The sequence below is a fragment of the Triticum dicoccoides genome, chromosome 7A, assembly GCF_002162155.2.
Source record: "Triticum dicoccoides isolate Atlit2015 ecotype Zavitan chromosome 7A, WEW_v2.0, whole genome shotgun sequence".
NCBI classification, from domain to species: Eukaryota; Viridiplantae; Streptophyta; class Magnoliopsida; order Poales; family Poaceae; genus Triticum; species Triticum dicoccoides.
In genome coordinates, this window is record NC_041392.1 from 520,613,159 (window position 1) to 520,685,247 (window position 72,089).

The following is a 72,089-nucleotide window of genomic DNA, read 5'->3' on the forward strand; positions in this document are numbered from 1 at the left end:
TGGGGAGGGAAACAGTCCCTAGTGGGCTGGTGCGCCCCCCTTGGGCCCCCCTGCGCCTAGGGTTGGAAACCCTAGGGTGGGGGCGCCTCCACTTGCCTTGGGGGGCAAGCCTCCCCCTTGGCCGCCGCCCCCCCAAGGAGATCCCATCTCCTAGGGCCGGCGCCCCCCAGGGGGCCTATATAAAAGGGGGGAGGGAGGGCAGCCACACCTCAAGTCTTGGCGCCTCCCTCTCCCCTGCTACACCTCTCCCTCTCGCAGAAGCTCGGCGAAGCCCTACTGCGATCACTGCGCATCCACCACCACGCCATCGTGCTGCTGGATCTTCATCAATCTCTCCTTCCCCCTTGCTGGGTCAACAAGGAGGAGACGTCATCCGCTCCGTACGTGTGTTGAACGCGGAGGTGCCGTCCGTTCGGCACTTGGTCATCGGTGATTTGGATCACGGCGAGTACGACTCCATCATCCCCGTTCTCTTGAACGCTTCCGCTCGCGATCTACAAGGGTATGTAGATGCACTCTCCTCTCATTGCTAGTTGACTCCATAGATTGATCTTGGTGAAACGTAGGAATTTTTTTTGTTTTCTGCAACGTTCCCCAACAGTGGCATCATGAGCTAGGTCTATGCGTAGTTACTATGCACGAGTAGAACACTAAGTAGTTGTGGGCGTCGATATTGTCAATTTGCTTGCCGTTACTAGTCTTATCTTGATTCGGCGGCATCGTGGGATGAAGCGGCCTGGACCAACCTTACACGTACGCTTACGTGAGACCGGTTCCACCGTATGACATGCACTAGTTGCATAAGGTGGCTGGCGGGTGTCTGTCTCTCCCACTTTAGTCGGATCGGATTCGATGAACAGGGTCCTTATGAAGGGTAAATAGAAATTGGCAATTCACGTTGTGGTTTTGGCGTAGGTAAGAAACGTTCTTGCTAGAAACCTATAGCAGCCACGTAAAAACTTGCAACAACAATTAGAGGACGTCTAACTTGTTTTTGCAGCAAGTGTTTTGTGATGTGATATGGCCAAAGGTTGTGATGAATGATGAATGATATATGTGATGTATGAGATTGATCATGTTCTTGTAATAGGAATCACGACTTGCATGTCTATGAGTATGACAACCGGCAGGAGCCATAGGAGTTGTCTTTATTTTTTGTATGACCTACGTGTCATTGAGAAACGCCATGTAAATTACTTTACTTTATTGCTAAACGTGTTAGCCATAGTAGTAGAAGTAATAGTTGGCGAGCAACTTCATGGAGACACGATGATGGAGATCATGATGATGGAGATCATGGTGTCATGTCGGTGACAAGATGATCATGGAGCCCCAAGATGGAGATCAAAGGAGCTATATGATATTGGCCATATCATGTCACTATTATTTGATTGCATGTGATGTTTATCATGTTTTTGCATCTTGTTTACTTAGAACGATGGTAGTAAATAAGATGATCCCTCATAATAATTTCAAGAAAGTGTTCCCCCTAACTGTGCGCCGTTGCGACAGTTTGTTGTTTCGAAGCACCACGTGATGATCGGGTGTGATAGATTCCAACGTTCACATACAACGGGTGTAAGACAGGTTTACACATGCAATACACTTAGGTTGACTTGACGAGCCTAGCATGTACAGACATGGCCTCGGAACACAGAAGACCGAAAGGTCGAGCATGAGTCGTATAGAAGATACGATCAACATGAAGATGTTCACCGATGTTGATTAGTCCGTCTCACGTGATGATCGGACACGACCTAGTCTACTCGGATCATGTTATACTTAGATGACTGGAGGGATGTCTATCTAAGTGGGAGTTCATTGAATAATTTGATTAGATGAACTTAATTATCATGAACTTAGTCTAAAATCTTTACAATATGTCTTGTAGATCAAATGGCCAATGTTGTCCTCAACTTCAACGCGTTCCTAGAGAAAACCAAGCTAAAAGACGATGGCGGCAACTATACGGACTGGGTCCGGAACCTGAGGATCATCCTCATAGCTGCCAAGAAAGATTATGTCCTAGAAGCACCGCTAGGTGACGCACCCGTCCCACAGAACCAAGACGTTATGAACGCTTGGCAGACACGTGCTGATGATTACTCCCTCGTTCAGTGCGGCATGCTTTACAGCTTAGAACCGGGGCTCCAAAAGCGTTTTGAGCGACACGGAGCATATGAGATGTTCGAAGAGCTGAAAATGGTTTTCCAAGCTCATGCCCGGGTCGAGAGATATGAAGTCTCCGACAAGTTCTTCAGCTGTAAGATGGAGGAAAATAGTTATGTCAGTGAGCACATACTCAAAATGTCTGGCTTGCATAACCGCTTGACTCAGCTGGGAGTTAATCTCCCGGATGACGCGGTCATTGACAGAATCCTTCAGTCGCTTCCACCAAGCTACAAGAGCTTTGTGATGAACTTCAATATGCAGGGGATGGAAAAGACCATTCCTGAAGTATTTGCAATGCTGAAATCAGCAGAGGTAGAAGTCAAAAAGAAACATCAAGTGTTGATGGTGAATAAAACCACTAAGTTCAAGAAAGGCAAGGGTAAGAAGAACTTCAAGAAGGATGGCAAGGGAGTTGCCGCGCCCGGTAAGCAAGCTGCTGGGAAGAAGCCAAAGAATGGACCCAAGCCCGAGACTGAGTGCTTTTATTGCAAGGAAAGTGGTCACTGGAAGCGGAACTGCCCCAAATACTTAGCGGACAAGAAGGCCGGCATCACAAAAGGTATATGTGATATACATGTAATTGATGTGTACCTTACCAGTACTCATAGTAGCTCCTGGGTATTTGATACCGGTGCGGTTGCTCACATTTGTAACTCAAAGCAGGAGCTGCGGAATAAGCGGAGACTGGCGAAGGACGAGGTGATGATGCGCGTCGGGAATGGTTCCAAGGTCGATATGATCGCCGTCGGCACGCTACCTCTATATTTACCTACGGGATTAGTTTTAAACCTCAATAATTGTTATTTAGTGCCAGCTTTGAGCATGAACATTGTATCAGGATCTCGTTTAATACGAGATGGCTACTCATTTAAATCCAAGAATAATGGTTGTTCTATTTATATGAGAGATATGTTTTATGGTCATGCTCTGATGGTGAATGGTTTATTCTTAATGAACCTCGAGCATAATGCTACACATATTCATAGTGTGAATACCAAAAGATGTAAGGTTGATAATGATAGTCCCACATACTTGTGGCACTGCCGCCTTGGTCACATAGGTGTCAAACGCATGAAGAAGCTCCATGCAGATGGACTTTTAGAGTCTCTTGATTACGAATCATTTGACACGTGCGAACCATGCCTCATGGGTAAAATGACCAAGACTCCATTCTCAGGAACAATGGAGCGAGCAACCAACTTATTGGAAATCATACATACTGATGTGTGCGGTCCAATGAGTGTTGAGGCTCGCGGTGGCTATTGTTATGTTCTCACCCTCACTGATGACTTGAGTAGATATGGGTATGTCTACTTAATGAAACACAAGTCTGAGACCTTTGAAAAGTTCAAGGAATTTCAGAGTGAGGTTGAGAATCAACGTGACAGGAAAATCAAGTTCTTGCGATCAGATCGTGGGGGGAATACTTGAGTCACGAATTTGGCACACACTTAAGAAAATGTGGAATAGTTTCACAACTCACGCCGCCTGGAACACCTCAGAGTAATGGTGTGTCCGAACGTCGTAATCGCACTCTATTAGATATGGTGCGATCTATGATGTCTCTTACCGATTTACCGCTATCATTTTGGGGCTATGCTTTAGAGACTGCCGCATTCACTTTAAATAGGGCTCCGTCGAAATCCGTTAAGACGACACCGTATGAATTATGGTTTGGGAAGAAACCTAAGCTGTCGTTTCTAAAAGTTTGGGGATGCGATGCTTATGTCAAGAAACTTCAACCTGAAAAGCTCGAACCCAAGTCGGAAAAATGTGTCTTCATAGGATACCCTAAAGAAACTGTTGGGTATACCTTCTACCTCAGATCCGAAGGCAAGATCTTTGTTGCCAAGAATGGGCCCTTTCTAGAGAAAGAGTTTCTCTCGAAAGAAATAAGTGGGAGGAAGGTAGAACTTGATGAAGTATTACCTCTTGAACCGGTAAGTGGCGCAGCTCAAGAAAATGTTCCTGAGGTGCCCGCACCGACTAGAGAGGAAGTTGATGATGATGATCATGAAACTTCAGATCAAGTTGCTACTGAACTTCGTAGGTCCGCAAGGACACGTTCCGCACCAGAGTGGTACGACAACCCTGTCTTGGAAATCATGTTGTTAGACAACGGTGAACCTTCGAACTATGAAGAAGCGATGGCGGGCCTGGATTCCAACAAATGGCTGGAAGCCATGAAATCCGAGATAGGATCCATGTATGAAAACAAAGTATGGACTTTGACTGACTTGCCCGTTGATCGGCGAGCCATAGAAAATAAATGGATCTTTAAGAAGAAGACAGACGCGGATGGTAATGGGACCATCTATAAAGCTCGGCTTGTCGCTAAGGGTTATCGACAAGTTCAAGGGGTTGACTACGATGAGACTTTCTCACCCGTGGCGAAGCTGAAGTCCGTCCGAATCATGTTAGCAACTGCCGCATTCTATGATTATGAGATATGGCAAATGGACGTCAGAACGGCATTCCTTAATGGTTTCCTTAAGGAAGAATTGTATATGATGCAGCCGGAAGGTTTTGTCGATCCTAAGAATGCTGACAAGGTGTGCAAGCTCCAACGCTCGATTTATGGGCTGGTGCAAGCATCTCGGAGTTGGAACATTCGCTTTGATGAGATGATCAAAGCGTTTGGGTTTATGCAGACTTATGGAGAAGCCTGCATTTACAAGAAAGTGAGTGGGAGCTCTGTAGCATTTCTCATATTGTATGTGGATGACATACTGTTGATGGGAAATGATATAGAATTCTTGGAAAGCATAAAGGCCTATTTGAACAAGTGTTTTTCAATGAAGGACCTTGGAGAAGCTGCTTATATATTAGGCATCAAGATCTATAGACATAGATCGAGACGCCTCATTGGTCTTTCACAGAGTACGTACCTTGACAAGATATTGAAGAAGTTCAAAATGGATCAGTCAAAGAAGGGGTTCTTGTCTGTATTGCAAGGTACGAGATTGAGCACGGCTCAATGCCCGACCACGGAAGAAGATAGAGAAAAGATGAGTGTCGTCCCCTATGCCTCGGCCATAGGGTCTATCATGTATGCTATGCTGTGTACCAGACCTGATGTAAACCTTGCCGTGAGTTTGGTAGGAAGGTACCAAAGTAATCCCGGCATGGAACACTGGACATCGGTCAAGAATATCCTAAAGTACTTGAAAAGGACTAAGGAAATGTTTCTCGTTTATGGAGGTGACGAAGAGCTCGTTGTAAAGGGTTACGTCGATGCTAGCTTCGACACAGATCTGGATGACTCTAAGTCACAAACCGGATACGTGTATATTTTGAATGGTGGGGCAGTAAGCTGGTGTAGTTGCAAGCAAAGCATTGTGGCGGGATCTACATGTGAAGCTGAGTACATGGCAGCCTCGGAGGTAGCACAAGAAGCAGTCTGGGTGAAGGAGTTCATCACCGACCTAGGAGTCATACCCAATGCGTCGGGCCCCATGACTCTCTTCTGTGACAACACTGGAGCTATTGCCCTTGCCAAGGAGCCCAGGTTTCACAAGAAGACCAGGCATATCAAGCGTCGCTTCAACTCCATTCGTGAAAGTGTTCAAAATGGAGACATAGAGATTTGTAAAGTACATACGGCCCTGAATGTAGCAGATCCGTTGACTAAACCTCTCCCTAGAGCAAAACATGATCAACGCCAAAACTGCATGGGTGTTCGATTCATCACAATGTAACTAGAATATTGACTCTAGTGCAAGTGGGAGACTGTTGGAAATATGCCCTAGAGGCAATAATAAAATGGTTATTATTATATTTCTTTGTTCATGATAATTGTCTATTGTTCATGCTATAATTGTGTTATCCAGAAATCGTAATACATGTGTGAATACATAGACCACAACACGTCTCTAGTGAGCCTCTAGTTGACTAGCTCATTGATCAACAGATAGTCATGGTTTCCTGGCTATGGACATGGGGATGTCATTGATAACGGGATCACATCATTAGGAGAATGATGTGATGGACAAGACCCAAACCTAAGCATAGCACAAAGATTGTGTAGTTCGTTTGCTGTAGCTTTTCTGAATGTCAAGTATCATTTCCTTAGACCATGAGATTGTGCAACTCCCGGATACCGTAGGAGTGCCTTGGGTGTGCCAAACGTCACAACGTAACTGGGTGACTATAAAGGTACATTACAGGTGTCTCCGAAAGTGTCTGTTGGGTTGGCACGAATCGAGACTGGGATTTGTCACTCCGTATGACGGAGAGGTATCTCTGGGCCCACTCAGTAATGCATCATCATAATGAGCTCAATGTGATCAAGTGGTTGATCACGGGATCATGCATTACGGTACGAGTAAAGTGACTTGCCTGTAACGAGACTGAACAAGGTATTGGGATACCGACGATCGAGTCTCGGGCAAGTAACGTACCAATTGACAAAGGGAATTGTATACGGATTGATCAAGTCCTCAACATCGTGGTTCATCCGATGAGATCATCGAGGAGCATGTGGGAGCCAACATGGGTATCTAGATCCTGTTGTTGGTTATTGACCGGAGAGTCATCTCGGTCATGTCTGCTTGTCTCCCGAACCCGTAGGGTCTACACACTTAAGTTTCGGTGATGCTAGGGTTGTAGAGATATTAGTATGCAGCAACCCGAAAGTTGTTCGGAGTCCCGGATGAGATCCCGGACGTCACGAGGAGTTCCGGAATGGTCCGGAGGTGAAGAATTATATATAGGAAGTGCAGTTTCGGCCATCGGGAAGGATTCGGAGTCACCGGTATTGTACCGGGACCACCGGATGGGTCCCGGGGGTCCAACGGGTGGGGCCACCCATCCTGGAGGGCCCCGTGGGCTAAAGTGGGGAGGGAACCAGTCCCTAGTGGGCTGGTGCGCCCCCCTTCGCCCCCCCTGCGCCTAGGGTTGGAAACCCTAGGGTGGGGGGCGCCTCCACTTGCCTTGGGGGGCAAGCCTCCCCCTTGGCCGTCGCCCCCCAAGGAGATCCCATCTCCTAGGGCCGGCGCCCCCATAGGGGGCCTATATAAAAGGGGGGGAGGGAGGGCAGCCACACCTCAAGTCTTGGCGCCTCCCTCTCCCCTGCTACACCTCTCCCTCTCGCAGAAGCTCGGCGAAGCCCTGCTGCGATCACTGCTGCATCCACCACCACGCCGTCGTGCTGCTGGATCTTCATCAACCTCTCCTTCCCCCTTGCTGGATCAAGAAGGAGGAGACATCATCCGCTCTATATGTGCGTTGAACGCGGAGGTGCCGTCCGTTCGGCACTTGGTCATCGGTGATTTGGATCACGGCGAGTACGACTCCATCATCCCCGTTCTCTTGAACGCTTCCGCTCGCGATCTACGAGGGTATGTAGATGCACTCTCCTCTCGTTGCTAGTTGACTCCATAGATTGATCTTGGTGAAATGTAGGAATTTTTTTTGTTTTCTGCAACGTTCCCCAACAGACCGGTATAGTGAGCATGTATATGACTCAAGAGGATACCGATTTATCCCACCTCGGATTTTTGTAAAGTATCGTGAAGCAAAGTGAATAGCGCATGATAACCAAAGGTTCACTTGAATGTCACTCGTATATTTATAGGGATCGATGTTGATGTCCACGGTTCCGCTATCGGTCATTGAACAAAGGGGTTTTGTTCATGTCTATGATTTACCGAATCTACAGGGTCGTATGCTTAAGGTAATCAAGATATGCTGAGTGTTAGTAGGGCAGAATAATGAGGAAATATTTGTGAAATGGTTTCCCTAATATTCGAAATAGTTTCGAGAGGAACATGAAGCGTTTCGGGGTCACCGGAAGGGTTTCAGAGTTTATCGGACAATACCGGGTATTACCGATAAATAATATATAGGTGAAAAATATTTTCAGAGATGTTAAATTAATAATAAAAGGCTCTAATAATAGTTAGAGGCTTTTGTATTTAATTAAATAATAATGGGCCTTAAAATGCCAAACGATGGAAAGAAAATTGGGCCACAAAGGACCAACAGGGGAGGCGCCCCCTCTCCTCATGGAAAGGAGGGAGGGAGGCCGAATTGGGGATGATTCCCCTCCCCTAGGCCGGCGCAAGGGGGAGAATTTCCCCCCTTGTGTGGCACCCCCTCCTCTCCCTCTAACCTATATATACATGAGGTATTGGCACATTTTCTCTACACAAGTTTTGGAGCCTATTCTAGTTCTCTAGGTCTAGTTCTAGTTGGTCCTAGTTGATACATTAGAGCTAGACCTAGATTCCCTAATCCTCATAATTAGAAGTCTGGTGTGGTTCTAATCTCCTTCCTATAATTCTCCTGCGACGATAGCTCTGGACGGCGAAGCGCTGCCAGATCATGAAGACCGTACGCTTGCAACTCGTAACAAGATCCAGATATACTGTTCATGCTCAACGCTGGCACCAAATAACAATTATTTAGGTCTAAAACTAACCCCGAAGGTAGATGTAGAGGTAGCGTGCCGACGGCGATCACATCGACTTTGGAACCATTTCCCTCCGTGTAGACTATCATGTTGAGTTGGCATAGATCGAGATTATGATTTGTCACTCCGTGTATCGGAGAGGTATCTCTGGGCCCTCTCGGTAATGCACATCACTATAAGCCTTGCAAGCAGTGTGATTAATGAGTTAGTTACGGGATGTTGCATTACGGAACGAGTAAAGGGACTTGTCGGTAATGAGATTGAACTAGGTATTGAGATACCGATGATCGAATCTCGGGCAAGTAACATACCGATGACAAAAGGAACAACGTATGTTGTTATGCGGTTTGACCGATAAAGATCTTCGTAGAATATGTAGGAGCCAATATGAGCATCCAGTTTCCGCTATTGGTTATTAACCGGAGATGTGTCTCGGTCATGTCTACATAGTTCTCGAACCCATAGGGTCCACACGCTTAACGTTATGTGACGATTTGTATTATGAGTTATGTGATTTGATGACCGAAGTTTGTTCGGAGTCCCGGATGAGATCGGGCACATGACGAGGAGTCTCAAAATGGTTGAGATGTAAAGATCGATATATTGGAAGGCTATATTTGGACATCGGGAAGGTTCCGAGTGATTCGGGTATTTTTCGGAGTACCGGAGAGTTACGGGAATTCGTATTGGTCCTTAATGGGCCATACGGGAAAGGAGAGAAAGGCCTCAAGGGTGGCCGTGCTCCTTCCCCATGGACTGGTCTGAATTGGACTAGGGAAAGGGGGCGCCCCCTCCTTCCTTCTCCTTCTCCCTTCCCTTTTTCCTATTCCATGTGGGAGGTGGAATCCTACTAGGACTAGGGAGTCCTAGTAGGACTCCACACTTTGAGCGCGCCCTATGAGGGTCGGCCTCCTCCTCCCTCCATCCTTTATATACGTGTCCAGGGGGCACCCCGTAGACACACAAGTTGATCATTGATCTCTTAGCCGTGTATGGTGCCCCCTCCACCATAATCCACCTCGGTAATATCGTAGCGGTGCTTAGGCGAAGCCCTGTTCCGGTAGCATCATCATCACCGTCATCACGCCGTCGTGTTGACGAAGCTCTCCCTCGACACTCTACTGGATCGTGAGTTCGTGGGACGTCACCGAGCCAAACGTGTGCAGATCATGGAGGTGACGTACCTTCGGTGCTAGGATCGGTCGATCGTGAAGACGTACGACTACACCAACCGCGTTGTCATAACGCTTCCGCTTATGGTCTACGAGGGTACATGGACAACACTCTCCCTTCTCGTTGCTATGCATCACCATGATCTTGCATGTGCGTAGGATTTTTTTTTGAAATTACTGCGTTCCCCAACAGTGGCATCCAAGCCAGGTTTATGCGTAGATGTTATATGCACGAGTAGAACACAAAGTAGTTGTGGGCGTGGGTATATACATATTGCTTGCCGTCACTAGTTGATTCTTGATTCAGCGACATTGTTGGATGAAGCGGCTCAGACCGACATTACGCGTACGCTTACGCGAAACTGGTTCTACCGACGTGCTTCACACATAGGTAGCTAGTGGGTGTCTGTTTCTCCAACTTTAGTTGAATCGGATTCAATGAACATGGTTCTTTCTGAAGATCAAATAGCAATCACTATACCGCGTTGTGGTTTTTGATGCGTAGGTAAGAACGGTTCTTGCTCAGCCCGTAGCAGCCACGTAAAACTTGCAATAACAAAGTAGAGGACGTCTAACTTGTTTTTGCAGGGCATGTTGTGATGTGATATGGTCAAGACATGATGAGATATAAATTGTTGTATGATATGATCATGTTTTGTTAAATTTATCGGCAACTGGCAGAATGCTTATGGTTGTCTCTTTATTGCATAAGATGCAATCGCCATATAATTGCTTTACTTTATCGCTATGCGGTAGCAATAGTTGCAAAAGCAATAGTTGGCGAGACGACCATGTGACGACACATTGATAGAGATCAAGACGATGGAGATCATGGTGTCATGCTGGTGACGATGGAGATCATGAAAGTACTTTGGACATGGAGATCAAAGGCACAAGATGATAATGGCCATATCATTGTCACATATTTTTTGATTCCATATGATGTTTATCTTTTATGCATCTTATTTTGCTTAGTACGACGGTAGCACTATAAGATGATCTCTCACTAATTTTCAAGGTATAAGTGTTCTCCCTGAGTATGCACCATTGCGACAGTTCGTCGTGCCGAGACACCACGTGATGATTTGGTGTGATAAGCTCTACGTTCACATACAACGGATGCAAGCCAGTTTTGCACACGCGGAATACTCGGGTTAAACTTGACGAGCCTAGCATATGCAGATATGGCCTCGGAACACTGGAGACCGAAAGGTCCAGCGTGAATCATATAGTAGATATGATCAACATAGTGATGTTCAACATTGAAAACTACTCCATCTCACGTGATGATCGGACATGGTTTAGTTGATTTGGATCACGTGATCATTTATATGACTAGAGGGATGTCTATCTAAATGGGAGTTCTTAAGTAATATGATTAATTGAACTTTAATTTATCATGAACTTAGTCCTGATCGTATTTGCATAACTATGTTGTAGATCAATAGCTCGCTGAAAGGATAGATATAGTTGACTAGAGGGGGGGTGAATAGGCAACTAACAATTTTTAACTTTTCTTTACCAATTTAAAATTTGCATCAAAGTAGGTTGTCTAGATATGCAAATAGGTGAGCAACCTATATGATGAAACAAGAACAAGTACACAAGCAAGCAAGGGATATAACACAAATAAGCTTGCACAAGTAAAGGCACGAGATAACCAAGAGTGGAGCCAGTGAATACGAGGATGTGTTACAGAAGTTCCTTCCTTTTGAGAGGAAGTACGTCTCTGTTGGAGCGGTGTGGAGGCACAATGCTCCCCAAGAAGCCACTAGGGCCACCGTATTCTTCTCACGCCCTCACACAATGCGAGATGTCGTGATTCCGCTATTGGGGCCCCCAGAGGCGGCGATCGGACCTTTACAAACAAGGTTGGGGCGACCTCCACAACTTAATTGGAGGCTCCCAACGACACCACGAAGCTTCACCACAATGGAATATGGCTTCGCGGTGACCTCAACCGTCTAGGGTGCTCAAACACCCAAGAGTAACAAGATCCGCAACGGATTAGTGAGGGGAATCAAATTTCTCTTGATGGAAGTGTAGATCGGGGCCTTATCAAGCAATCCCTAGAAAATCAACAAGTTTGATTGGCTAGGGAGAGAGATCGGGCGAAAATGAAGCTTGGAGCAACAATGAAGCTTGGGGACGGAAGAAATAGTCAACTCGGAGAAGAAGACACCCCTTATATAGTGGAAGAACAAATCCAACCGTTATCCACCAACCCAGCCTGCGTAGAATGGTACTACCGCGCCAGGGCCGCGGTACTACCGCCCGAGCAGCACAAACCAGGACAACCCAAATGCACTGAAGCAGAGGGCGGTAGAACCGCTGGCGCGTACTACCGCTCCCCCTTGCGGTAGGGATGTTCTAGATTTTGAGAAGGCACGGACATATAAAAATACATCTGTGGCAACTTCCGCTGAGTTGGAGTCAGTGAAAAAATCCGACATGGGAGTACCGTGAGCCAGGGGCGGTACTACCGCACGGGGTGTGGAGTAAAAAATTACGTCCGCTCCTACTGCCGCGCAGGCTGCTGAGCCAGACCAGAATGCACGGTACTACCGTGCACTGGGCACGGTACTACCGCGTAGGGCGCAGATGTAAAAATTTACATCCGCTCCTACTACTGCACCCGCAGTAGCGCCTGGCCTGGGGCCACGGTACTACAGCTCCAAAGGAGCGGTACTACCGTGGGCGCTTGCGGTACTACCGCGCCTGGCCCCGGTACTACCGCATGCCCAAGCTCAGCCTAACACGACAATTTGCATAGACGAGAAAAAACGGAGGATGATCCAAAGTGCCAAAGGAAAGGCGGTGCAAAGGAGACTATGTGTACGTGATGATTCCACCCAAACCTTTCCAAAGCGGACCCCCTCTTAATAGTTCGGCTTTCCTACGACTCAAATCCACCGAAAAGAAACATAGAGAAACGCCGTCTTCAATAGTCTTCGAGGGGCACCAAAACGTCTTGTGCCTAGTGATGAAATGTTTGAAATACTCAACGCACACATTAGTCCACAAAAGCATTGTCATCAATCATCAAAACAACTAAGGGATAAATATGCCCTTACAATCTCCCCCTTTTTGGTGGATTGATGACAATACGGGATTTGCATAAAAGGAGATAACATAGAACATGGGCAAACCCCATACCTCTAAAATATAGATGACCTCCCCCTAGATGTGTGCTATCTAGATGTGTGCGTTGGACTGGACGACGCACATACTAGGATCAACACTCCCCCTATATTTTAGAGACAAGGCATATCTTGCAACAAAAAGGCTAACACTAAGCAAGATAGTACATATGAGCATAATATAAATTGCACAAGATAGCATAAGCTCAATAAGGTACGATAGAGTGCATATGTCTTACACCATATGGTAGATAAGTCTCATAAGCGCAAACCAAACCAAAGGAAACGAGGTTCAACGGAACAAAAGCAAATGACACACGAAACAAACACGACTCGCAAATCCTACACTCTCTCCCCTTTTGGCATCGAAATGCCAAAAAGGCAGAGAGGACGCCTACAACACAAGTGATGGCTCAAGCGGAGTAATCACTCACACGCTCCTTGTCAGACTCGGCCACTGGGACGGTCTCCTCCTGGTCCTCCTTAGAGTCAGTCCACTTTGTAGCCCTGCTTTGCCATCCAGGCCGCCTCTGGCGTGATGACCCTCTCAGATCCGCTGGAAATCTGCTCACCAAATGTCCTCAAGATCCGCTTGTCGCGGCGGCGACTCTCCTTCTGAGCAACATGAGACCGGTACTGCCCCTTGGCCTGCATGCAAAATAGAGCCTTCATCTTGTTCTTCAGCTTCTTAGCCCAAGAGGGCTCAGAAGATGAAGGCGAGTAGCCAACAGAGTTTTCCTCATCAGCGTCCTCCTCCTCAACCTCATCTGCATCCACATCCATCTGAGCAGCCGCTGCCTCAGCACGTGTAGTAGTGTTGGCCCACTGGGCTTGATACGAAGCCGAATGGGGTCATGACGATTCCAGGTAGGGGCAAGAAACTCATCATTGGGAAGGAGCTTCTCCCAAGTCCTCAAAATCAGCAGAAACAGGTAAGGTCCATAGATGGGAACCTTACGGGTGAACACCGCAAACCGAAGCTCGCACCACATGATGCGTGAGACATCAAGTGGTTGAGTCTGAGAGAGACGAGCCTCCTCACAGATGAGCATCATATCCACAAGATAGGCATGCATTTTGTCCTTGTCACCAATGCGGGGAAAGAGAGAGTTGCGGAAGATGCGATACATGATGTCGATGAAGGGGTTCAGCACCCATGTCTTCTTGCCACTGGGAAGCAATTTCTCAACATAGTAGGGTAGAAGTTTGTCCTTGTTGGCTGACTCGGGATTGGCATGAGGGCGTACACCAACGGGTGTGTTGAGCCCCTCATCAGAAACCTGAAGCAAATCCATGAAGTCCTTCCATGTAGCAGTCAGTCGCTGTCCGTTGATCATCCAGGTCATCCTCCGTGCCTCATCAACATGGAAGTGGACCGTGGCAAAGAACTGGGCCACAATCTCAGGGTCATAATCCAAATGAAATGAGATCACATACTCAATGCCAAACTGCTCCACGAGGTCCAGAGCCTCACCAAAGTAATCATGGTGCCTCTCATCTCGCATGTGATGCATGTCAATCCAGTGCACGTCCACATAGAGGTTCTGCTTGGCCTTGATCACATCCTGATACGTCTCCAACATATCTATAATTTTTGATTATTCCATGCTATATTATATTCTGTTTTGGACATTATTGGGCTTTATTATACACTTTTATATTATTTTTGGGACTAACCTATTAACCGGAGGCCCAGCCCAGAATTGCTGTTTTTTTGCCTATTTTAGAGTTTTGCAGAAAAAGAATATCAAACGGAGTCCAAACGGAATGAAACCTTCGGGAACGTGATTTTTGGAACGAATGTGATCCGTAGGACTTAGACCCGACGTCAAGAAAGCTACCAGGAAGGCACGAGGTAGGGGGGCGCGCCTACCCCCCAGGCACGCCCTCCACCCTCGTGGGGCCCATGATGCTCCACTGACGTACTTCTTCCTCGTATATATACCTACGTACCCCCAAACTACCAGATACGGAGCCAAAAACCTAATTCCACCGCTGCAACCTTCTGTACCTGTGAGATCCCATCTTGGGGCCTTTTCCGGAGCTCCGCCGGAGGGGACATCGATCATGGAGGGCTTCTACATCAACACCATAGCCTTTCTGATGATGTGTGCGTAGTTTAACTCAGACCTTTGGGTCCATAGTTATTAGCTAGATGGCTTCTTCTCTCTCTTTGGATCTCAATACAAAGTTCTCCATGATTCTCGTGGAGATCTATTCGATGTAATCTTATTTTGCGGTGTGTTTGTTGAGACTGATGAATTGTGGGTTTATGATCAAGTTTATCTATGAACAATATTTGAATCTTCTCTGAATTCTTTTATGTATGATTGGTTATCTTTGCAAGTCTCTTCGAATTATCAGTTTGGTTTGGCCTACTAGATTGATCTTTCTTGCAATGGGAGAAGTGCTTAGCTTTGGGTCCAATCTTGCGGTGTCCTTTCCCAGTGACAGTAGGGGCGACAAGGCACGTATTGTATTGTTGCCATCGAGGATAACAAGATGGGGTTTATATCATATTGCATGAGTTTATCCCTCTACAGCATGTCATCTTACTTAAAGTGTTACTCTGTTCTTTTGAACTTAATACTCTAGATGCATGCTGGATAGCGGTCGATGTGTGGAGTAATAGTAGTAAATGCAGGCAGGAGTCGGTCTACTTGTCGCGGACGTGATGCCTATATACATGACCATACCTAGATATTCTCATAACTATGCTCAATTCTGTCAATTGCTCAACAGTAATTTGTTTACCCACCGTAATACTTATGCTCTCGAGAGAAGCCACTAGTGAAACCTATGGTCCCGGGGTCTATTTTCCATCATATTAATCTCCCGTCAACAAGCTATTTATAGCACTGTTTATTTTGCTTTCTTTACTTTGCATCTTTATCATAAAAATACCAAAAATATTATCTTATCATATCTATCAGATCTCACTTTCGTAAGTGACTGTGAAGGGATTGACAACCCCTTTATTGCGTTGGTTGAGAGGATTTTATTTGTTTGTGTAGGTGCGAGGGACTCGTGCGTGGCCTCCTACTGGATTGATACCTTGGTTCTAAAAAACGGAGGGAAATACTTACGCTGCTTTACTACATCACCCTTTCCTCTTCAAGGGAAAACCAACGCAGTGCTCAAGAGGTAGCAAGAAGGATTTCTGGCGCCGTTGCCGGGGAGTCTACGCAAAAGTCAACATACCAAGTACCCATCACAAACCCTTATCTCCCGCATTACATTATTTGCCATTTGCCTCTCGTTTTCCACTCCCCCACTTCACCCTTGCCGTTTTATTCGCCCTATTTTTTTCGTTTGCCTTCTTCCCGTATGTATCTTTCTTTGTGTTTCCATGTGCATTCTCTTCGCTTGCATCTTTGCTTGCTAAAAATCTATTGATATGGATCCACTTAAAGTTTTCTACTTGGATCATCTTCGATCCTTATGCGCTCGTGCTAAAACCCCAACCAGCCTAGTTGATGGCAAATCTCTAGATGAGCATGTTCATTTTGTGCATCACCGTTTGTCTGAAAAAGGGAGACTCTTATGGGATCAAATAAACAGATTGCTATGTTATGCTTGGAATCTTTGTGAAATTTGTGATCTTACTTGTTGCTCTAAGAACCCTAAAAAACACCTCCCCTACCTATGTGAGTTTAATGATAAAGAAATCTTATCTTCTTATGCAAAGGGTGTTTATAGTTACTATGATATCGAACAAATTGAAGAATTTGTTGCTTTTAAGGGTGCTTATGAAGTTGCTTCTTTGATTGAAAAGTATGATATTACTCTCCATGAATCTGAAAATTTTGACATACTTAAATATTGGTATGAAAACTATGCTCATAATGTCTATGTCAAAGAATTTATTGAATGAATGACCATTGCTTCGGAAGAAAATAATGATATGCATGAACCTATAGATAATTATGATTCCGATGATTTGATTGAAATATCCCTTGATGAACATGATGCTTGCTATTCTTGTGGCAATGATGCCAATATTTATGAAGATGAATTTGCTATAGTTCCTTATGTTAAACATGAGATCGTTGCTATTGCACCCATACTTGATGGTTCCTTCGATGAAAAGCATGATTGCAATGATGTTATTATAAATTCTATTAACGTCAATTGTGCTAATATTATGCAAACCCCTAATCTTGGGGATGCTAGTTTTGCTATAACTACTATTTATTGCAATGATCATGATTGGGGTGATTCTTCTTTTGATCTTGAAAATTTATTTAAGCCCCATGATGAATATGAGATTGATAATAGTGTTTGCAATATTATTGAAAGTGGGTTTGGAAGAGTGTCAACTTTAGATCCCACATATTTGGATAATGTTCAATCTTATGAATTTTTTGATAAAAGTGGGTTTGGAGAGGTCATGACTTTAGTTAATGTTAATACTGTTTTGGAAGAGTGTCAACTTTGCATGCATGTGGATCATGTTGAAAATATTGTATGTGATAGCTATTTTGTTGAATTTGCTTATGATACCACATTTAATTATTATGAGAGAGGAAAATATGATTGTAGAAATTTGCATGTTACTAAATTACTTCTCGTTATGTTGAGATTGCTATTGTTTCTTTCCGCTTCCTTGCATATGCTAGTTTTTGCTTGCTATGATAATTTGTTTGCCTATAAGATGCCTATGCATAGGAAGTATGTTAGACTTATATGTGTTTGTCACGCGTTTTATGATGATATCTTTTGTGCTTCAATTCTTATCTTTCATGAGAGCATCATTGAATTTATCAATGCCTAGCTAGGGGCGTTAAACGACAGCGCTTGTTGGGAGGCAACCCAATTTTATTTTTATTCCTTGATTTTTGCTCCTGTTTAGTAATAAATAATTTATCTAGCCTCTGTTTTGGTTGTGTTTTTTTGCGCTTAATTAGTGTTTGTGCCAAGTAGAACCGTTGGGAAGACTTGGGGAAAGTCTTTTTGATCTTGCTGTAGAAAACAGAAACTTTAGGGCTCACGAGAATCGCTGCCATTTTTATTTGGAAGGTGACATTTAGTTAATTATTTTTCAGATTATTAATAGATAAATTACTCACGTCCAGCAATTTATTTTAGAATTTTTGGGGTTCCAGAAGTTTGCGTTAGCTACAGATTACTACAGACTGTTCTGTTTTTGACAGATTCTGTTTTTCGTGTGTTGTTTGCTTATTTTGATGAATCTATGGCTAGTAAAATAGTTTATAAAGCATATAGAAGTTGTAATACAGTAAGTTTAACACCAATATAAATAAAGAATGAGTTCATTACAGTACCTTGAAGTGGTGTTTTCTTTTCTTTCGCTAACGGAGCTCACGGGATTTTCTGTTAAGTTTTGTGTTGTGAAGTTTTCAAGTTTTGGGTAGAAGATTTGATGGATTATGGAACAAGGAGTGGAAAGAGCCTAAGCTTGGGGATGCCCATGGCACCCCAAGATAATCTAAGGACACCTAAAATCCAAAGCTTGGGGATGCCCCGGAAGGCATCCCCTCTTTTCGTCTACTTCCATCGGTAACTTTAGTTGGAGCTATATTTTTATTCACCACATGATATGTGTTTTGCTTGGAGCGTCTTGTATTATTTGAGTCTTTATTTTTTAGTTTGCCACAATGATCCTTGCTGTACACACCTTTTGAGAGAGACACACATGATTCAGAAATTGTTAGAATACTCTATGTGCTTCACTTATATCTTTTGAGTTATATAGTTTTTGTTCTAGTGCTTCACTTATATCTTTTAGAGCACAGTGGTGGATTTGTTTTATAGAAAATATTGTTCTCTCATGATTCACTTATATTATTTTGAGAGTCCTACAAAACAGCGTGGTAATTTGCTTTAATTATGTTAGGCATTCAAGATTAGTAAAAAAATTCTTATGAGTGTGTTGCATACTATGAGAAGTTCGATACTAGATAATTGTTTTGAGATATGAAGATGGTGATATTAGAGTCATGCTAGTTGAGTAGTTTTGAATTTGATAAATACTTGTGTTAAAGTTTTTGATTCCCGTAGCATGCACTTATGGTGAACCGTTATGTGATGATGTCGGAGCATGATTTATTTCTTGATTGTCTTCCTTATGAGTGGCGGTCGGGGACGAGCGATGGTCTTTTCCTAACAATCTATCCCCCTAGGAGCATGCGCGTAATACTTTGTTTCGATAACTAATAGATTTTTGCAATAAGTATGTGAGTTCTTTATGAGTAATGTTGAGTCCATGGAATATACGCACGCTCACCCTTCCACCATTGCTAGCCTCTCTAATACCGCACACTTTTCGCCGGTATCATATACCCACCATATACCTTCCTCAAAATAGCCACCATACCTACCTATCATGGCATTTCTATAGCCACTCCGAGATATATTGCCATGCAACTTACCACCGTTCCATTTATTATGACACGCTCCATCATTGTCATATTGCTTGCATGATCATGTAGTTGACATTGTATTTGTGGCAAAGCCACCGTTCATAATTCTTTCATACATGTCACTCTTGATTCATTGCATATCCCGGTACACCGCCGGAGGAATTCACATAGAGTCATATTTTGTTCTAAGTATTGAGTTGTAATTGTTGAGTTGTAAGTAAATAAAAGTGTGTTGATTGTCATTTTTAGAGCATTGTCCCAAGTGTGGAAAGGATGATGGATACTATGATTCCCCCACAAGTCGGGGTGAGACTCCGGACTAAATCAAAAAAATGATGAGATAAAAAGAGAGAAGGGACAATGTTACTATCCTTTTACCACACTTGTGCTTCAAAGTAGCACCATGATCTTCATGATAGAGAGTCTCCTATGATATCACTTCCATATACTAGTGGGAATTTTTCATTATAGAACTTGGCTTGTATATTGCAATGATGGGCTTCCTCAAAATGCCCTAGGTCTTCGTGAGCAAGCGAGTTGGATGCACACCCACTTAGTTACTTTTGTTGAGCTTTCATACACTTATAGCTCTAGTGCATCCGTTGCATGGCAATCCCTACTCACTCACATTGGTATCTATTAATGGGCATCTCCATAGCCCGTTGATACGCCGAGTTGATGTGAGACTATCTTCTCCTTTTTGTCTTCTCCACAACCACCATTGTATTCCACATATAGTGCTATGTCCATGGCTCACGCTCATGTATTGCGTGAAGATTGAAAAAGTTTGAGAACACCAAAAGTATGAAACAATTGCTTGGCTTGTCATCGGGGTTGTGCATGATTTAAATACTTTGTGTGGTGAAGATAGAGCATAGCAAGACTATATGATTTTGTAGGGATAACTTTCTTTGGCCATGATTATTTTGAGAAGACATAATTGCTTAGTTAGTATGCTTGAAGTATTTTTATTTTTATGTCAATATTAAACTTTTGTCTTGAATCTTTAGGATCTAAATAATCATGCCACAATTAAGAGAATTACATTAAAATTATTCCAAGTAGCATTCCACATCAAAAATTCTGTTTTTATCATTTACCTACTCAAGGACGAGCGGGAATTAAGCTTGGGGATGCTTGATAAGTCTCCAACGTATCTATAATTTTTTATTGTTCCATGCTATATTATATTCTGTTTTGGACATTATTGGGCTTTATTATACACTTTTATATTATTTTTTGGACTAACCTATTATCCGTAGGCCCAGCCCAGAATTGCTGTCTTTTTCCTATTTCAGAGTTTCGCAGAAAAAAGAATATCAAACGGAGTCCAAACGGAATGAAACCTTTGGGAACGTGATTTTTGGAACGAACGTGATCCAGAGGACTTGGACCATACGTCAAAAAAGCTACCATGAAGGCACGAGGTAGGGGGCGCGCCTACCCTCCCAGGCGCGCCGTCCACCCTCATGGGGCCCACGTTGCTCCACCGATGTACTTATTCCTCCTATATATACCTACGTACCCCCAAACTACCAGATACGGAGCAAAAAATCTAATTCCACCGCCGCAACCTTCTATACTCGTGAGATCCCATCTTGGGGCCTTTTCCGGAGCTCCGCCGGAGGGGGCATCGATCACGGAGGGCTTCTACATCAACACCATAGCCACTCCAATGATGTGTGAGTAGTTTACCCCAGACCTTCGGGTCCATAGTTATTAGCTAGATGGCTTCTTTTCTCTCTTTGGATCTCAATACAAAGTTCTCCATGATTCTCGTGGAGATCTATTCGATGTAATCTTCTTTTGTGGTGTGTTTGTTGAGACCGATGAATTGTGGGTTTATGATCAAGTTTATCTATGAATAATATTTGAATCTTCTCTAAATTCTTTTATGTATGATTGGTTATCTTTGCAAGTCTCTTCGAATTATCAGTTTGGCTTGGCCTACTAGATTGATCTTTCTTGCAATGGGAGAAGTGCTTAGCTTTGGGTTCAATCTTGCGGTGTCCTTTCCCAGTGACAGTAGGGGCAGCAAGGCACATATTGTATTGTTGCCATAGAGGATAATAAGATGCGGTTTATGAAGGAAATATTGGTTATTGACCGGAGACGTGTCTCTGTCATGTCTACATTGTTCTTGAACCCGTAGGGTCCGCACGATTAAGGTTTCGATGACAGTTATATTATGAGTTTATGAGTTTTGATGTACCGAAGTTTTGTTCGGAGTCCCGGATGTGATCACGGGCATGACGAGGAGTCTCGAAATGGTCGAGACATAAAGATTGATATATTGGAAGCCTATATTTGGATATCGGAAGTGTTCCGGGTGAAATCGGGATTTTACCGGAATACCGGGAGGTTACCGGAACCCCCCGGGAGGTATATGGGCCTTAGTGGGATTTAGTGGAAGAGAGGAGAGGTGGCCAGGGCTGGGCCGCGCCCCCCCTAGTCTGAATAGGACAAGGAGAGGGGGCCGGCGCCCCCTTCCTTCTCACTCTCCTCTTTCCCCCCTCCCGAATCCTATTCCAACTAGGAAAGGGGGGGAATCCTACTCCCGGAGGGAGTAGGACTCCTCCTGGCGCGCCCTCCCTGGCCGGCCGCACCTCCCCCTTTGATCCTTTATATACGGAGGCAGGGGGCACCCCTAGACACACAAGTTGATCCACGTGATCATATTCTTAGCCGTGTGCGGTGCCCCTTCCACCATAGTCCTCGGTAATATTATAGCGGTGCTTAGGCGAAGCCCTGCGACGGTAGTACATCGAGATCGTCACCATGCCGTCGTGCTGACGGAACTCTTCCCCGACACTTTGCTGGATCGGAGTCCGGGGATCATCATCGAGCTGAACATGTGCTAGAACTCGGAGGTGCCGTAGTTTCGGTGCTTGATCGGTCGGGCCGTGAAGACGTACGACTAAATCAACCACATTGTGCTAACGCTTCCGTTGTCGATCTACAAGGGTACGTAGATCACACTCTCCCATCTCGTTGCTATGCATCACCATGATCTTGCGTGTGCGTAGGAATTTTTTTGAAATTACTACGAAACCCAACAGTGGCATCCGAGCCTAGGTTTTATATGTTGATGTTATATGCATGAGTAGAACACAAGTGAGTTGTGGGCGATATAAGTCATACTGCTTACCAGCATGTCATACTTTGGTTCGGCGGTATTGTTGGACGAAGCGGCCCGAACCGACATTACGCGTTCGCTTACGCGAGACCGGTTCTCCCGACGTGCTTTGCACAAAGGTGGCTAGCGGGTGACAGTTTCTCCAACTTTAGTTGAACCGAGTGTGGCTACGCCCGGTCCTTGCGAAGGTTAAAACAACACCAACTTGACAAACTATCGTTGGGTTTTGATGCGTAGGTAAGATTGGTTCTTGCTTAAGCCCGTAGCAGCCACGTAAAACATGCAACAACAAAGTAGAGGACGTCTAACTTGTTTTTGCAGGGCATGTTGTGATGTGATATGGTAAAGACATGATGCTAAATTTTATTGTATGAGATGATCATGTTTTGTAACCGAGTTATCGGCAACTGGCAGGAGCCATATGGTTGTCGCTTTATTGTATGCAATGCAATCGCGCTGTAATGCTTTACTTTATCACTAAGCGGTAGCGATAGTCGTGGAAGCATAAGATTGGCGAGACGACAACGATGCTACGATGGAGATCAAGGTGTCGCGCCGGTGACGATGGTGATCACGACGGTGCTTCGAAGATGGAGATCACAAGCACAAGATGATGATGGACATATCATATCACTTATATTGATTGCATGTGATGTTTATCTTTTATGCATCTTATCTTGCTTTGATTGACGGTAGCATTATAAGATGATCTCTCACTAATTATCAAGAAGTGTTCTTCCTGAGTATGCACCGTTGCGAAAGTTCTTCGTGCTGAGACACCACGTGATGATCGGGTGTGATAGGCTCTACGTTCAAATACAACGGCTGCAAAACAGTTGCACATGCGGAATACTCAGGTTATACTTGACGAGCCAAGCATATACAGATATGGCCTCGGAACACGGAGACCGAAAGGTCGAGCGTGAATCATATAGTAGATATGATCAACATAGCGATGTTCACCAATGAAACTACTCCATCTCACGTGATGATCGGACATGGTTTAGTTCATTTGGATCACGTAATCACTTAGAGGATTAGAGGGATGTCTATCTAAGTGGGAGTTCCTTAAGTAATATGATTAATTGAACCTAAATTTATCATGAACTTAGTACCTGATAGTATCTTGCTTATTCATGTTTGATTGTAGATAGATGGCCCGTGCTGTTGTTCCGTTGAATTTTAATGCGTTCCTTGAGAAAGTAAAGTTGAAAGATGATGGTAGCAATTACATGGACTGGGTCCGTAACTTGAGGATTATCCTCATTGCTGCACAGAAGAATTACGTCCTGGAAGCACCGCTGGGTGACAGGCCTGCTGCTGGAGCAACACCAGATGTTATGAACGTCTGGCAGAGCAAAGCTGATGACTACTCGATAGTTCGGTGTGCCATGCTTTACGGCTTAGAATCAGGACTTCAACGATGTTTTGAACGTCAAGGAGCATATGAGATGTTCCAGGAGTTGAAGTTAATATTTCAAGCAAATGCCCGGATTGAGAGAAATGAAGTCTCCAATAAGTTCTATCGCTGTAAGATGGAAGAGAACAGTTCTGTGAGTGAGCATATACTCAAAATGTCTGGGTATAATAATCACTTGATTCAATTGGGAGTTAATCTTCCAGATGATTGCGTCATTGACAGAATTCTCCAATCACTGCCACCAAGCTACAAGAGCTTCGTGATGAACTATAATATGCAAGGGATGAATAAGACTATTCCCGAGCTCTTCGCAATGCTGAAAGCTGCGGAGGTAGAAATCAAGAAGGAGCATCAAGTGTTGATGGTCAACAAGACCACTAGTTTCAAGAAAAAGGGCAAAGGGAAGAAGAAGGGGAACTTCAAAAAGAACAACAAGCAAGTTGCTACTCAAGAGAAGAAACCCAAACCTGGACCTAAGCCTGAAACTGAGTGCTTCTACTGCAAGCAGACTGGTCACTGGAAGCGGAACTGCCTCAAGTATTTGGCGGATAAGAAGGATGGCAAGGTGAACAAAGGTATATGTGATATACATGTTATTGATGTGTACCTTACTAATGCTCGCAGTAGCACCTGGGTATTTGATACTGGTGCTGTTGCTAATATTTGCAACTCGAAACAGGGACTACGGATTAAGCGAAGATTGGCTAAGGACGAGGTGACGATGCGCGTGGGAAATGGTTCCAAAGTCGATGTGATCGCAGTCGGCACGCTACCTCTACATCTACCTTCGGGATTAATATTAGACCTAAATAATTGTTATTTGGTGCCAGCGTTAAGCATGAACATTATATCTGGATCTTGTTTGATGCGAGACGGTTATTCATTTAAATCAAAGAATAATGGTTGTTCTATTTACATGAGTAATATCTTTTATGGTCATGCACCCTTAAAGAGTGGTCTATTCTTATTAAATCTCGATAGTAGTGACACACATATTCATAGTGTTGAAACCAAAACATGCAAAGTTGATAATGATAGTGCAACTTATTTGTGGCACTGCCTTTTAGGTCATATCGGTATAAAGTGCATGAAGAAACTCCATAATGATGGGCTTTTGGAACCACTTGATTATGAATCACTTGGTACTTGCGAACCGTGCCTTATGGGTAAGATGAAAAAAACACCGTTCTCCGGTACTATGGAGAGAGCAACATATTTGTTGGAAATCATACATACAGATGTATGTGGACCGATGAATGTTGAGGCTCGTGGCGGATATCCTTATTTTCTCACCTTCACAGATGACTTAAGCTGATATGGGTATATCTACTTAATGAAACACAAGTCTGAAACGTTTGAAAAGTTCAAAGAATTTCAGAGTGAAGTTGAAAATCATCGTAACAAGAAAATAAAATTCCTACGATCTGATCGTGGAGGAGAATATTTGAGTTACGAGTTTGGTGTACATTTGAAACAATGTGGAATAGTTTCGCAACTCACGCCACCCGGAACACCATAGCGTAATGGTGTGTCCGAACGTCGTAATCGTACTTTACTAGATATGGTACGATCTATGATGTCTCTTACTGATTTGCCGCTATCATTTTGGGGATACGCTCTAGAGACGGCCGCATTCACGTTCAATAGGGCACCATCAAAATCTGTTGAGACACGCCTTATGAACTGTGGTTTGACAAGAAACCAAAGTTGTCGTTTCTGAAAGTTTGGGGCTGCGATGCTTATGTGAAAAAGCTTCAACCTGATAAGCTCGAACCCAAATCGGAGAAATGTGTCTTCATAGGATATCCAAAGGAAACTATTGGATACACCTTCTATCACAAATCCGAAGGCAAGACTTTTGTTGCTAAATTCGGAAACTTTCTGGAGAAGGAGTTTCTCTCAAAAGAAGTGAGTGGGAGGAAAGTAGAACTTGACGAGGTAACTGTACCTACTCCCTTATTGGAAAGTAGTACATCACAGAAACCTGTTTCTGTGACACCTACACCAATTAGTGAGGAAGATAGTGATAATGATCATGAAACTTCAGAACAAGATACTACTGAACCTCGTAGATCAACCAGAGTGAGATCCGCACCAGAGTGGTATGGTAACCCTGTTCTGGAAGTCATGCTACTAGATCATGATGAACCTACGAACTATGAAGAAGCGATGGTGAGCCCAGATTCTGGCTTGAAGCCATGAAATCTGAGATGGAATCCATGTATGAGAACAAAGTATGGACTTTGGTTGACTTGCCCACTGATCGGCAAGCAATTGAGAATAAATGGATCTTCAAGAAGAAGACTGACGCTGACGGTAATATTACTGTCTACAAAGCTCGACTTGTCGCAAAAGGTTTTCGGCAAGTTCAAGGGATTGACTACGATGAGACCTTCTCACCCGTAGCGATGCTTAAGTTTGTTCGAATCATGTTAGCAATTGCCGCATTTTATGATTATGAAATTTGGCAGATGGATGTCAAAACTGCATTCCTGAATGGATTTCTGGAAGAAGAGTTGTATATGATGCAACCAGAAGGTTTTGTCGATCCAAAGAGAGCTAACAAAGTGTGCAAGCTCCAGCGATCCATATATGGACTGGTGCAAGCCTCTCGGAGTTGGAATAAACGCTTTGATAGTGTGATCAAAGCATTTGGTTTTATACAGACTTTTGGAGAAGCCTGTATTTACAACAAAGTGAGTGGGAGCTCTGTAGCATTTCTGATATTATATGTGGATGACATATTACTAATTGGAAATGATATAGAATTTCTGGATAGCATAAAGGGATACTTGAATAATAGTTTTTCAATAAAAGACCTCGGTGAAGCTGCTTACATATTAGGCATTAAAATCTATAGAGATAGATCAAGACGCTTAATTGGACTTTCACAAAGCACATACCTTGACAAAGTTTTGAAGAAGTTCAAAATGGATCAAGCAAAGAAAGGGTTCTTGCCTGTGTTACAAGGTGTGAAGTTGAGTCAGACTCAATGCCCGACCACTGCAGAAGATAGAGAGAAAATGAAAGATGTTCCCTATGCTTCAGCCATAGGCTCTATCATGTATGCAATGTTGTGTACCAGACCTGATGTGTGCCTTGCTATAAGTCTAGCAGGGAGGTACCAAAGTAATCCAGGAGTGGATCACTGGACAGCGGTCAAGAACATCCTGAAATACCTGAAAAGGACTAAGGATATGTTTCTCGTTTATGGAGGTGACAAAGAGCTAATCGTAAATGGTTATGTCGATGCAAGCTTTGACACTAATCCGGACGATTCTAAATCGCAAACCAGATACGTGTTTACATTAAACGGTGGAGCTGTCAGTTGGTGCAGTTCTAAACAAAGCATCGTGGCGGGATCTACGTGTGAAGCAGAATACATAGCTGCTTCGGAAGCAGCAAATGAAGGAGTCTGGATGAAGGAGTTCATATCCGATCTAGGTGTCATACATAGTGCATCGGGTCCAATGAAAATCTTTTGTGACAATACTGGTGCAATTGCCTTGGCAAAGGAATCCAGATTTCACAAAAGAACCAAGCACATCAAGAGACGCTTCAATTCCATCCAGGATCTAGTCCAGGTGGGAGACATAGAGATTTGCAAGATACATACGGATCTGAATGTAGCAGACCCATTGACTAAGCCTCTTCCACGGGCAAAACATGATCAGCACCAAGGCTCCATGGGTGTTAGAATCATTACTGTGTAATCTAGATTATTGACTCTAGTGCAAGTGGGAGACTGAAGGAAATATGCCCTAGAGGCAATAATAAAGTTATTATTTATTTCCTTATATCATGATAAATGTTTATTATTCATGCTATAATTGTATTAACCGGAAACATAATACATGTGTGAATACATAGACAAACAGAGTGTCACTAGTATGCCTCTACTAAACTAGCTCGTTAATCAAAGATGGTTATGTTTCCTAACCATGAACAAAGAGTTGTTGTTTGATTAACGGGATCACATCATTAGGTGAATGATCTAATTGACATGACCCATTCCATTAGCTTAGCACCCGATCGTTTAGTATGTTGCTATTGCTTTAGGAACACTTTGTGTGCTACCAAACGTCACAACATAACTGGGTGATTATAAAGGTGCTCTACAGGTGTCTCCAAAGGTAGATGTTGGGTTGGCGTATTTCGAGATTAGGATTTGTCACTCCGATTGTTGGAGAGGTATCTTTGGGCCCTCTCAGTAATGCACATCACATAAGCCTTGCAAGCATTGCAACTAATGAGTTAGTTGTGAGATGATGTATTACGGAACGAGTAAAGAGACTTGCCAGTAACGAGATTGAACTAGGTATTGAGATACCGACGATCGAATCTCGGGCAAGTAACATACCGATGACAAAGGGAACAACGTATGTTGTTGTGCGGTCTGACCGATAAAAGATCTTCGTAGAATATGTAGGAGCCAATATGAGCATCCAGGTTCCGCTATTGGTTATTGACCGGAGACGTGTCTCGGTCATGTCTACATTGTTCTCGAACCCGTAGGGTCCACACGCTTAAGGTTTCGATGACAGTTATATTATGAGTTTATGAGTTTTGATGTACCGAAGTTTTGTTCGGAATCCCGGATGTGATCACGGACATGACGAGGAGTCTCGAAATGGTCGAGACATAAAGATTGATATATTGGAAGCCTATATTTGGATATCGGAAGTGTTTCGGGTGAAATCGGGATTTTACCGGAATACCGGGAGGTTACCGGAACCCCCGGGAGGTATATGGGCCTTAGTGGACTTTAGTGGAAGAGAGGAGAGGTGGCCAGGGCTGGGCCGCGCGCCCCTCCCCCCTAGTCCGAATAGGACAAGGAGAGGGGGCCGGCGCCCCCTTCCTTCTCTCTCTCCTCTTTCCCCCCTCCTGAATCCTATTCCAACTAGGAAAGGGGGGGAATCCTACTCCCGGAGGGAGTAGGACTCCTCCTGGCGCGCCCTCCCTGGCCGGCCGCACCTCCCCCTTTGATCCTTTATATACGGAGGCAGGGGGCACCCCTAGACACACAAGTTGATCCACGTGATCATATTCTTAGCCGTGTGCGGTGCCCCCTTCCACCATAGTCCTCGATAATATTGTAGCGGTGCTTAGGCGAAGCCCTGCGACGGTAGTACATCAAGATCGTCACCACGCCATCGTGGTGACAGAACTCTTCCCCGACACTTTGCTGGATCGGAGTCCGGGGATCGTCATCGAGCTGAACGTGTGCTAGAACTCGGAGGTGCCGTAGTTTCGGTGCTTGATCGGTCGGGCCGTGAAGACGTACGACTACATCAACCACATTGTGCTAATGCTTCCGTTGTCGATCTACAAGGGTACGTAGATCACACTCTCCCATCTCGTTGCTATGCATCACCATGATCTTGCGTGTGCGTAGGAATTTTTTTGAAATTACTACGAAACCCAACAGTGGCATCCGAGCCTAGGTTTTATATGTTGATGTTATATGCACGAGTAGAACACAAGTGAGTTGTGGGCGATATAAGTCATACTGCTTACCAGCATGTCATACTTTGGTTCGGCGGTATTGTTGGACGAATCGGCCCGGACCGACATTACGCGTACGCTTACGCGAGACCGGTTCTCCCGACGTGCTTTGCACAAAGGTGGCTAGCGGGTGACAATTTCTCCAACTTTAGTTGAACCGAGTGTGGCTACGCCTGGTCCTTGCGAAGGTTAAAACAACACCAACTTGACAAACTATTGTTGTGGTTTTGATGCGTAGGTAAGATTGGTTCTTGCTTAAGCCCATAGCAGCCACGTAAAACATGCAACAACGAAGTAGATGACGTCTAACTTGTTTTTGCAGGGCATGTTGTGATGTGATATGGTCAAGACATGATGCTAAATTTTATTGTATGAGATGATCATGTTTTGTAACCGAGTTATCGGCAACTGGCAGGAGCCATATGGTTGTTGCTTTATTGTATGCAATGCAATCGCGCTGTAATGCTTTACTTTATCACTAAGCGGTAGCGATAGTCGTGGAAGCATAAGATTGGCGAGACGACAACGATGCTACGATGGAGATCAAGGTGTCGCGCCGGTGACGATGGTGATCACGACGGTGCTTCGAAGATGGAGATCACAAGCACAAGATGATGATGGACATATCATATCACTTATATTGATTGCATGTGATGTTTATCTTTTATGCATCTTATCTTGCTTTGATTGACGGTAGCATTATAAGATGATCTCTCACTAATTATCAAGAAGTGTTCTCCCTGAGTATGCACCGTTGCGAAAGTTCTTCGTGCTGAGACACCACGTGATGATCGGGTGTGATAGGCTCTACGTTCAAATACAACGGCTGCAAAACAGTTGCACATGCGGAATACTCAGGTTATACTTGACGAGCCAAGCATATACAGATATGGCCTCGGAACACGGAGACCGAAAGGTTGAGCGTGAATCATATAGTAGATATGATCAACATAGCGATGTTCACCAATGAAACTACTCCATCTCACGTGATGATCGGACATGGTTTAGTTCATTTGGATCACGTAATCACTTAGAGGATTAGAGGGATGTCTATCTAAGTGGGAGTTCCTTAAGTAATATGATTAATTGAACCTAAATTTATCATGAACTTAGTACCTGATAGTATCTTGCTTATTCATGTTTGATTGTAGATAGATGGCCCGTGCTGTTGTTCCGTTGAATTTTAATGCGTTCCTTGAGAAAGTAAAGTTGAAAGATGATGGTAGCAATTACATGGACTGGGTCCGTAACTTGAGGATTATCCTCATTGCTGCACAGAAGAATTACGTCCTGGAAGCACCGCTGGGTGACAGGCCTGCTGCTGGAGCAACACCAGATGTTATGAACGTCTGGCAGAGCAAAGCTGATGACTACTCGATAGTTCAGTGTGCCATGCTTTACGGCTTAGAATCAGGACTTCAACGATGTTTTGAACGTCAAGGAGCATATGAGATGTTCCAGGAGTTGAAGTTAATATTTCAAGCAAATGCCCGGATTGAGAGATATGAAGTCTCCAATAAGTTCTATCGCTGTAAGATGGAAGAGAACAGTTCTGTGAGTGAGCATATACTCAAAATGTCTGGGTATAATAATCACTTGATTCAATTGGGAGTTAATCTTCCAGATGATTGCGTCATTGACAGAATTCTCCAATCACTGCCACCAAGCTACAAGAGCTTCGTGATGAACTATAATATGCAAGGGATGAATAAGACTATTCCCGAGCTCTTCGCAATGCTGAAAGCTGCGGAGGTAGAAATCAAGAAGGAGCATCAAGTGTTGATGGTTAACAAGACCACTAGTTTCAAGGAAAAGGGCAAAGGGAATAAGAAGGGGACCTTCAAAAAGAACAGCAAGCAAGTTGCTACTCAAGAGAAGAAACCCAAACCTGGACCTAATTCTGAAACTGAGTGCTTCTACTGCAAGCAGACTGGTCACTGGAAGCGGAACTGCCTCAAGTATTTGGCGGATAAGAAGGATGGCAAGGTGAACAAAGGTATATGTGATATACATGTTATTGATGTGTACCTTACTAATGCTCGCAGTAGCACCTGGGTATTTGATACTGATTCTGTTGCTAATATTTGCAACTCGAAACAGGGACTACAGATTAAGCGAAGATTGGCTAAGGACGAGGTGACGATGCGCGTGGGAAATGGTTCCAAAGTCGATGTGATCGCAGTCGGCACGCTACCTCTACATCTACCTTCGGGATTAATATTAGACCTAAATAATTGTTATTTGGTGCCAGCGTTAAGCATGAACATTATATCTGGATCTTGTTTGATGCGAGACGATTATTCATTTAAATCAGAGAATAATGGTTGTTCTATTTACATGAGTAATATCTTTTATGGTCATGCACCCTTAAAGAGTGGTCTATTCTTATTAAATCTCGATAGTAGTGACACACATATTCATAGTGTTGAAACCAAAACATGCAAAGTTGATAATGATAGTGCAACTTATTTGTGGCACTGCCGTTTAGGTCATATCGGTATAAAACGCATGAAGAAACTCCATAATGATGGGCTTTTGGAACCACTTGATTATGAATCACTTGGTACTTGCTAACCTTGCCTTATGGGTAAGATGACAAAAACACCATTCTCCAGTACTATGGAGAGAGCAACAGATTTGTTGGAAATCATACATACAGATGTATGTGGACCGATGAATGTTGAGGCTCGTGGCGGATATCGTTATTTTCTCACCTTCACAGATGACTTAAGAAGTTATGGGTATATCTACTTAATGAAACACAAGTCTGAAACGTTTGAAAAGTTCAAAGAATTTCAGAGTGAAGTTGAAAATCACCGTAACAAGAAAATAAAATTCCTAAGATCTGATCGTGGAAGAATATTTAAGTTACGAGTTTGGTGTACATTTGAAACAATGTGGAATAGTTTCGCAACCCACGCCACCCGGAACACCACAGCGTAATGGTGTGTCCGAACGTCGTAATCGTACTTTACTAGATATGGTACGATCTATGATGTCTCTTACTGATTTACCGCTATCGTTTTGGGGATACGCTCTAGAGACGGCCGCATTCACGTTAAATAGGGCACGATCAAAATCCGTTGAGATGACGCCTTATGAACTGTGGTTTGACAAGAAACCAAAGTTGTCGTTTCTGAAAGTTTGGGGCTGCGATGCTTATGTGAAAAACCTTCAACATCATAAGCTCGAACCCAAATCAGAGAAATGTGTCTTCATAGGATATCCAAAGGAAACTATTGGATACACCTTCTATCACAGATCCGAAGGCAAGACTTTTGTTGCTAAATTCAGAAACTTTCTGGAGAAGGAGTTTCTCTCAAAAGAAGTGAGTGGGAGGAAAGTAGAACTTGACGAGATAACTGTACCTACTCCCTTATTGGAAAGTAGTACATCACAGAAACCTGTTTCTGTGACACCTACACCAATTAGTGAGGAAGATAATGATAATGATCATGAAACTTCAGAACAAGATACTACTGAACCTCGTAGATCAACCAGAGTGAGATCCGCACTAGAGTGGTACGGTAACCATTTTCTGGAAGTCATGCTACTAGATCATGATTAACGTACGAACTATGAAGAAGCGATGGTGAGCCCAGATTCTGGCTTGAAGCCATGAAATCTGAGATGGGATCCATGTATGAGAACAAAGTATGGACTTTGGTTGACTTGCCCACTGATCGCCAAGCAATTGAGAATAAATGGATCTTCAAGAAGAAGACTAATGCTGACGGTAATATTACTGTCTACAAAGCTCGACTTGTCGCAAAAGGTTTTCGGCAAGTTCAAGGGATTGACTACGATGAGACCTTCTCACTCGTAGCGATGCTTAAGTCTGTCCGAATCATGTTAGCAATTGCCGCATTTTATGATTATGAAATTTGGCAAATGGATGTCAAAACTGCATTCCTGAATGGATTTCTGGAAGAAGAGTTGTATATGATGCAACCAGAAGGTTTTGTCGATCCAAAGAGAGCTAACAAAGTGTGCAAGCTCCAGCGATCCATATATGGACTGGTGCAAGCCTCTCGGAGTTGGAATAAATGCTTTGATAGTGTGATCAAAGCATTTGGTTTTATACAGACTTTTGGAGAAGCCTGTATTTACAAGAAAGTGAGTGGGAGCTTTGTAGCATTTCTGATATTATATGTGGATGACATATTACTAATTGGAAATGATATAGAATTTCTGGATAGCATAAAGGGATACTTGAATAATAGTTTTTCAATAAAAGACCTCGGTGAAGCTGCTTACATATTAGGCATTAAAATCTATAGAGATAGATCAAGACGCTTAATTGGACTTTCACAAAGCACATACCTTGACAAAGTTTTGAAGAAGTTCAAAATGGATCAAGCAAAGAAAGGGTTCTTGCCTGTGTTACAAGGTGTGAAGTTGAGTCAGACTCAATGCCCGACCACTGCAGAAGATAGAGAGAAAATGAAAGATGTTCCCTATGCTTCAGCCATAGGCTCTATCATGTATGCAATGTTGTGTACCAGACCTGATGTGTGCCTTGCTATAAGTCTAGCAGGGAGGTACCAAAGTAATCCAGGAGTGGATCACTGGACAGCGGTCAAGAACATCCTGAAATACCTAAAAAGGACTAAGGATATGTTTCTCGTTTATGGAGGTGACAAAGAGCTAATCGTAAATGGTTACGTCGATGCAAGCTTTGACACTAATCCGGACGATTCTAAATCCCAAACCAGATACGTGTTTACATTAAACGGTGGAGCTGTCAGTTGGTGCAGTTCTAAACAAAGCATCGTGGCGGGATCTACGTGTGAAGCAGAATACATAGCTGCTTCGGAAGCAGCAAATTAAGGAGTCTGGATGAAGGAGTTCATATCCGATCTAGGTGTCATACATAGTGCATCGGGTCCAATGAAAATCTTTTGTGACAATACTGGTGCAATTGCCTTGGCAAAGGAATCCAGATTTCACAAAAGAACCAAGCACATCAAGAGACGCTTCAATTCCATCCGGGATCTAGTCTAGGTGGGAGACATAGAGATTTGCAAGATACATACGGATCTGAATGTAGCAGACCCATTGACTAAGCCTCTTCCATGGGCAAAACATGATCAGGACCAAGGCTCCATGGGTGTTAGAATCATTACTGTGTAATCTAGATTATTGACTCTAGTGCAAGTGGGAGACTGAAGGAAATATGCCCTAGAGGCAATAATAAAGTTATTATTTATTTCCTTATATCATGATAAATGTTTATTATTCATGCTAGAATTGTATTAACCGGAAACATAATACATGTGTGAATACATAGACAAACAGAGTGTCACTAGTATGCCTCTACTAGACTAGCTCGTTAATCAAATATGGTTATGTTTCCTAACCATGAACAAAGAGTTGTTGTTTGATTAACGGGATCACATCATTAGGTGAATGATCTGATTGACATGACCCATTCCATTAGCTTAGCACCCGATCATTTAGTATGTTTCTATTGCTTTCTTCATGACTTATACATGTTCCTATGACTATGAGATTATGCAACTCCTGTCTGCCGGAGGAACACTTTGTGTGCTACCAAACGTCACAACATAACTGGGTGATTATAAAGGTGCTCTACAGGTGTCTCAAAGGTAGATGTTGGGTTGGCGTATTTCGAGATTAGGATTTGCCGCTCCGATTGTCGAAGAGGTATCTCTGGGCCCTCTCGGTAATGCACATCACATAAGCCTTGCAAGCATTGCAAATAATGAGTTAGTTGTGAGATGATGTATTACGGAACGAGTAAAGAGACTTGCCGGTAACGAGATTGAACTAGGTATTGAGATACCGACGATCGAATCTCGGGCAAGTAACATACCGATGACAAAGGGAACAACGTATGTTGTTATGCGGTCTAACTGATAAAAGATCTTCGTAGAATATGTAGGAGCCAATATGAGCATCCAGGTTCCGCTATTGGTTATTGACCGGAGACGTGTCTCGGTCATGTCTACATTGTTCTCGAACCCGTAGGGTCCGCACGCTTAAGGTTTCGATGACAGTTATATTATGAGTTTATGAGTTTTGATGTACCGAAGTTTTGTTTGGAGTCCCGGATGTGATCACGGACATGACGAGGAGTCTCGAAATGGTCGAGACATAAAGATCGATATATTGGAAGCCTATATTTGGATATCGGAAGTGTTCCGGGTGAAATCGGGAGGTTACCAGAACCCCCCGGGAGGTATATGGGCCTTAGTGGGCTTTAGTGGAAGAGAGGAGAGGTGGTCAGGGCTGGGCCGCGCCCCCCTCCCCCCTAGTCCGAATAGGATAAGGAGAGGGGGCCGGCGCCCCCTTCCTTCTCTCTCTCCTCTTTCCCCCCTCCCGAATCCTATTCCAACTAGGAAAGGGGGGGGAATCCTACTCCCGGAGGGAGTAGGACTCCTCCTGGCGCGCCCTCCCTGGCCGGCCGCACCTCCCCCTTTGATCCTTTATATAGGGAGGCAGGGGGCACCCCTAGACACACAAGTTGATCCATGTGATCATATTCTTAGCTGTGTGCGGTGCCCCCTTCCACCATAGTCCTCGATAATATTGTAGCGGTGCTTAGGCGAAGCCCTGCGACGGTAGTACATCAAGATCGTCACCACGCCGTCGTGCTGACGGAACTCTTCCCCGACACTTTGCTGGATCGGAGTCCGGGGATCGTCATCGAGCTGAATGTGTGCTAGAACTCGGAGGTGCCGTAGTTTCGGTGCTTGATCGGTCGGGCCGTGAAGACATACGACTAAATCAACAACATTGTGCTAACGCTTCCGTTGTCGATCTACAAGGGTACGTTGATCACACTCTCCCATCTCGTTGCTATGCATCACCATGATCTTGCGTGTGCGTAGGAATTTTTTTGAAATTACTACGAAACCCAACAGTTTATATCATATTGCATGAGTTTATCCCTCTACATCATGTCATCTTACTTAAAGTGTTACTCTATTCTTTTGAACTTAATACTCTAGATGCATGCTGGATAGCAGTCGATGTGTGGAGTAATAGTAGTAGATGCAGGCAGGAGTCAGTCTACTTGTCGTGGACGTGATGCCTATATACATGATCATACCTAGATATTCTCACAACTATGCTCAATTCTATCAATTGCTCAATAGTAATTTGTTTACCCACCGTAATACTTATGCTCTCGAGAGAAGCCAGTAGTGAAACCTATGGTCCCCGGGTCTATTTTCCATCATATTAATCTCCCGTCAACAAGCTATTTCTAGCACTGTTTATTTTGCTTTCTTTACTTTGCATCTTTATCATAAGAATACCAAAAATATTATCTTATCATATCTATCAGATCTCACTTTCGTAAGTGACCGTGAAGGGATTGACAACCCCTTTATTGAGTTGGTTGCGAGGATTTTATTTCTTTGTGTAGGTGCGAGGGACTCGTGCATGACCTCCTACTGGATTGATACCTTGGTTCTCAAAAACTAAGGGAAATACTTACGCTGCTTTACTGCATCACCCTTTCGTCTTCAAGGGAAAACCAATGCAGTGCTCAAGAGGTAGCACATCCACATAAGTGAGATACTACTGCTTGGTCCAGAACAGATCATTCCGGCTGAAGTTGGCATGAGGATTCACATATAGGGGTTGATTTTTCCTTGAGTGGAAAACTCAGCAAGAGGAATCTCATCCATGCCCTTGGTGGGATCCTTGAGCTTGGTGGTGGTGGTCTTGGTCCTGTGTTGGGGGCATTGGAGCCCTCAGGAGCTTCGTCTTGGTTGCGCAGACGCTTGGAGCCCGTCTCGCGACTGGGATTGGAACGGCCAGCAGGAGCACCGGCGCCACCACCTAAGACACAAAACACAAAAACACGCACGAGAAGAGAGAAGGATTAATGCAAAGACCTCAGTAAAACAGGTGAAACAAGTAGAACTCGCACTTGAGAGTTGCCACGAGATATATTTGACAGAAACGGTAGTACCGCATGGCTGCACGGTACTAAAATTCTAGTGTTGCTCCTAGTCACGGTAGTACCGTGTCTTGGAGCGGAAGTAAAATTTTAGTGCCGCGCCTCACGCTGTAGTACCGCTCTAGAGGAGAGGTGGTACCGTACGAGCGGTAGTACCGCACCAGAGATGCGGTAGTACCGCATGGCGGTAGATCCGAGTCCACAACTGAATCTGAGCACAACCGTGACAATGACGCGGTACTACGGTTGATCAAATCTACCATGGAGCAACAAAGCAAGCACAATCTCTACGCATTGCTATTCTCCTACCTCCTACTCTTGCATAAATTTGGCCTAAAATCTCAAGAACAACATGCATCTCCCCAAAAACCTAGAAGCAAACAAATGAACCAAATAGAGAGGGATTTGGGGAGAAACCTTGTTCCATGACAAGAGGAAGTGGGTGCGGAATGATCCCACCAGTCGGAATCCGAGGAGAGCGGCCGGAGACGGAGATCCGGCGAGGACCTCCGGCGCCGTTCTTGAGTGAGTGAGTGAGAGAGAGAGAGAGAGAGACAACATGGGGAGAAACAGATGAATGGGTATGGGGGAGTTGGAACTCCCCTGGCCTCTCTTAACCCCCACGCGCCCTCGACAGCGCGGTAGTACCGCATGTCATCGCGGTAGTACCGCCTGGGCAGAAGAACCGCTCCGAGGACGGCAGTACCGCTCCCCCAAGCGGTAGTAAAAAATTACTGCTGCGCTAGGTGTAGAAGTATCGTGCGCTTCTCACACGGTAGTACCGTGGTAGGCCGCAGTAGTACCGTGTGCTCGAGAAGATGCAAGTTTGAAGAACAAGGGAAAACAAAGGGCCTTTGCAAAGCAACCTTCAACTGAACGGACACACCAAAATGCTGACACACGAGACAACACACACAAGCTCGACACGACGAAAGGAAGACAAGAGACAACAAGGACTAAAACACTCAACACAACCTCTCTAAAGAGAGGGCGGTGGCTGGAGCCACCTACGTTTGAGTCAATTGGTATGGCACCGCGAAGAATTATCCTTGGGCCCATGACCAAAACTCGTCTTTGAAGCACAAGTACCATCCACAATGGCTAATGTGAAAGAGTTGATCAATTTATGCATAATGGGGGAAGGTAGAGTTCATTGAGAGAACAACACTCCCCCTATGTCCATGCCTACACCTAAACAAGATAACAAGTTGAGTATGGTGGGGTGTGCACGGGTTCAAGCAACATTGCTCGAATCAATGATATTTAGCTCATGCCTTAACTCGCGAAATCTTGCTTCATGTAGGGGCTTCGTGAAGATATCTGCAAGGTTATCAAGAGTTTTGACATAGTTGAGCTCGATCTCCCCTCTCCTAATATGATCCTGGACAAAGTGATAACGAATCTCAATATGCTTCGTCTTGAAGTGTTGCACCGGGTTGAGAGAGATCTTGATGGCACTTTCATTGTCACACCAAAGAGGCACTTTGTCACAAATGACATCGTAATCCTTTAAAGTTTGCCTCATCCATAAAATTTGTGCACAACAACTACCGGCAGCCACATACTCCGCTTCCATGGACGAGAGACACGCAACTTTGCTTCTTGGAAGACCAACTCACCAAAGAGCAACCAAGAAATTGGCACCCTCTGGAAATTGACTTCCTATCCACTTTGTCTCCCGCCCAATCGGAGTCTGAATAGCCCATAAGATTGAAGTTATATCCTCTTGGATACCATAAACCAAAGTTTGGGGTATGAGCCAAATATCAAAAGATTCGCTTGACCACCACATAGTGGCTTTCCTTATGTGCGGCTTGAAACCACGCACAAATTCCCACACTCAACATGATATCCGGTCTAGATGCACAAGGGTAAAGCAAGGAGCCAATCATGGAGCGATATACCTTTTGATCCACCGCTTTACCATTGGGATCTATGTCAAGTTGGCATTTGATGGGCATTGGAGTGGAAGCCGGCTTGACATCATTTAGCTTGAATCTCTTGAGCATGTCTTGAGTGTATTTGGCTTGGTTGATGAAGGTTCCTTCTCTTCGTTGCTTGAATTCGAACCCGAGAAAGAACTTCAACTCTCCCATCATGGACATCTTGAACTTGGAGGTCATGAGTGCGGCAAATTCCTCATTGAAAGCTTTGTTAGGGGAACCAAAGATAATATCATCAACATATAGTTGGCACACAAACAAGTCCCCTTTGACCTTCTTAGTAAAAAGAGTGGGGTTGATTATCCCAATTTCAAAACCACGATCTTGCAACAACTCGGTAAGGTGGTCATACCACGCACGTGGGGCTTGCTTAAGGCCATAGAGTGCCTTATCGAGTTGGTATACATGAGCGAGAAAATAGGGATCCTCGAACCCGGGGGGTTGCTTGACATATACCAACTCATTAATAGGACCATTAAGAAAAGCACTCTTCACATCCATTTGTTGTAACTTAAAGTTATGATGAGAAGCATATGCAATCAAACATGTGAATGGATTCAAGGCGAGCAACGGGAGCAAAGGTTTCGCCGTAGTCGATACCCTCGAGCTGGGAGTAGGGATGGCAATTTTATCCATGGATCTGGATATCCATGGATACCTGACCCGGTTGGGCAAGGGTATGGAGCACATTTTCGCCCATGGGTCCATGGATATGGATACCCACGAACAGCCGGGTTGGGCATGGTTATAGTTTGTGCTCCATGGATATCCAATGGATACCCATATGACATGTGGGGCCATATGCCAGTGATAGTAGAAAGAGCAAATCAATGGGAAGTGGCAGGAAATATGCAACTTGTTCCATGAGCTATATGCTGGAGAATCAACCTATGGTATGTCACACTTAAGGACTCATGTATTACATGTTGCCTACTTATGCATGTAGCTTATGTTGTCATTTGTGAGTGAATGATGATGAGTTAATTTGCTCTTTGGGAAGGCTTCATGCTGACTTTTCTATGCCCATGGAGCTCCAAGGGTATGTGGGTATCCAGTGGGTTTGGACATGGGCACAAGTTTTGCCCACGGATAATTTGATGGATGGGCAGAGGGTAGGAAGATGGGTCATGGGTTGGATTTGGACCAGCTCCACCTGCCCCAAACCCGACCCATTGCCATCCCTACCTGGGAGTAGCCTTGGGCTACCAAACGAGCCTTGTTGCGAATGATAATCCCATGCGCATCTTGCTTGTTCTTGAATATCCACTTGGTTCCAATGACATTATGGTTCTCCGTTGGCCTTGGCACCAATCTCCACACTTTGTTGCGCTCGAAGTTGTTGAGTTCTTCATGCATGGCATTGAGCCAATCTGGATTCTCGAGCGCCTCATAGACCTTTTGGGGTTCAACACAAGAGACAAACGCGTGATGTTCACAATAGTTTGCTAATTGTCTATGAGTGCTTACCCCCTTTCTTAAGCTTCCAAGCACATTTGTCATGAGATGATCTTTGGTGGATAGCTTGGATGCAATCTTGGCGGCACGACGCTCTAATTCCTCCTCTGGAGAGAGTTGAGGAGAGGTCACTTGATCATCTTGAGCTTCGTCTTGAGCTTGTTCTTGATCTTGAGATTGATCTTGATCTTGAACTTGCTTGGATGATAGAACTTGACCTTGGGCATCGCTTGGTGATACAACACCATCTTGAGGTTGATCTTGCCCTTGGTCTTGTTCATGAGGTTGAGGGCCTTCACTTTGTTCTTCGGAAGCGTGTGGGCCTTGAGTTGGTGATGGCTCCACGTGAGTGGAACATTGTCCTTCTCCTTCGGTCACAAGGGGATCCTCAATGGATAGGATAAAACCAACACCCATTCTTCTTATGGCTTGGGGAGGAATTTCATCACCTACATCATAAGTGCCACTTTGCTCCACTTGGGAGCCGTTATTCTCATCGAACTCCACGTTACATGTCTCCTCAATAAGTCCCATGGACTTATTGAGGACACGGTAAGCATGGGACTTTGTAGCATAACCAATAAATATGCCCTCATGAGCTCTAGCCTCAAATTCAGACAACCGAACACCTTTCTTGAGAATGAAACACTTACACCCGAACACCCGGAAGTACTTAAGGTTGGGCTTGTTACCGGTGAGTATCTCATATGGAGTCTTGTTTAGGCCTTTGCGGAGGTAGAGCCGATTGGATGCATGACACGCAGTGTTGATGGCTTCGGCCCAAAAGTTGTATGGAGACTTGAACTCCGCCATCATGGTCCTTGCCGCATCCATCAACGTCCGGTTCTTCCTCTCCGCTACACCATTTTGTTGAGGGGTGTAAGGTGCGGAATATTGATGCTTGATCTCCTCATCACTGAGAAACTCATCCAATGTGTAGTTCTTGAACTCGGTGCCGTTGTCACTTATTATTGTCAAGATCTTTGCATTGTGTTGACGTTGAGCTTCATTTGCAAAGTCAATGACGGTTGTTTGGATCTCAATCTTCCTCTTGAAGAAATATACCCAAGTGTATCTTGAATAATCATCCACAATCACCAAGCAATACTTCCTACCCCCAAGACTATCAAAGGATGGAGGCCCAAAGAGATCCATGTGAAGGAGCTCCAAAGGCCTCTTCGAGTAAATGATAGTTGTGGGAGGGTGAGCCTTTTCATGTAGCTTTCCTTCGATACAAGCACTACAAGCACGATCTTTAGCAAAACTAACATTTGTTAGTCCACGGACATGGCCCCCCTTGAAAATACTTTGCAAAGATCTCATATTAACATCGGCTAAACGGTGATGCCAAAGCCATCCCACGTCAACTTTAGCCATTAGGCTTGTCGCGGTCTTAGTGAGTCGCTCCGAAAAGTTAATCACATAGAGACCGTTTTCGACATGCCCAACAAAGGCTACTTTAAGAGTCTTGCTCCACAAGAGGGCCACGGTATCAACATCAAAGAAGGTGGCAAAGCCCATGAGTGAAAGTTGACAAATGGAAAGTAAATTGTATGCAAGGGACTCAACAAGCATGACCTTCTCGATCGTGAGATCATGAGAAATGACAACCTTGCCGAGTCCCAATACCTTAGAGGATGAGGCGTCACCCCACTCGACGTTGGTGGGCATAGATGGAATCTTTTGCATGTCCACCACCAAGTCCTTGCTTCCGGTCATATGATTAGTAGCTCCACTATCGAGCAACCATGATCCCCCACCGGAAGCAAACACCTACATGAAATCAATGCTTGGTTTTAGGTACCCATTTTGTGATGGGTCCTTTGATGTTAGTAACAAGGGTCTTATGAACCCAAATAGACCATTCAATGTACTCATAATAAGAACCAACAAATTTGGCATAGACATGTGAAGGAAATATGCCCTAGAGGCAATAATAAAGTTATTATTTATTTCCTTATATCATGATAAATGTTTATTATTCATGCTATAATTGTATTAACCGGAAACATGATACTTGTGTGAATACATAGACAAAACAGAGTGTCACTAGTATGCCTCTACTTGAATAGCTCGTTGAATCAAAGATGGTTATGTTTCCTAACCATAGACAAAGAGTTGTCATTTGATTAATGGGATCACATCATTAGGAGAATGATGTGATTGACTTGACCCATTCCGTTAGCTTAGCACTTGATCGTTTAGTTTGTTGCTATTGCTTTCTTCATGACTTATACATGTTCCTATGACTATGAGATTATGCAACTCCCGTTTACCGGAGGAACACTTTGTGTGCTACTAAACATCACAACATAACTGGGTGATTATAAAGGTGCTCTACAGGTGTCTCCGAAGGTACTTGCTGGGCTGGCGTATTTCAAGATTAGGATTTGTCACTCCGATTGTTGGAGAGGTATCTCTGGGCCCACTCGGTAATACACATCACTTAAGCCTTGCAAGCATTGCAACTAACGAGTTAGTTGCGGGATGATGAATTATGGAACAAGTAAAAGAGACTTGCCGATAACGAGATTGAACTAGGAATTGAGATACCGACGATCGAATCTCGGGCAAGTAACATACCGATGACAAAGGGAACAACATATGTTGTTATGCGGTTTGACCGATAAAGATCTTTGTAGAATATGTAGGAGCCAATATGAGCATCTAGGTTCCGCTATTGGTTATTGACCGGAGACTTGTCTCGGTCATGTCTACATGGTTCTCGAACACGTAGGGTCCGCACGCTTAAAGTTCAATGACGGTTATATTATGAGTTTATGTATTTTGATTTACCGAAGATAGTTCGGAGTCCTGAATGTGATCACGGACATGACGAGGAGTCTCGAAATGGTCGAGACATGAAGATTGATATATTGGACGACTATATTCGGACATCGAAATGGTTCCGGGGGTTATCGGATATATACCGGAGTACTGGGGGGTTACCGGAACCCCCCCGGAGGTTAACGGGCCTCATGGGCCCATTTGGTGGAAGAGGAGAGGCGGCCAAGGGGCTGCCGCGCGCCCCTCCCCTCCCAAGTCCGAATTGGACTAGGAAGGGGGTGGCGCCCCCTTTCCTTTCTCCCTCTTTCTCCTTCCCTCTCCTCTCCTACTCCAACATGGAAAGGGGGGAGTCCTACTCCCGGTGGGAGTAGGACTCCTCATGGGGCGCGCCAAGGGTGGCCGGCCCCCTCCCCCTCCTCTACTCCTTTATATATGGGGAGGGATGCACCCCTAGAGATAGAACAATTGATCTCTTAGATCTTTTAGCTGTGTGCGGTGCCCCCCTCCACCATAATCCACCTCGGTCATATCGTAGCGGTGCTTAGGCGAAGCCCTGCGTTGGTAGAACATCATCATCGTCACCACGCCGTCGTGTGATACGTCTCCAACGTATCTATAATTTTTGATTGTTCCATGCTATTATATTATCTGTTTTGGATGTTTATGGGCTTTATTATGCACTTTTATATTATTTTTGGGACTAACCTATTAACCCAGAGCCCAGTGCCAGTTTCCGTTTTTTTCCTTGTTTTAGAGTATCGTAGAAAAGGAAAATCAAACGGAGTACAATCGACCTGAAACTTCACAGAACTAATTTTTGGACCAGAAGAAGCCCACGGAGTATCGGAGTTGGACCAGGAGAGTCCCGGGCTACCCACAAGGGTGGGGGCGCGCCCACCCCCCTGGGCGCTGTTGGGGAACATAGTAATTTCAAAATTTTCCAACACACATGCAAGATCATGGTGATGCATAGCAACGAGAGGAGAGAGTGATGTCTACGTACCCTCGTAGACCGAAAGCGGAAGCGTTAGCACAACGCGGTTGATGTAGTCGTACGTCTTCACGATCCGACCGATCCAAGTACCAAACGCACAGCACCTCCGAGTTCAGCACATGTTCAGCTCGATGACGTCCCGCGAACTCCGATCTAGCAGAGCTTCACGGGAGAGTTCCGTCAGCACGACGGCGTAGTGACGGTGATGATGTTGCTACCGATGCAGGGCTTCGCCTAAGCACCGCTATGATATGACCGAGGTGGAATATGGTGGAGGGGGGCACCGCACACGGCTGGGAGAGATCACCAGATCAACCTGTGTGTCTAGAGGTGCCCCCTGCCCCCGTATATAAAGGAGCAAGGGGGGAGGCCGGCCGGCCCTCTATGGGCGCGCCAGGAGGAGGAGTCCTCCTCCTAGTAGGAGTAGGACTCCCCTTTCCTACTCCTACTAGGAGGAGGAAAGGAAGGAGGAGGAGAGGGAAGGAGAGGGAGGAAAAGGAGGAAAGGGGGGCTGTCCCCCTAGTACAATTCGGTTTGGGCTAGGGGGGCGCGCGCCCTGCCTCCTCTTATCCACCACTTGGCCCATGAGGCCCATTACTTCTTCCTCGTATTCCCGAAACTCCCCGGTACCCCCGAAAATACCCGAATAACTCGGAACCTTTCCGATGTCCGAATATAGTCGTCCAATATATCGATCTTTACGTTTCGACCATTTCGAGACTCCTCGTCATGTCCCCGATATCATCCGAGACTCCGAACTACCTTCGGTACATCAATTCACATAAACTCATAATACAATCGTCACCGAAACTTTAAGCGTGCGGACCCTATGGGTTCGAGAACTATGTAGACATGACCGAGACAGGTCTCCGGCCAATAACCAATAGCGGAACCTGGATACTCATATTGGCTCCCACATATTCTACGAAGATCTTTATCGGTCAAACCGCGTAACAACATACGTTGTTCCCTTTGTCATCGGTATGTTACTTGCCCGAGATTCGATCGTCGGTATCTCAATACCTAGTTCAATATCGTTACCGGCAAGTCTCTTTACTCGTTCTGTAATACATCATCCCGCAACTAACTCATTAGTTGCAATGCTTGCAAGGCTTTAAGTGATGTGCATTACCGAGAGAGCCCAGAGATACCTCTCCAACAATCGGAGTGACAAATCTTAATCTCAAAAAACGGCAACCCAACAAGTACCTTTGGAGACACCTGTAGAGCACCTTTGTAATCACCCAGTTATATTGTGACGTTTGGTAGCACACAAAGTGTTCCTCCGGTAAACGGGAGTTGCATAATCTCACAGTCATAGGAACATGTATAAGTCATGAAGAAAGCAATAGCAACAAACTAAACGATCAAGTGCTATGCTAACGGAATGGGTCAAGTCAATCACATCATTCTCTAATGATGTGACCTCGTTAATCAAATGACAACTCATGTCTATGGCTAGGAAACTTAACCATCTTTGATTCAACGAGCTAGTCAAGTAGAGGCATACTAGTGACACTCTGTTTGTCTATGTATTCACACATGTATTATGTTTCCGGTTAATATAATTCTAGCATGAATAATAAACATTTATCATGAAATAAGGAAATAAATAATAACTTTATTATTGCCTCTAGGGCATATTTCCTTCAGTCTCCCACTTGCACTAGAGTCAATAATCTAGTTCACATCGCCATGTGATTTAATACCAATAGTTCACATCACCATGTGATTAACACCCATAGTTCACATCGACATGTGACCAACACCCAAAGGGTTTACTAGAGTCAATAATCTAGTTCACATCGCTATGTGATTAACACCCAAAGAGTACTGAGGTGTGATCATGTTTTGCTTGTGAGAGAAGTTTAGTCAACGGGTCTGCCTTATTCAGATCCGTAAGTATTTTGCAAATTTCTATGTCAACAATGCTCTGCACAGAGCTACTCTAGCTAATTGCTCCGACTTTCAATATGTATCCATATTGAGATTTAAAGTCATCTGGATCAGTGTCAAAATTTGCATCGACGTAACCCTTTACGACGAACCTTTTGTCACCTCCATAATCGAGAAACATATCCTTATTCCACTAAGGATAATTTCGACCAATGTCCAGTGATCTACTCCTAGATCACTATTGTACTCCCTTGCCAAACTCAGGGCAGGGTATACAATAGGTCTGGTACACAACATGGCATACTTTATAGAACCTATGGCTGAGGCATAGGGAATGACTTTCATTCTCTCTCTATCTTCTGCCATGGTCGGGTTTTGAGTCTTACTCAACTTCACACCTTGTAACACATGCAAGAACTCCTTCTTTGACTGTTCCATTTTGAACTACTTCAAAATCTTGTCAAGGTATGTACTCATTGAAAAACTTATCAAGCGTCTTGATCTATCTCTATAGATCTTGATGCTCAATATGTAAGCAGCTTCACCGAGGTCTTTCTTTGAAAAAACTCCTTTCAAACATTCCTTTATGCTTTGCAGAATAATTCTACATCATCTCCGGTCAACAATATGTCATACATATACTTATCAGAAATGTTGTAGTGCTCCCACTCACTTTCTTGTAAATACATGCTTCACCGCAAGTCTGTATAAAACTATATGCTTTGATCAACTTATCAAAGCGCATATTCCAACTCCGAGATGCTTGCACCAGTCCATAAATGGATCGCTGGAGCTTGCATATTTTGTTAGTACCTTTAGGATTGACAAAACCTTATGGTTGCATCATATACAACTCTTCTTTAATAAATCCATTAAGGAATGCAGTTCTGTTTATCCATTTGCCAGATTTCATAAAATGCGGCAATTGCTAACATGATTCAGACAGACTTAAGCATAGATACGAGTGAGAAACTCTCATCGTAGTCAACACCTTGAACTTGTCGAAAACCTTTTTGCGACAATTCTAGCTTTGTAGATAGTAACACTACTATCAGCGTCCGTCTTCCTCTTGAAGATCCATTTAATCTCAATGGCTCACCGATCAATTGGCAAGTCAATCAAAGTTCATACTTTGTTCTCATACATGGATCTCATCTCAGATTTCATGGCATCAAGCCATTTTGCGGAATCTGGGCTCATCATCGCTTCCTCATAGTTCGTAGGCTCGTCATGGTCAAGTAACATGACCTCCAGAACAGGATTGCCATACCACTCTGGTGCAGATCTCACTCTGGTTTACCTACGAGGTTCGGTAGCAACTTGATCTGAAGTTACATGATCATCATTAGCTTCCTCACTAATTGGTGTAGTAGTCACAGGAACATATTTCTGTGATGAACTACTTTCCAATAAGGGAGCAGGTACAGTTACCTCATCAAGTTCTACTTTCCTCCCAGTCACTCCTTTCGAGAGAAACTCCTTCTCTAGAAAGGATCCATTCTCAGCAACGAATATCTTGCCTTCGGATCTGTGATAGAAGGTGTACCCAACATTTTCTTTTTGGGTATCCTATGAAGACGCACTACTCCGATTTGGGTTTGAGCTTATCAGGTTGAAACTTTTTCACATAAGCATTGCAACCTCAAACTTTAAGAAACGACAGCTTAGGTTTCTTGCCAAACCATAGTTCATACGGTGTCGTCTCAACGGATTTAGATGGTGCCCTATTTAATGTGAATGCAGCTGTCTCTAATGCATAACCCCAAAACGATAGTGGTAAATCGGTAAGAGACATCATAGATTGCACTATATCAAATAAAGTACGGTTATGACGTTCAGACACACCATTACGCTGTGGTGTTCCAGGTGGCATGAGTTTGTGAAACTATTCCACATTGTTTTAATTGAAGGCTAAACTCGTAACTCAAATATTCGCCTCTGCGATTAGATCGTAGAAACTTTATTTTCTTGTTACGATGATTTTCCACTTCACTCTCAAATTCTTTGAACTTTTCAAATGTTTGAGACTTATGTTTCATCAAGTAGATATACCCATATCTGCTCAAATCATCTGTGAAGGTCAGAAAATAACGATACCCGCCGCGAGCCTCAACACTCATTGGATTGCATACATCAGTATGTATTATTTCCAACAAGTTTGTTTCTTGCTCCATTGTTCCGGAGAACGGAGTCTTAGTCATCTTGCCCATGAGGCACGGTTCGCAAGCATCAACTGATTCATAATCAAGTGATTCCAAAAGCCCATCAGCATGGAGTTTTTTCATGCGCTTCATACCAATATGACCCAAACGGCAGTGCCACAAATAAGTTGCACTATCATTATTAACTTTGCATCTTTTGGCTTCAATATTATGAATATGTGTATCACTACGATCGAGATCCAACGAACCATTTTCATTGGGTGTATGTCCATAGAAGGTTTTATTCATGTAAACAGAACAACAATTATTTGTAACTTAAATGAATAACCGTTTTGCAATAAACATGATCAAATCATATTCATGCTCAACGCAAACACCAAATAACATTTATTTAGGTTTAACACTAATCCCGAAAGTATAGGGAGTGTGTGATGATGATCATATCAATCTTGGAACCACTTCCAACACACATCGTCACTTCACCCTTAACTATTCTTTGTTCATTCTGCAACTCCTGTTTCAAGTTACTACTCTTAGCAACTGAACTAGTATCAAATACTGAGGGGTTGCTATAAACACTAGTAAAGTACACATGAATAACATGTATATCCAATATACCTTTGTTCACCTCGCCATCCTTCTTATCCGCCAATTTCTTGGGGTAGTTCCGCTTCCAGTGACCAGTCCCTTTGCAGTAGAAGCACTCAGTTTCAGGATTAGGTCCAGACTTGGGTTTTCACTTGAGCAGCAACTTGCTTGCCGTTCTTCTTGAAGTTCCCCTTTCTTCCCTTTGTCCCTTTACTTTAAACTAGTGGTTTTGTTTACCATCAACACTTGATTCTTTTCTTGATTTCTACCTTCGTTGATTTCAGCATCACGAAGAGCTTGGGAATCATTTCCATTATCCCTTGCATATTATAGTTCATCACGAAGTTCTACTAACTTGGTGATGGTGACTAGAGAATTCTGTCAATCACTATTTTATCTAGAAGATTAACTCCCACTTGATTCAAGTGATTGTAGTACCCAGATAATCTGAGCACATGCTCACTGCTTGAGCTATTCTCCTCCATTTTTTAGCTATAGAACTTGTTGGAGACTTCATATCTCTCAACTCGGGTATTTACTTGAAATATTAACTTCAACTCCTGGAACATCTCATATGGTCCATGATGTTCAAAACATCTTTGAAGCCCCGATTCTAAGCCGTTTAAGCATGGCGCACTAAACTATTAAGTAGTCATCATATTGAGCTAGCCAAACGTTCATAACATCTGCATCTGCATCTGCTCCTGCAATAGATTTGTCACCTAGCGGTGCATCAAGGACATAATCCTTCCGTGCAACAATGAGGATAAACCTCAGATCACGGATCCAATCCGCATCATTGCTACTAACATCTTTCAACTTAGTTTTCTCTAGGAAAAATATAAAAAATTAAACGGGGAGCAACATCGCGAGCTATTGATCTACACCATAGATATGCTAATACTACCAGGACTAAGTTCATGATAAATTAAAGTTCAATTAATCATATTACTTAAGAACTCCCACTTAGATAGACATCCCTCTAATCATCTAAGTGATCATGTGATCCAAATCAACTAAACCATAACCGATCATCACGTGAAATGGAGTAGTTTTCAATGGTGAACATCACTATGTTGATCATATCTACTATATGATTCACGCTTGACCTTTCGGTCTCGGTGTTCCGAGGCCATATCTGCATATGCTAGGCTCGTCAAGTTTAACCTGAGTATTCTGCGTGTGCAAAATTGGCTTGCACCCGTTGTAGATGGACGTAGAGCTTATCACACCCGATCATCACGTCGTGTCTGGGCACGATGAACTTTGGTAACGGTGCATACTCAGGGAGAACACTTTTATCTTTAAATTTAGTGAGAGATCATCTCATAATGCTACCGTCAATTAAAGCAAGATAAGATGCATAAAAGATAAACATCACATGCAATCAAAATATGTGACATGATATGACATGATATGTTCACGGGAGAGTTCCGTCAGCACGATGGCGTAATGACGGTGATGATGTTGCTACCGACGCAGGGCTTTGCCTAAGCACCACTACGATATGAATGAGGTGGAATATGGTGGAGGGGGGCACCGCACACGGCTAGGAGAGATCAACAGGTAAACTTGTGTGTCTAGAGGTTCCCCCTGCCCCCGTATATAAAGGAGCAAGGAGGAGGCCGGCCGGCCCTATAGCCGCGCCAAGGAGGATTCCTCCTCCTAGTAGGAGTAGGACTCCCCTTTCCTACTCCTACTAGGAGGAGGAAAGGAAGAAGGAGAAGGAGAAGGAAGGAGAGGGAGGAAAAGGAGGAAAGGGGGCCGACCCCCTAGTCCAATTCGGTTTGGGCTAGGGGGGCCGCGCGACCTGCCTCCTCTTTTCCACCACTTGGCCCATGAGGCCCATTACTTCTTCCTCCTATTCCCGAAATTCCCCGAATCACTCGGAACCTTTCCGATGTCCGAATATAGTCGTCCAATATATCGATCTTTACGTCTCGACCATTTCGAGATTCCTCGTCATGTCCCTGATCTCATCCGGGACTCCAAACTACCTTCGGTACATCAAATCACATAAACTCATAATACAATCATCACCGAAGCTTTAAGCGCGCGGACCCTACGGGTTCGAGAACTATGTAGACATGACCGAGACACGTCTCCGACCAATAACCAATAGCGGAACCTGGATGCTCATATTGGCTCCCACATATTCTATGAAGATCTTTATCGGTCAAATCGCATAACAACATACGTTGTTCCCTTTGTCATCGGTATGTTACTTGCCCGAGATTCGATCGTCGGTTTCTCAATACCTAGTTCAATCTCGTTACCGACAAGTCTCTTTACTCGTTTCGTAATACATCATCCCGCAACTAACTCATTAGTTGCAATGCTTGCAAGGCTTTAAATGACAACTCATGCCTATGGCTAGGAAACTTAATCATCTTTGATTCAACGAGCTAGTCAAGTAGAGGCATACTAGTGACATTCTGTTTGTCTATGTATTCACACATGTATTATGTTTCCGGTTAATACAATTCTAGCATGAATAATAAACATTTAACATGAAATAAGGAAATAAATAATAACTTTATTATTTCCTCTAGGGCAAATTTCCTTTAGGCGCACCCCTGCCTCCTGGACAGCCTGAAGGTCCATCGACGTACTTCTTCCTCCCATATATACCCATATACCCTAAAAACTTTGGGGAGCACAATAGATCGGGAGTCCCGCCGCCAGAAGCCTCCGTAGCCACCGAAAGCCAATCTAGACCCGTTATGGCACCCTACCGGAGGGGGAATCCTTCTCCGGTGGCCATCTTCATCATCCAAGTGCTCTCCATGACGAGGAGGGAGTAGTTCTCCCTCGGGGCTGAGGGTATGTACCAGTAGCTATGTGTTTGATCTCTCTCTCTCTCTCTCTCTTGTGTTCTTGAGGTGATATGATCTTGATGTATCGCGAGCTTTGCTATTATAGTTGGATCTTATGATGTTTCTCCCCCTCTACTCTCTTGTAATGGATTGAGTTTTCCCTTTGAAGTTATCTTATCAGATTGAGTCTTTAAGGATTTGAGAACACTTGATGTATGTCTTGCGTGGGATACCCGTGGTGACAATGGGTATTCTATTGATCCACTTGATGTATGTTTTGGTGATCAACTTGCGGGTTCCGTGACCTTGGGAATCTATGCATAGGGGTTGGCACACGTTTTTGTCTTGACTCTCCGGTAGAAACTTTGGGCAGTCTTTGAAGTACTTTGTGTTGGTTTGAATAGATGAATCTGAGATTGTGTGATGCATATCATATAATCATACCCGCGGATAGTTGAGGTGACATTGGAGTATCTATGTGACATTAGGTTTTTGATTGATTTGTGTCTTAAGGTGTTATTCTAGTACGAACTCTTGAATAGATCGATCCGAAAGAATAACTTTGAGGTGGTTTCGTACCCTACCATAATCTCTTCGTTTGTTCTCTGCTATTAGTGACTTTGGAGTGACTCTTTGTTGCATGTTGAGGGATAGTTATGTGATCCAATTATGTTATTATTGTTGAGAGAACTTGCACTAGTGAAAGTATGAACCCTAGGCCTTGTTTCAACGCATTGCAATACCGTTTACGCTCACTTTTACCATTAGTTACCTTGCTGTTTTTATATTTTCATATTACAAAAACCTTTATCTACCATCCATATTGCACTTGTATCACCATATCTTCGCCGAACTAGTGCACCTATACAATTTACCATTGTATTGGGTTTGTTGGGGACACAAGACACTCTTTGTTATTTGGTTGCAGGGTTGCTTGAGAGATACCATCTTAATCCTATGCCTCCTATGGATTGATAAACCTTAGGTCATCCACTTGAGGGAAATTTGCTACTATCCTACAAACCTCTGCACTTGGAGGCCCAAAAACGTCTACAAGAAGAAGGTTGTGTAGTAGACATCAAGCTCTTTTCTGGCGCCGTTGCTGGGGAGGTTAGCGCTTGAAGGTATATCTTTAGATCTTGCAATCGAGTCTTTTAGTTTCTTGTTTATCACTAGTTTAGTTTATAAAAGAAAATTACAAAAAATGCAATTAAGTTTGCCTCATATGCTTCATCTTTTTAATATATTTCGTGAGTATGATGGAAAGGAAAATTGTGGCAAAGTGTTAGAAGAAGAATGCATTAGAATTTTTGGCACTAAATATTTGAATGATGAGCATGATTGCAATGTTGTTAGTATGAATTCCTTGAATATCCATGATGCTAATGATATGCAAAGCCACAAGCTTGGGGAAGCTATGTTTGATGAAGATGATATTTTTTTTGTCCCCCAAGTTTTGATGAGCAAATTTATTATGATGAAAGCATGCCTCCTATTTATGATTATTATATTGATGAAAGTGGATTTGGAGAGGTCATGACCTTATTTTGTGATGAATCCACTATTTCGGAAGAGGTTCCAATTGATTATGAGAACAAAGTTGCTATCTATGATGATTATTGTGATGACTTGTATGCTATAAAGAATAATGATATCCATGAAACTTGTCATCATGATTTTATTTTTCAATTGGATTATGCCTCATGTGATAATTATTTTGTTGAGTTTACTCCCACTATTCCGAATGAGAAGAATTTTGCTTCTGTGGAGAGTAATAAAATTTCTATGCTTGTAGATCATGAAAAGAATGCTTTAGGTGCTGATTATATTGTTGAATTAATTCATGATGCTACTGAAAATTATTATGAGGGAGGAATATATGCTTGTAGGAATTGCAATAATATCAAGTTTCCTCTCTATGTGCTTAAAGTTATGAACTTATGCTTGTTTTACCTTCCTATGCAAGTTTATTCTTGTTCCCATAAGTTGTTTGCTCACAAAATCCCTATGCATATGAAGTGGGTTAGGCTTAAATGTGCTAGTCATATTCTTCGTGATGCCCTCTTTATGTTACAATTTTTATCCTTTATGTGAGCATCATTGGAATCATCATGCCTAGTTAGGGGCGTCAAACGATAGCGCTTGTTGGGAGGCAACCCAACTTTATTTTTGTACCTTGCTTTTTGCTCCAGTTTAGTAATAAATAATTTATCTAGCCTATTTTATTATTGAGTTTTTATGTTTTATTTAGTGTTTGTTCCAAGTAGAACCATTGGGAAGACTTGGGGAAAGTCTTGTTGATCTTGCTGTAAAAAACAGAAACTTTAGCGCTCACGAGAATTGCTGCTATTTTTTATTGGAGAGTGATACTTAGTTAATTCTTTTTTAAGATGATTAATAGATAAATTACTCACGTCCATAAATTTATTTTATAATTTTTGGGGTTCCATAAGTATACGTTTGATCCAGATTACTACATACTGTTCTGTTTTTGACAGATTCTGTTTTCTATGTGTTGTTTGCTTAATTTGATGAATCTTTGAGTAGTATCGGAGGGTATGAACCATAGAGAAGTTGGAATACAGTAGATATTACACCAATATGAATTTAGAATAAGTTCACAACAGTACCTAAGTGGTGATTTATTTTCTTATACTAACGGAGCTTATGAGTTTTCTGTTAAGTTTTGTGTTGTGAAGTTTTCAAGTTTTGGGTAAAGATTCGATGGACTATGGAATAAGGAGTGGCAAGAGCCTAAGATCGGGGATGCCCAAGGCACCCCAAGGAAATATTCAAGGACAACCAAGAGCCTAAGCTTGGGGATGCCCCGGAGGGCATCCCCTCTTTCGTCTTCGTTCATCGGTAACTTTACTTGGAGCTATATTTTTATTCGCCACATGATATGTGTTTTGCTTGGAGCGTCATTTTATTTCATTTTGTTTTGCTTGCTGTTTTAATAAAATAGCAAGATCGGAAATTATTAAATGTTAGAGAGTCTTCATATAGTTGCATAATTGTTCTACTACTCATTGATCTTCACTTATATCTTTCGGAGTAGTTTGTCATTTGCTCTAGTGCTTCACTTATATCTTTTTGGAGCACGGTGGTGGTTTTATTTAGTAGAAATAGATGAACTCGCATGCTTCACTTATATTACTTTGAGAGTCTTTAGAACAGCATGGAAATTTGCTTTGGTTATGAAATTAGTCCTAATATGATGGGCATCCAAGAGGGATACAATAAAAACTTTCATATAAGTGCATTGAATACTAAGAGAAGTTTGATACTTGATGATTGTTTTGAGATATGGAGATAGTGATATAAAAGTTGTGCTAGTTGAGTAGTTGTGAATTTGAGGAATACTTGTGTTGAAGTTTGCAAGTCCCGTAGCATGCACGTATGGTAAACGTTATGTAACAAATTTGAAACATGAGGTGTTCTTTGATTGTCCTCCTTATGAGTGGCGGTCGGGGACGAGCGATGGTCTTTTCCTACCAATCTATCCCCCTAGGAGCATGCGCGTAATGCTTGGTTTTTTATGACTTGTATATTTTTGCAATAAGTATGTGAGTTCTTTATGACTAATGTTGATACCATGGATTATACACACTCTTACCCTTCCATCATTGCTAGCCTCTTCGGTACCGTGCATTGCCCTTTCTCACATTGAGAGTTGGTGCAAACTTCGCTGGTGCATCCAAACCCCGTGATATGATATGCTCTATCATACATAAACCTCCTTATATCTTCCTCAAAACAGCCACCATACCTACCTATTATGGCATTTCCTTAGCCATTCCGAGATATATTGCCATGCAACTTTCCACCGCTCCGTTTATTATGACACACTTCATCATTGTCATAGTGCCTTGCATAATCATGTAGTCGACATCGTATTTGTGGCGAAGCCACCGTTCATAATTTTTCATACATGTCACTCTTGATTCATTTCTATCCCGATACACCGCTGGAGGCATTCATATAGAGTCATACTTTGTCCTAGTATCGAGTTGTAATCTTTGAGTTGTAAATAAATAGAAGTGTGATGATCATCATTAATAGAGCATTGTCCCAAAAAAAGAGAAAAAAAGAAAGGCCAAAAAAAAGAAAAAAGAAAGGCCAAAAAAGAAAGGCCAAATAAGGGACAATGCTATTATCCTTTTTTCCACACTTGTGCTTCAAAGTAGCACCATGATCTTCATGATAGAGAGTCTCTGGTTTTGTCACTTTCATATACTAGTGGGAAATTTTCATTATAGAAATTGGCTTGTATATTCCAACAATGGGCCTCCTCAAGTGCCCTAGGTCTTCATGAAAAAGCAAGTTGGATGCACACCCACTTAGTTTCTTTTGTTGAGCTTTCATACATTTATAGCTCTAGTGCATCTGTTGCATGGCAATCTCTACTCCTTGCATTGACATCAATTGATGGGCATCTCCCTAGCCCATTGATTAGCCGCGTCGATGTGAGACTTTCTCCTTTTTGTCTTCTCCCCAAAACCCCCTCATTATATTCTATTCCACCCATAGTGTTATATCCATGGCTCACGCTCATGTATTGCGTGAAAGTTGAAAAAAGTTTGAGATTACTAAAGTATGAAACAATTGCTTGGCTTGTCATCGGGGTTGTGCATGATGAGAGCATTCTTGTGTGACGAAAATGGAGCATGACCAAACTATATGATTTTTTAGGGATGCACTTTCTTTGGCCATGTTATTTTGAGAAGACATGATTGCTTAGTTAGTATGCTTGAAGTATTATTGTTTTTATGTCAATATTAAACTTTTGTCTTGAATCTTATGGATCTGAATATTCTTGCCACAATAGAGAATTACATGGATAAATATGTTAGGTAGCATTCCACATCAAAAAAATTGTTTTTATCATTTACCTACTCGAGGACGAGCATGAATTAAGCTTGGGGATGCTGATACGTCTCCAACGTATCTATAATTTTTGATTGTTCCATGCTATTATATTATCTGTTTTGGATGTTTATGGGCTTTATTATGCACTTTTATATTATTTTTGGGACTAACCTATTAACCTAGAGCCCAGTGCCAGTTTCTGTTTTTTCCTTGTTTTAGAGTATCGCAGAAAAGGAAAATCAAACGGAGTCCAATTGACCTGAAACTTCACGGAACTTATTTTTGCACCAGAAGAAGCCCACGGAGTATCGGAGTTGGACCAGGAGAGTCCCAGGCTGCCCACGAGGGTGGGGGCGCGCCCCCTGCCTTGTGGACAGCCCGGAGGTCCACCGACGTACTTCTTCCTCCCATATATACCCATATACCCTAAAAACTTCGGGAAGCACAATAGATCGGGAGTTCCACCGCCAGAAGCCTCCATAGCCATCGAAAGCCAATCTAGACCTGTTCCGGCACCCTGCTGGAGGGGGAATCCTTCTCCGGTGGCCATCTTCATCATCCCGGTGCTCTCCATGATGAGGAGGGAGTAGTTCTCCCTCGGGGCTGAGGGTATGTAGTAGCTATGTGTTTGATCTCCCCCTCTCTCGTGTTCTTGAGGTGATACGATCTTGATGTATCACAAGCTTTGCTATTATAGTTGGATCTTATGATGTTTCTCCCCCTTTATTCTCTTGTAATGGATTGAGTTTTCCCTTTAAAGTTATCTTATCAGATTGAGTCTTTAAGGATTTGAGAACACTTGATGTATGTCTTGCATGGGATACCCATGGTGACAATGGGGTATTCTATTGATCCACTTGATGTATGTTTTGGTGATCAACTTGCGGGTTCCGTGACCCTGGGAATCTATGCATAGGGGTTGGCACATGTTTTCGTCTTGACTCTCCGGTAAAAACTTTGGGGCACTCTTTGAAGTACTTTATGTTGGTTTGAATAGATGAATCTGAGATTGTGTGATGCATATCGTATAATCATACCCGCAGATACTTGAGGTGACATTGGAGTATCTAGGTGACATCAGGGTTTTGATTGATTTGTGTCTTAAGGTGTTATTCTAGTACGAACTCTTGAATAGATCGATCCAAAAGAATAACTTTGAGGTGGTTTCGTACCCTACCATAATCTCTTCTTTTGTTCTCCGCTATTATGACTTTGGAGTGACTCTTTATTGCATGTTGAGGGATAGTTATGTGATCCAATTATGTTATTGTTGTTGAGAGAACCTGCACTAGTGAAAGTATGAACCCTAGGCCTTGTTTCAACGCATTGCAATACCGTTTATGCTCACTTTTACCATTAGTTACCTTGCTGTTTTTATATTTCAGATTACAAAAACCTTTATCTACCATCCATATTGCACTTGTATCACCATCTCTTCGCCGAACTAGTGCACCTATACAATTTACCATTGTATTGGGTGTGTTGGGGACACAAGAGACTCTTTGTTATTTGGTTGCAGGGTTGCTTGAGAGAGACCATCTTCATCCTACGCCTCCTACGAATTGATAAACCTTAGGTCATCCACTTGAGGGAAATTTGCTAGTGTCCTACAAACCTCTGCACTTGGAGGCCCAACAACGTCTACAAGAAGAAGGTTGTGTAGTAGACATCATCATGCTGACGAAACTCTCCCTCAAAGCTTGGCTGGATCGGAGTTCGAGGGACGTCATCGAGTTGAACGTGTGCAGAACTCGGAGGTTTCGTGCGTTCGGTGCTTGATCGGTCGGATCGTGAAGACGTACGACTACATAAACCGCGTTGTGCTAACGCTTCCTCTTTTGGTCTACGAGGGTACGTGGACACACTCTCCCCTCTCGTTGCTATGCATCACCATGATCTTGCGTGTGCGTAGGAATTTTTTTGAAATTACTACGTTCCCCAACAACATGTCCATCACTAGCACGGCATAACACATAAGAAGGGTTAAAGTCGCCGGCTTTCTTGGGAGGAGTAGCATTGCCCTTCTTGGCATCACTACTCTTCACATTGTTCTTCTTCTTCTTCTTCTTAGAGGCACCTTCTCCCTCTTTGACAAAAGTTTGCATGAGAGGAGGAGGTCATTTGGTCTTGTCATTTTTCTTCTTGTTCTTGGACTTGGGTGCAAACCCAATCCCTTCCTTCGCCACAACTTCCTTTTGATTGCTCAAAAGGTCATTGAGGTTCTTCTTGCCTTGTATGCACGACACAAGGCCTTTCTCAAGTTGCTCCTTCACCTTCAACTTAGCATTCTCCTCAGCAAGATGCACATGCTCACAACATGGGTTAGTAGCATTTGCATTATCAATTAAGACCATATGAGGAAATGTGGCTTTCTCCTTGGTTAGCTTTACTTGGAGTTGATCATTAGACTCTCTGAGGCTAGCATGAACACCCTTCAAGACCTTGTGAGCCTTGTCAAGTAAGTCAAACTCCTCTTTGAGTCTAGCAAGATCAACTCCAAGCTTGGTCTTCTCGGAGTTTAACACACGAGAAACAACAAGAGCATGATCAAGATCTTTCTTTAGTTTAGCATAGTCATCGTTGTGTGACTCCTCAAGAGCCAAGCGATGACCATGCTCTTCCTCAAGAGCATTAGGGAGATCCGATATCTCATCGGCATAGTCACGACTATGCCCCTCCATCTTAGAGATGGTGTCCTCATGAGCCTCTATCATGTCATTGGCTTCACCAAGTTGTTCCAAGAGAGCAACGAAGTGCTTCTTGGATTTACCCTTAAGTTTACTCATAAAGGACTCAAACTCATTTTCCTCCACATTATACCCCTCATGTTCATCAATGCAATCCATCAAAGAAGGATTATTAATGATGGTAGTTTTGATGTTGGGGGTTACCTTGTTGGTGGCTTTAGCCATGAGGCACTTGGCGGTGATGTTCTCATTGGGTGAGTCGAAGAGAGACACCCATGGAGTTGTCGCAATGGCAACGGAGGCCATGGCAACCGGCTCGCCGTCTTCATCATCATCCTCATTGTACTCTTCTTGTGCCACCAACCCCTTGGGAGGAGTCTTCTTGGTGAAGTTGCTCTTGTTGGGGAAAGACTTGGCCTTGTCCTTTCGTATGAGCTTGCCACCATTGTCTTCCCTCTTATCATAAGGACATTCCGCAAAAAAGTGGCTCACATTGCCACAATTATAGCACGTCCTCACTCGTGGCTTGACCTTCGCGCCACTTGAGTGGTTTTTGTTGAAGTTGGGCCTTGTGTTCTTCTTGCTCCAAAATTACCTTGAAGCAAGAGCCATGTGTTCATGATAGGCATACTTTGTATCTTCGGGGTTGCTCTCCTCTTCTTCCTCTTCGTCCTCTTCTTCCACACTAACCTTGGCCTTCAATGCAAGGTTGGGCTTCTTTGCTCTTTGAGAATGTAACACCGCATTGTCGGCGTTCTTGTCCAAGATGCTCATAGCCACAAACTCATCCAACACTTCACTTGAGGACAAGGTGTGGAAGTCCGGCCTTTGACGAATGACGAAGGACATTGCCTTGTGATAAGGCATCATGGCCTTGAGGAATTTGTGCTTGATCCAATTGTCATCTATATCCTTGCTCCCATGATCTCGGAGTGAGACCGCGAGTTTGGTTAATCTCCGATAAAGCTCACGAGGTTCTTCATTTTCTTTCATTGCAAACTCATCGGCTTCATCTTGCACCACTTCATAGTTGGAGCGTTGAATGCTTGCGCTTCCCCTATAGAGGGAAACAACATGGTGTCATGCATCCTTGGCCATGGTGAAGGGTCGGAGATGAGAAAGATCTTCGGGTGGAATTGCATCTTGGATGATGAAGACACTACTAGGGAAAACCTTATAAATAGAGGTATAGCAGTAGCGTTGGTCAAAACTCGGCGCTAGCGCTACTTAGTAGTAGCGCTTGTTACCAAACCACGCTACAACCATTGTTTTAGCAGTAGCGCGTCTCCACAGAAAAGCGCTACTACTAAAATTCCCTCACTAATGCCGGCAGGCTAGGAATAGTAGTAGCGGTTCACCCAGAAGCACGCTACTGCTAAAAACTTTGTAGCAACGCTTTTATGCTGTAGAGCGCTACTGTATGAAAAAGAAAATAAATAGAAAAATAAGTAGAAAAGTAAATGAAAATGAAAGAAATAGAAAAAGGAGAAATGAAAAAAGAAAATGTAAAGAAAACAAAAGAAAAATAAAAATAAAACAGAAAGGAATAGCTGTAGCGCGTTTCTCTGGAACACTCTATAGCTATCTTAGCTATAGCGCGTTTCGGCAAAACGCGCTACTGCTAGTTTGACTCAAATCCCGGCAGCCCAGGTTCAAAATTTTGCTAAGTCCTTTCCCCCCCTCTCTACTCCCGCCCCCCTGTCCCCCAACTGCTCCATCGCCGCCGTCGCCCTGCCGCCTTCGACCACACCGCCACCGCCCGAGGCCGCCTTCAACCACACCGCCGCCGCCTGCCGCCTTCGACCACACCGCTGCCGCTCGAGGCCGCCCTCGACCTCACAGCCGCCGCCCAAGGCCATCGTCGACCTCACTGTCGCCTCCCTCGAGCTCACCGCCGCCGCCCAAGCCAGAGCCTGCCCTCGCCGCCGATCGTAAGGCTCTGCCTCTCCTATCCCCTACCCTCCTCTCTCTCTCTGCTAGGGCAATTCATATATATGTTGATACTGTGTTCATATGAACCCTAGGTGTTCATATGAACCCTAGATTTTTTAGGGCAGTAGGCATTTTATAGCATTTAGGAAAAATGATTAGCAATTTTTTTAGGAAATTAGCTAGGGCATTTTTTATGAAAATGCCTAAACAGTAATTCCATTTAGCTTTAAATTAATAGAGGGTATATAAATAATAGTAGCATTTAGATTTAAATTAACAGAGGCTATAAGAAAAAAACACTTAGCTATAAAAAATATTTGGACTACAGACCTGAATTTGTTCCAAATTTCATTCAAATGGAATTTGAATTATTTGGACTATGGACCTGGATATTTTCGAAGAAATTGGGTGTAGGTACTAAGGTCTTGCTGTGGAAATTTTGGTGAGGTCAGAAGGGTTAGAGAAAATGGAGTTCCTAGACTTTTAGCTTTAGACAAAAAACAAAAGTATTTAGCTATAAATAAAAAACAGTAGCTATGGCATTTAGCTATAAACAAAAAACAGAATTGTTTTTCTTTTCAAAAACTTGGTCAAACTAATTTTTGCTATGTAAACAAAAAATAAGACTGTTTTTATATGATATATGTCATTGATGTTCATTTGCATATTCCATTATTGTTGATTATATCTTTTCATTGAAGTGGCCATGTTATATGCAAATTCCTCAATAGTGTTTGCTCATGTTATATCTTTTCACTGAAGTTGTTCGACTGTGCCCAAGTGGCTTTGTTGTTTCCAGGGAATGATGCTGAGTGGCCTATGTTTTGCGGGAATGTTGATTCATTTCTGTTCCGGCAAATTTCAGGTTCTCAATTTGTCCACTTTTTAGCAAAGGTCATGCCAAAAAAATTCGTGAATTTAGGCATGACTTGTGCTACAAACTAGGACATATCGAGTGCCCAGGATTTGCCGCACCTGGAAGGAGTCAACATTCCTGCAAAACAATAGGCCTTTTTTATGTCATTATTCATTTTATTAGGTCTAGAATTAATTGACTAGATTTAATCATAGGAAACATGGCTAGCAACGATGAAGGACAGGGTTCTGGTGATTGCGACGACATCTACCGCGCGATAGACGAATTTTTTAGCCTTGCCGATGATCAACCGATGTTGTTGCTGGGCCCACCGGTGGCATCGGGGACTGAGACCGACACGCAGACCGGTGCTGAGACTGAGACCAGCGCTGAGACTCAGACCGGCATCGAGACCGGCGCTGCCTCGAGGAGCGGAGCCGGTGTAGAACCGAAAGCATAGAGGCAACAGCTTCCTAAGAAACTCAGGATTACTAGACTGGTGGTCACGGAGGTGGACGACGGCAATTTTGAGCCAAAGGCACCCGAGGAAGTGTGTCGATGCTACGGCAATCAAATAGGTTGCATCGTACGGACAACCGCCACCATCAACGATGAGAAACTACAGAAGATAGAAAATATGAGGAGCTCCCTCCTAAAGAAGTTTCACTAGATATTCTTGTTCCCGGGCTGGAATGAGAAGGATTATGAAGATCCAGATGAGGACCCGACAATGAAGAAGATAAACAAACACGCCATGACCAAGTTTAGCGACGCATTGGCCGCCTGGAAAAATCGAGTGAAAGCAAAGATCGTCGACAAGAAGGAACCCTACTCCGAGATTGTAAAGGATAATCCGACAATCACAGAAGAGCAGTTTCAAATATTCAAGGAGGCTTGCGGGGCCGAAGCTGCCAAAAAAAGTCTAACTACATGAAGGGGCTTCAAGAGAGGAACATTGGGAGCCACCACCTCGGAAGCCGTGGTTACGGCGGAAAGAGGTCCAAATGGGCCAAGGAGGATGCGGAAGCCGCGAGTCTGGGCATCCCAGACCCTTTGGTGGATTTCACCGCCCTGCAGGAGCGTGACGTCCTCAGGGTCCGACACCGTTGGGACCCAGTGAAGAAGGTTTACGAGACAAAACCGGTCATTACGGAGTTCGTGAGACTGCTGGTAATTTTAGTTTCTGATCAATTCGACCGCACATGTTAGTCATATTTGTAAACGATCCTTGTGCCTTTTGCAGAGAGAGCAACACCGGATTGCGGCCGAAAGCGACTCGCCCTCTGAGGCATTAGCGGGGCCCAAGTGGGACACTCCATTCAACCGGGCGTTGAACATATTGAAACGACAACCGGTGTTTACTCGACTGTCGTATGGACGCGTGCATGGTGTCGGAGATGGCGCCACGTGGAAGAAGTACTACCGTGAGACCACGGAGGAGAGAAAGGAAAGACGGGGGTTAACTAAAAAAAACATCGACAAGAAGGTTGAGATTGCGGTTGAGAAGAAATCATCTCAGACAGTCGCAACAGCAGTAGCTGCCGCAAAACAGGTGGTTACAGATTTGTCTACTTCCTTGGTGACGGGCGTTTTCACTTGGACAAGGCAAAATCCAGAAAAAAATGCAGAGGACTTTCCCCTTGCTGACTTCTTGGGGAGCAGCTCGACTAGCGTTGCACCAGCACCTGCTCCCGCACCTGCTCCTACACCGGCTCCCACACCGGACGTGCTCGGTGGTGCTTCGTCTTTGGCTGAGCTCGGCGCCCTCACGGTATCTGTCACACCGCCCCCCTTCAATATAAATGTATAATCTCCCGTTTTCGTTGCCTTTCGGATGTCTCACGATGCAGACTTTTCTTTGCAGGCCGACGAAACCCCGTGCACCATATTGTACACCATTGGTGACCAGAAGGTGGACGTGGGGAAGGCGACGATAATGGAGCCGAAGGAACCATTGTTCCACAGCCGGCCGATCCCCCCGAACGTCTTCAAGGTTTCCGTGGCCAGTGTCAAACCGGGCCACGAGAATTTGCCTCCTCCAATACTAGTGGGGGATGACAATGAGATACCGCGGCGGCTTGGTGATTGTTGCAATGGGTGGGTCCTGTTGTGGCCAAAGAGTCTGCTTCGTCTGGAGGCGGCCGGGAGCACACCCACGAGCATGCAGCCTCAGCAAGGTATGAACATCAACACCCCACCTACCCAATTAGTGTCGGGTGTCGGGTTGGGTGATAGCGGACGGGGTAAGGAGGAGGCTCCATTAGTCGCTGATGACGTCGGCATGGATGAGGATGAGGACGACGATGGAGCTGAACAGTATGTCTATACTGGCGCCTCCTCGGGGTTTGAGCGTCATGAGTCGGTGCCTGAATTGCCGTCTCAACGTATTATGGACGACCTTATGGTAGTAAAGAAGTCTAGGAAGAGAGCGAGAAAAGGCAAAAAAGCTGATTCTATGGTCCAGCCGCCTCAGCAGCCTCAGCTTCAGGATCGTATAGATATCCCCGATGCGGATAATGGCATATCCCCGTTCAACCAATCCTACCTGCAACAGCGCTACGGGTCAGATTCGGCGATCTAAGGGGACTTCATGACGATGTGCTGCGGGTAGAGAAATGCCTCATCGCCTCGAAAGATCCAGGATACCCACTCTACGTGGTTAACGTTCCGCGACAAATGTCGCACATCGACAGCTTCCCCGCGGATAAGTTCTTCCTCCGATTCGATTACATATTCGACATGTTTCACGTGAAGAAGCTGGATTTTACGTTTGTCCGCCTTTATGCCTTGCACATGAACTACATCATCGGGGTTGAGCAGATATCTCATATCTGTGTCGCTGACCCGTACTACATGCACGAGGGCTTCTTGGGAGTCTGCGCAAAGCACCGTGAATACACGAGGGATTACATCGTCAGTTTCATGCTCACCAATAAGGACAAGGAGGCGATTCTCGTGCCTTATCATCCCATGTAAGTCATCCACACTACTATCCTTCCTTCGATTTCAATCATTCATTTGCACGGTGGAGGCTAATTAATTTGAGGTGTACTTATTTTGCGCAGCGGCGGGCGCGCCGTCCTCATCATCCTCTACCCCCGATTCTCCCACGCTCTTTACTTGGACTCGTCGAAGAACATTCACAAAAAGGATTACACCCACATCAAGGATGTTCTCGACAGTGCTATGTTTTACTACCAAGCAAGGGGTGGAGAGGTCAGGGACAAGAAGAGAAGGGGCAGCGGGGTCGCCTTCGCCCATAAGACCGACTTCTGCTGCATCTAGCAACCGAACGATTCTCTTAATGATGGATTCTATCTCCTACACCACATGCTGGAGTACAAATGGGATCACCAGAACCTTCGCATGTCACCTAGATCCGGCGATGCCCATATTCTGCAATGGGCAAAGGACATAGGAGATATCGAGGATCATCGACTTCGAGCTGAGTTCTATAACATCCAACGCGAACTTGCCCAAATCATCATGAAGGAGGTCGTCGAAAAAACAGGGATGTTCTACGGAGAAGGACAAAGGTCGCGGGAAGACGTCCGAACATGGATAGCCTCTCAGCGTCTCGACATGAAGCCTTTCACTAAGCTCGAGGAGTATCTCCCTGACTTGGATGGATGGAACGACATGTTGGAGTGATTGTCGATATATGACAATGTGTCCGTTTAGTCCATACTTTCTGTATGACAAAACTTTGAGTTATGCACGGTGAAACTTTATATGTGATGTAATTAAACCGTCCTCCTCCTCGACTAGCGAAAATCACTCTAGTTAGGGCATTTTGGGGTACGATGAACTTTGTTATTTATGCTTATGATATGTTGTTTCTATTTTGCCAAGTCTGTCTCTTTCTGTTGCTCAACTATATATGTTGCATATCATCGACTCATGTGACGATGCAGGTGCATAGATCATAGATGGCGAAGAAGTGCTACGCCAGGAGTATATATACGACAAGTGGCCGGAGTGTCAGGCCCAGGGTGTACCGATTTCCGGTTTCCGAGCGACAGGCAGTAGTTAGTTTAGGTTCACGCTAATGCGAGAGAGGGATACGAACTCATGTACTCAAAGTGATAGCTCTTCTCGCGTATATCATTGTTTAGATGGATGACGATGTATTTGCAAGTAATCGAGACTTGCATCGCTATTTTCAAGATGATGACGAGAGACCACTTTGTGTTAGATGATGATTATGATGATGACATGATTTGATGAGACTAATTGTATGTATATGCTATGATTACATTTGTATGTGTATGATATGCTAAAGATTATTGTATAAAGCCTATGCAAATACAAAACAAATACAAAAAAATATGCAGGAAAAAACTAATAAAACTAGTAGTAGCGAGGGGAAAAAATTTAACAGTAGCGCCGCCTTACCAGTAGCGCTTCCCAGTAAACAGCGTTGCAGATAATATCAGCAGCGCCCTTTTCTAAAGAGCGCTACAGCTATTCATGATTATCCACGGATTCTCTAGGGGTGAAGTTGCTTCGGTCATGCGGATAAAAACCTTCTTCAATGATTCTCCAAAGGTTAGTATTAGCAAGGTTCAAATGACGCTTAGAGCGATAAACCCAAGAATCAAAGTCCTCATTTTTCACAATCTTAGGGGGACGACCGGCATGATTCAAATGAGTGGAAGGAATCGGTCCACCATAAGTAAGCGGAGGTTCCACATGGGAAAAGATGTCGTTGCCTATTTTACCACTAGAAGAAGGAGCCTTTTCACTAGTAGCTTCCCCCTTGTCGGAGTGAGCATCCGTCACCTTGTTAGTGGGATCACCCACTTTCAACGGTGTGGTAGATAGTTTAAGCCCTTCTAAGAATTTAGTTAACATGCTTTCAACCTCGGTCGTCATGGAGGTTTTCAACGTGTCCAAAGCCACATTGAATTCCTCATGAGAGACCGCGGTTCCCCCATCGACTGTAGACGAGACCGGATTCACACCGGAGTGCTCCTCCACATCGTCTACGTTGTCAACCATACTCTTCGCACGGCAAAATCTTTAATAAAGAGATGAGGCTCTGATACCAATTGAAAGGATCGATATAGTTGACTAGAGGGGGGTGAATAGGCAACTAACAATGTTTAACTTTTCTTTACCAATTTAAACTTTGCATCAAAGTAGGTTATCTAGATATGCAACTAGGTGAGCAACCTATATGATGCAACAAGAACAAGTACACAAGCGAGCAAGGGATATAACACAAATAACCTTGCACAAGTAAAGGCATGAGATAACCAAGAATGGAGCCGGTGAAGACGAGGATGTGTTACCGAAGTTCCTTCCTTTTGAGGGGAAGTACGTCTTTGTTAGAGCGGTGTGGAGGCACAATGCTCCCCAAGAAGCCACTAGGGCCACCATATTCTCCTCACGCCCTCACACAATGCGAGATGTCGTGATTCCACTATTGGTGCCCTAGGAGGCGGAGACTGGACCTTTACAAACAAGGTTGGGGCAATCTCCACAACTTAATTGGAGGCTCCCAATGACACCATGAAGCTTCACCACAATGGAATATGGCTTCGCGGTGACCTCAACCATCTAGGGTGCTCAAACACCCAAGAGTAACAAGATCGCAAGGGATTAATGGGGGGAATCAAATTTATCTTGGTGGAAGTGTAGATCGGGGACTTCTTAAGCAACCCCTAGAAAATCAACAAGTTTGATTGGCTAGGGAGAGAGATCAGGCGAAAATGGAGCTTGGAGCAACCCCTAGAAAATCAACAAGTTTGATTGACATGTTTTTGAAGGAGTTCAAAATAGATCAGTCAAAGAAGGGGTTCTTACCTGAGTTGTAAGGTGTGAAGTTGAGTAAGACTCAAAGCTTGACCACGACAGAAGAAAGAGGAAGGACGAAGGTCGTCCCCTATGCTCTTGTCATAGGCTCTATACAGTATGCCATGCTGAGTACCGCACCTAATGTGTGCCTTGCCACATGTCTGGCAAGATTGTACAAAGGTGATCTAGGAATGGATCACCAGATAGCAGTCAAAATTATCCTTAGAAGTATAAGGAAATGTTTCTCGGTTATGGAGGTGATAAAGAGTTCGACGTAAAGAGTTACGTTGATGCAAGCTTAACACCTATCCGGATAGCTCTGAGTAGAGATACCGGATACGTATAATGGAGCAACAATTTGGAATAGCTCCAAGTGGAACGTGGTAGCAGCATCTACGATATGACATAAAGTTTTGCGAAATACATAGGGATCTGAATATGGCAAGACCCGTTGACTACAACCTCTCTCACAAGCATAGCATGATCAAACCCAGAACTCTTTGAGTGTTTATCACATAGTGATGTGAACAAGATCATTGAGTCTAGTAGACTCTTGGATGTTGGTCACATGGCGATGTGACCTGTGAGTGTTAATCACATGGCGATGTGAACTAGATTATTGACTCTAGTGCAAGTGGGAGACTGTTGGAAATATGCCCTAGAGGCAATAATAAATTGGTTATTATTATATTTCCTTGTTCATGATAATCATTTATTATCCATGCTAGAATTGTATTGATAGGAAACTCAGATACATGTGTTGATACATAGACAACACCATGTCCCTAGTAAGCCTCTAGTTGACTAGCTCGTTGATCAATAACATGGTTACGGTTTCCTGACCATGGACATTGGATGTCGTTGATAACGGGATCACATCATTAGGAGAATGATGTGATGGACAAGACCCAATCCTAAGCCTAGCACAAGATCGTGTAGTTCGTTTGCTAAAGCTTTTCTAATGTCAAGTATCATTTCCTTAGACCATGAGATTGTGCAACTCCCGGATACCGTAGGCGTGCTTTGGGTGTGCCAAACGTCACAACGTAACTGGGTGGCTATAAAGGTACACTACAGGTATCTCCAAAAGTGTCTGTTGGGTTGGCACGAATCGAGACTGGGCCCACTCGGTAGGACATCAAAATAATGTGCACAATGTGACCAAGGAGTTGATCACGGGATGATGTGTTAAGGAACGAGTAAAGAAACTTGCCGGTAACGAGATTGAACAAGGTATCAGATACCAACGATCGAATCTCGGGCAAGTACAATACCGCTAGACAAAGGGAATTGTATACGGGATTGATTGAATCCTCGACATCGTGGTTCATCCGATGAGATCATCGTGGAACATGTGGGAGCTAACATGGGTATCCAGATCCCGCTGTTGGTTATTGGCCGGAGAGTTGTCTCGGTCATGTCTGCATGGTTCCCGAACCCGTAGGGTCTACACACTTAAGGTTCGGTGATGCTAGAGTTGTTATGGGAAATAGTATGTGGTTACCGAAGGTTGTTCGGAGTCCCGGATGAGATCCCGGACATGACGAGGAGCTTCGGAATGGTCCGAAGGTGAAGATCGGTATATTGGACGAAGGGTATTGGAGTCCGGAATTGTTCCGGGGGTACCAGGTGATGACCAGCGTGTCCGAAAGGGGTTTCGGAGGCCCCGACAAGCGTTGGGGGGGCCTTATGGGCCAAGGGGAGAGGGCACATTAGCCCACTAAGGGGCTAAGCGCCCCTCCCACCCCATCTCACGTAACCAGGAGAGGTGGGGGCGCCACCCCTAGGGCAGCCGCCCCTCCCGGTTTGGGGGCAAGTTTCCTAGGGGGTTGGAGCGCCCAAACCCATCTATGGTTTCCCCTGTGGCCGCCGCCCCTCCCCTAGGGAACCCTAGGGCGCCTCCCCCTCCTCCCTTCCTCCTATAAATAGTGAGGGAGAGAGAGGGCAGCCGCACCCTTCCCCTGGCGCAGCCCTCTTCCTCCTCCAACACCTCATCCTCCTCCGTAGTGCTTGGCGAAGCCCTGCCGGAGAACCACGAGCTCCATCACCACCACGCCATCGTGCTATCAGAGTTTTCCCTCAACTTCTCCTCTCACCTTGCTGGATCAAGAAGGAGGAGACGTCTCCCAACCGTACGTGTGTTGAACGCGGAGGTGTCGTCCGTTCGGCGCTAGGATCATCAGTGATTTGGATCACGACGAGTACGACTCCATCAACCCCGTTCACTTGAACGCTTCCGCTTAGCGATCTACAAGGGTATGTAGATGCACTCTCCTTCCCCTCGTTGCTAGATTACTCCATAGATTGATCTTGGTGATGCGTAGAAAATTTTAAATTTCTGCTACGATCCCCAACAGAAGGTTATACAAACATAGAGTCACAGGCCAGGTGCTATGGTTGCTGCTCTGCTCCCCAAAAGGATTAATGTCATCTGCGCTTAGACCAAACCATATGTTCCTTGCGTCATCTGCAAACTCCTTCCCGTACTTTTTTCGATTTTTCTCCATTGCGACCCATCAGCGGGTACTCTCAACTTTCCGTCTTTCGTACGATCTTCTCTATGCCATCGCATCGCCTTGGCATGCTCTTTGTTTTGAAACAAACGTTTCAACCGTGGTATTATAGGAGCATACCACATCACCTTGGCAGGAATCTTCTTCCTGGGGCGCTCGCCCTCGACATCGCCAGGGTCATCGCGTCTGATCTTATAGCACAATGAACCACATACTGGGCAAGCGTTCAAGGATGCAATCATTAGGGCATGCATGTATCTTCTGCACCTCTAACCCTAGAGGGCAGACAGCCTTCTTTGCTTCGTACGTACTCTCGGGCAATTCGTTGTCCTTTGGAAGCATATTCTTTATCATTACCAGCAACTTTCTAAATCCCTTGTCAGATACACCATTCTCTGCCTTCCATTGTAGCAATTCCAGTGTGGTGCCCAGCTTTTTCTTGTCACCTACGCAATTCAGGTACAACAATTTTTTGTGATCCTCTAACATGCGCTGCAACTTCTTCTTCTCCAAATCACTTGCGCAGTTTCTCTTTGCATCGGCAATGGCCCGACCTAGATCATCAACGGGCTCATCCGATGCCTCTTCTTCAGCTTCTTCCCGCATTTCCGGCTCAGCTTCTTCCCGCATTACCGGCTCAGCTTCTTCCCTCATTGTTGTATCATCGTATTCAGGGAACCCATGGCCAGGATAGCTGTCGTCGTCCTCTTCTTCTTCATTGTCTTCCATCATAACCCCTTTTTCTCCATGTTTGGTCCAAACATTATAGTGGGGCATGAAACCAGACTCAAACAGGTGGACGTGAATGGTTCTTGATGTAGAGTAATTGTGACCATTCTTACAGCCAGCACATGGACAAGGCATAAAACCATCCGCCCGCTTGTTTGCCTCAGCCGCAAGCAGAAAAGTACGCACACCATTAATGAACTCGGGACAGCATCGGTCATCGTATATCCATTGCCAGCTCATCTTCAAACACAGCACCGAAAACACCAAATTAATACAATACATAAAGTTCATACATAAAGATCATACAACACTTAAATGCAACAAACAAATAACTCTCTAACTAAAGAATTTAAATGCAACAACAAATGCGATCAAGATCGCAACTAAGGTAACAATTGATCCAACAACATAATGATACCAAGCCTCACTATGAATGGCATATTTTCTAATCTTTATAATCTTCAAGCGCATTTTCTCCATCTTAATATTGTGATCATCGACGACATCGGCAACATGCAACTTCAATTCTATCTTCTCCCCCTCAATTCTTTTCAATTTTTCCTTCAAATCCTCGTTTTCTCTTTCAACTAAATTTAACCTCTCGACAATAGGGTCGGTTGGAATTTCCGGTTCAACTACCTCCTACATACAAATATCTATGTCAACTTGATGGGCATAATTTATCATAAACACGAAATGCAATGAATAGTTTTAAAAGAGAATATACCACATCCGAATCATAACCCGGACGAGGGCCGACGGGGACGGATATCAAAACCATGGCACTATG